The sequence below is a fragment of the Seriola lalandi genome, unplaced genomic scaffold (genome assembly GCF_002814215.2).
Source record: "Seriola lalandi dorsalis isolate HSWRI2012SDOR001 ecotype SW California unplaced genomic scaffold, Sedor1 jcf7180002054744, whole genome shotgun sequence".
NCBI classification, from domain to species: Eukaryota; Metazoa; Chordata; class Actinopteri; order Carangiformes; family Carangidae; genus Seriola; species Seriola lalandi.
The window spans coordinates 1-65,737 of NW_019525297.1; the positions used below are offsets into that span (position 1 = coordinate 1).

At 37.6% G+C, this 65,737-nt stretch overlaps 3 protein-coding genes and 1 non-coding gene across 6 annotated transcripts in view; all 4 read right to left on the reverse strand.

The window, feature by feature from the left end:
- Positions 1–1,795: 1,795 nt before the first annotated feature.
- On the reverse strand, positions 1,796–1,870 carry LOC147818060 (small nucleolar RNA SNORD36). The gene has a single exon (XR_015438359.1). It is a non-coding gene; the product is annotated as a small nucleolar RNA SNORD36 (small nucleolar RNA).
- Positions 1,871–8,035: 6,165 nt separating this feature from the next.
- cdca7a (cell division cycle associated 7a) lies at positions 8,036–12,276 on the reverse strand. Its single transcript, XM_023424562.2, has 10 exons — positions 12,173–12,276; positions 11,166–11,309; positions 10,934–11,056; positions 10,649–10,846; positions 10,489–10,566; positions 10,188–10,379; positions 9,954–10,082; positions 9,709–9,858; positions 9,481–9,617; positions 8,036–9,388 (listed from the first exon to the last, which is right to left on the reverse strand). The coding sequence occupies exons 1-10, from the start codon at positions 12,191–12,193 to the stop codon at positions 9,355–9,357; spliced, it is 1,206 nt and encodes a 401-aa protein (XP_023280330.1). The 5' UTR covers positions 12,194–12,276; the 3' UTR covers positions 8,036–9,354.
- Positions 12,277–12,800: 524 nt separating this feature from the next.
- On the reverse strand, positions 12,801–37,983 carry map3k20a (mitogen-activated protein kinase kinase kinase 20a). Of its 3 annotated transcripts, none has more exons than XM_023424585.2 (20): positions 37,834–37,983; positions 35,648–35,837; positions 34,621–34,708; positions 29,963–30,064; positions 28,614–28,679; positions 28,454–28,482; positions 27,539–27,676; positions 25,501–25,587; positions 24,427–24,501; positions 24,222–24,328; positions 21,628–21,763; positions 17,796–17,840; positions 17,678–17,708; positions 17,413–17,552; positions 17,229–17,291; positions 17,053–17,142; positions 14,882–14,998; positions 14,663–14,737; positions 14,370–14,520; positions 12,801–14,214 (listed from the first exon to the last, which is right to left on the reverse strand). In XM_023424585.2, the coding sequence occupies exons 2-20, from the start codon at positions 35,804–35,806 to the stop codon at positions 13,490–13,492; spliced, it is 2,424 nt and encodes an 807-aa protein (XP_023280353.1). In that variant the 5' UTR covers positions 35,807–35,837; positions 37,834–37,983; the 3' UTR covers positions 12,801–13,489. The 3 variants fall into 3 exon arrangements, with proteins under 3 accessions (XP_023280353.1, XP_087034973.1, XP_087034974.1); XM_087178847.1 differs by having other exon boundaries at positions 17,413–17,576; XM_087178848.1 differs by having other exon boundaries at positions 17,413–17,576; positions 35,648–35,834; positions 37,834–37,981.
- Positions 37,984–39,123: 1,140 nt separating this feature from the next.
- Positions 39,124–65,737, reverse strand: part of rapgef4a (Rap guanine nucleotide exchange factor 4a) — a 31,431-nt gene continuing 4,817 nt past the window's right edge. The window contains exons 5-31 of the mRNA XM_023424565.2: positions 57,270–57,342; positions 52,994–53,058; positions 51,800–51,850; positions 51,585–51,691; positions 50,340–50,461; positions 50,050–50,233; positions 49,869–49,953; positions 49,268–49,328; positions 49,054–49,130; positions 48,790–48,936; positions 47,376–47,491; positions 45,739–45,824; positions 45,258–45,336; positions 44,981–45,131; positions 43,517–43,605; positions 43,246–43,276; positions 43,068–43,146; positions 42,565–42,711; positions 41,971–42,068; positions 41,406–41,531; positions 41,024–41,202; positions 40,809–40,899; positions 40,673–40,723; positions 40,338–40,425; positions 40,121–40,185; positions 39,962–40,016; positions 39,124–39,863 (exon numbers count right to left, since the gene is read on the reverse strand). Coding sequence (XP_023280333.2) covers positions 39,736–39,863; positions 39,962–40,016; positions 40,121–40,185; positions 40,338–40,425; positions 40,673–40,723; positions 40,809–40,899; positions 41,024–41,202; positions 41,406–41,531; positions 41,971–42,068; positions 42,565–42,711; positions 43,068–43,146; positions 43,246–43,276; positions 43,517–43,605; positions 44,981–45,131; positions 45,258–45,336; positions 45,739–45,824; positions 47,376–47,491; positions 48,790–48,936; positions 49,054–49,130; positions 49,268–49,328; positions 49,869–49,953; positions 50,050–50,233; positions 50,340–50,461; positions 51,585–51,691; positions 51,800–51,850; positions 52,994–53,058; positions 57,270–57,342 — 2,631 coding nt within the window. The 3' untranslated portion in view covers positions 39,124–39,735. The remainder of the gene's footprint in view (positions 39,864–39,961; positions 40,017–40,120; positions 40,186–40,337; positions 40,426–40,672; positions 40,724–40,808; positions 40,900–41,023; positions 41,203–41,405; positions 41,532–41,970; positions 42,069–42,564; positions 42,712–43,067; positions 43,147–43,245; positions 43,277–43,516; positions 43,606–44,980; positions 45,132–45,257; positions 45,337–45,738; positions 45,825–47,375; positions 47,492–48,789; positions 48,937–49,053; positions 49,131–49,267; positions 49,329–49,868; positions 49,954–50,049; positions 50,234–50,339; positions 50,462–51,584; positions 51,692–51,799; positions 51,851–52,993; positions 53,059–57,269; positions 57,343–65,737) is intronic.

Genomic DNA, 65,737 nt, shown 5'->3' on the forward strand with positions numbered 1-65,737 from the left:
ATGCCTTACTATACTATGATGTTTTTATGCCTTTTTTTGCTTCACTATACTATGACATTTTTGTTCCTTACTATACTACGCCATTTTTGTGACTTTTTATGCTTTACTATGACATTTTTGTGACTTTTTATGCCTAACAATACTATGACGTTTTCGTGACTTTTTATTCCTTACTATACTTTGCCGTTTTAATTACTTTTTATGCGTCACTATACTATGACGTTTTTATGCCCTTTTGTGCTTCACTATACTATGACATTTTTATGCCTTACTATACTATAGCCTTTTTGTGACTTTTTAGGACTTATTATGCTATGTCATTTTAATGAGATTTTATGCCTGACTATACTATGACGTTTTTGTGACTTTTTATGCTTCACTATATTGTGACATTTTTATGCCTTATTATACTATAACGTTTTCGTGAATTTTTAGGCCTTACTATACTAAGACATTTTTGTGACTTTTTGTTCCTCACTATACTATGACACTTTTGTGACTTTTTATGCCTTATCATTTTTATGCCTTATCATACTATGACATTTTATGCCTTATCATACTATGACATTTTCGAGTTTTTATGCCTTACTATACGGTGTGATAGTATAGTAAGGCATGAAAAGTCATTGAAGTGACATAGTATAGTAACGCATAAAAACGCCATAGTACAGTGAGGCATAAAAAGTCTTAAAAATGACATAGTAAAGTAAAGCATAAATATGTCAGAGTATAGTAAGGCATAAAAACTCATTAAAATGACACAGTATAGTACGTCATAAAAAGTTACAAAAATGTCATAGTATGGTAAGGCATAAAATGTCAAAGTATAGTGAGGCACAAAAAGTCATAAAAATGTCATAGTATAGTAAGGCATTAAAAGTCACGAAAACGTCATAGTATAGTAAGGTATAAAAAGTAATTAAAACGTTGTAGTATAGTAAAGCATAAAAACGTCATAGTATAGTCAGGCATAAACACTCATTGAAACGACATACTATAGTAAGGCATAAAAAGTGACAAAAACGTAGTAAAGTAAGGTATAAAAACGTAATAGTATGGTAAGGCATAAAATTCATTGAAATGACATAGTATAGTAAGGCGTAAAAAGTCAAGAAAACGTCATAGTATAGTAAGGCATAAAAATGTCATAGTATAGTGAAGCATAAAAAGTCATGAAAACGTCATAATATAGTAAGGCATAAAAAGTCATTAAAACGATATAGTAGTGTAAGGCATAAAAACTCATTAAAACGACTTAGTATAGTAAGGCATAAAAATATCATACTATAGTGAGGCATAAAAAGTCATAAAAATGTCATAGTATAGTAAGGCATAAAATGTCACAAAAATGTCATAGTATAGTCAGGCATAAAAAGTCATTGAAACGACATAGTATAGTAAGGCATAAAAAGTCACAAAAATGTCATACTATGGTAAAGCATAAAAACGTCATCCTATAGTGAGGCACAAAAAATCATAAAAACGTCATAGTATAGTAAGGCATAAAAAGTAATTGAAACGAAATAATATAGTAAGGCATAAAAAGTCACAAAAATGTCATACTATAGTGAGGCACAAAAAGTCATAAAAATGTCATAGTATAGTAAGGCATGAAAAGTCATTTAAGTGACATAGTATAGTAAACCATAAAAACGTCATAGTATAGTAAGGCATAAAAAGTCACAAAAATGTCATAGAATAGTGAAGCATAAAAACGTCATACTATATTGAGCCAAAAAAAGTCATAAAAATGACATAGTATAGTAAGGCATAAAAAGTCACAAAAATGTCATAGTATAGTCAGGCATAAAAAGTCATTAAAACGTCATAGTATAGTCAGGCATAAAAAGTCATTGAAACGACATACTATAGTAAGGCACAAAAAGTCATAAAAACGTAATTGTATAGTAAGGCATAAAAGTCATTGAAATGACATAGTATAGTAAGGCCTAAAAAGTCAAGAAAAAGTTATAGTATAGTAAGGCATAAAAATGTCATAGTATAGTGAATCATAAAAAGTAATGAAAACGTCATAGTTTAGTTAGGCATAAAATGTTATTAAAATGACTTAGTATAGTAAGGCATAAAAATATCAAACTATACTGAGGCACAAAAAGTCATAAAAATGTCATAGTATAGTAAAGCATAAAAAGTCATTAAACCTACATAGTATAGTAAGGCATAAAAATGTCATAGTATAGTGAGGCATAAAAAGTCACAAAAATGTCATAGTATAGTAAGGCATAAAAAGTCACAAAAATGTTATAGTATAGTAAGGCTTAAAAAGTCCTCAAAATGACATAGTATAATGAAGCACAAAAAGGCATAAAAATGTCATAGTATAGTAAGGCATAAAAATGCCATTGTATAGTGAGGCATAAAAACTCATTAAAGCGACACAGTATAGTAAGGCTTAAAAAGTCCTCAAAATGTTATAGTATAGTAAGGCATAAAAATGTCATAGTATAGTGAAGCACAAAAAGGCATAAAAACGTCATAATATAGTGAGGCATGAAAAATTAATTAAAATGACATAGTATAGTGAGGCATAAAAAATCACAAAAATGTCATAGTATAGCAAGGCATAAAAATGTCATAGTATAGTAAGGCATAAAAAGTCATTAAAACGACATATTATAGTAAGGCATAAAAAGTCATTAAAACGACATATTATAGTAAGGCATAAAAACTCATTAAAATGACTTAGTATAGTAAGGCATAAAAATATCATACTATAGTGAGGCATAAAAAGTCATAAAAATGTCATAGTATAGTAAAGCATAAAATGTCACAAAAATGACATAGTATAGTAAGGCATAAAAAGTCACAAAAATGTCATACTATGGTAAAGCATAAAAACGTCATACTATAGTGAGGCACAAAAAATTATAAAAACGTCATAGTATAGTAAGGCATAAAAAGTAATTGAAACGAAATAATATAGTAAGGCATAAAAAGTCACAAAAATGTCATAGTATAGTAAAGCATAAAAACGTCATAGTATAGTAAGGCATAAAAAGTCATAAAAATGTCATAGTATAGTAAGGCATAAAAATGACATAGTATAGTGAGGCATAAAAAGTCATTAAAATGACATAGTATAGTAAGGCATAAAATGTCACGAAAACGTCATACTATAGTGAGGCACAAAAAGTCATAAAAATGTCATAGTATAGTAAGGCATGAAAAGTCATTTAAGTGACATAGTATAGTAAACCATAAAAACGTCATAGTATAGTAAGGCATAAAAAGTCACAAAAATGTCATAGAATAGCGAAGCATAAAAACGTCATACTATATTGAGGCAAAAAAAGTCATAAAAATGACATAGTATAGTAAGGCATAAAAAGTCACAAAAATGTCATAGTATAGTAAGGCATAAAAAGTCACAAAAATGTCATAGTATAGTGAGGCATAAAAAGTCATTAAAACGTCATAGTATAGTCAGGCATAAAAGTCATTGAAATGACATAGTATAGTAAGGCCTAAAAAGTCAAGAAAACGTTATAGTATAGTAAGGCATAAAAATGTCATAGTATAGTGAATCATAAAAAGTCATGAAAACGTCATAGTTTAGTTAGGCATAAAATGTTATTAAAATGACATAGTATAGTAAGGCATAAAAACGTCATGGTATAGTGAGGCACAAAAAGTCATAAAAACGTCATAGTATAGTAAGGTGTAAAACGTCATTAACATGACATAGTATAGTAAGGCATAAAAAATCACAAAAATGTCATAGTATAGTAAGGCATAAAAAGTCACAAAAATGTCATAGTATAGTAAGGCATAAAAATGTCATAGTATAGTGAGACATAAAAATGTCATACTATAGTGAGACATAAAAATGTCATAGTACAGTAAGGCGTAAAAAGACATTAAAACAACATAGTATAGTAAGTCATAAAAATGTCATAGTATAGTGAGGCATAAAAAGTCACAAAAATGTCATAGTATAGTAAGGCATAAAAAGGCATAAAAACGTTATAGTATAGTAAGGCATAAAAAGTCATTAAAACGACATAGTATAGTAAGGCATAAAAAGTCACAAAAATGTCATTGTATAGTAAGGCATAAAAAGTCCTCAAAATGACATAGTATAGTGAAGCACAAAAAGGCATAAAAACATTATAGTATAGTAAGGCATAAAAAGTCATTAAAACGACATAGTATAGTAAGGCATAAAAACGTCATAGTATAGTGAGGCATGAAAAATTGATTAAAATGACATAGTATAGTAAGGCATAAAAAGTCATGAAAACATCATAGTATAGCAAGGCATAAAAACGTCATAGTATAGTAAGGCATAAAAAGTCATTAAAGCGACACAGTATATTATGGCATAAAATGTAATTAAACAACATAGTATAGTGAGGCATTAAAAGTCAAGAAAACGTCATAGTATAGTAAGGTGTAAAAAGTAATTAAAACGACATAGTATAGTAAGGCATAAAAACGTCATAGTATAGTGAGACATAAAAATGTCATACTATAGTAAGGCATAAAAATGTCATAGTATAGTGAGGCATAAAAAGTCACAAAAATGTCATAGTATAGTAAGGCATAAAAACATCATAGTATAGTAAAGCATGAAAAGTCATTAAAATGTCAGTATAGTAAGGCACAAAACAACATAAAAACATCATAGTATTGTGAGGCATGAAAAATTTATTAAAATGACATAGTATAGTGAGGCATAAAAAGTCACAAAAACGTCATAGTATAGTAAGGCATAAAATCGTCATAGTATAGCAAGGCATAAAAACGTCACAAAAATGTCATAGTATAGTAAGGCATAAAAAGTCCTCAAAATGACATAGTATAGTGAAGCACAAAAAGGCATAAAAATGTCATAGTATAGTAAGGCATAAAAATGCCATAGTATAGTGAGGCATAAAAACTCATTAAAGCGACACAGTATAGTAAGGCTTAAAAATGTCATAGTATAGTGAAGCACAAAACAACATAAAAACATCATAGTATTGTGAGGCATGAAAAATTTATTAAAATGACATAGTATAGTGAGGCATAAAAAGTCACGAAAACGTCATAGTATAGTAAGGCATAAAAACGTCATAGTATAGTAAGGCATAAAAATGCCATAGAATAGTGAGGCATAAAAACTCATTAAAGCGACACAGTATAGTAAGGCTTAAAAAGTCTTAGTATAGTAAGGCATAAAAATGTCATAGTATAGTGAAGCACAAAAAGGCATAAAAACGTCATAGTATAGTGAGGCATGAAAAATTAATTAAAATGACATAGTATAGTAAGGCATAAAAATGTCATAGTATAGTAAAGCACAAAAAGGCATAAAAACGTTATAGTATAGTAAGGCATAAAAAGTCATTAAAACGACATAGTATAGTAAGGCATAAAAAGTCACAAAAATGTCATTGTATAGTAAGGCATAAAAACGTCATAGTATAGTGAGGCATGAAAAATTAATTAAAATGACATAGTATAGTGAGGCATAAAAAGTTACAAAAATGTCATAGTATAGTAAGGCTTAAAAAGTCCTCAAAATGACATAGTATAGTGAAGCACAAAAAGGCATAAAAACATCATAATATAGTGAGGCATGAAAAATTAATTAAAATGACATAGTATAGTAAGGCATAAAAAGTCATGAAAACGTCATAGTATAGTGAGGCATAAAAACGTCATAGTATAGTAAGGCATAAAAACGTCATAGTATAGTGAGGCATGAAAATTTAATTAAAACAACATAGTATAGTAAGGCATAAAAAGTCACGAAAACGTCATAGTATAGTAAGGCGTAAAAAGTAATTAAAACGACATAGTATAGTAAGGCATAAAAACGTCATAGTATAGTGAGACATAAAAATGTCATACTATAGTGAGACATAAAAATGTCATAGTACAGTAAGGCTTAAAAAGACATTAAAACAACATAGTATAGTAAGGCATAAAAATGTCATCGTATAGTAAGGCATAAAAACGTCATAGTATAGTGAGGCATGAAAATTTAATTAAAACAACATAGTATAGTAAGGCATAAAAAGTCACGAAAACGTCACAGTAAAGTAAGGCATGAAAAGTCATTAAAGCGACACAGTATAGTAAGGCTTAAAAAGTCCTCAAAATGACATAGTATAGTAAGGCATAAAAATGTCATAGTATAGTGAAGCACAAAAAGGGCATAAAAACGTCATAGTATAGTGAAGCATGGAAAATTAATTAAAATGACATAGTATAGTAAGGCATAAAAAGTCACAAAAATGTCATAGTATAGTAAGGCATAAAAAGTCATTAAAATGACATAGTATAGTAAGGCTTAAAAAGTCCTCAAAATGACATAGTATAGTGAAGCAAAAAAAGCTATAAAAATGTCATAGTATAGCAAGGCATAAAAATGTCATAGTATAGTAAAGCATAAAAAGTCATTAAAACGACATAGTATAGTAAGGCATAAAAAGTCACAAAAATGTCTATATAGTATAGTAAAGCACAAAAAGGCATAAAAACGTCATAGTATAGTAAGGCATAAAAATGATGTAGTATAGTGAGGCACAAAAAGTCATAAAAATGTCAGTTTAAAAAGCCCTAAAAAGGCATAAAAACGTTATAGAATAGTAGGCCATACAAACTCACAAAATGTCATAGTATAGCACAGCATAAAGAGTCATAAAAACATCATAATATAGTGAGGCATAAAAAGTCACTCAAACATCATAGTATAGTAAGGCTTAAAAAGTCCTCAAAATGACATAGTATAGTGAAGCACAAAAAGGCATCAAAAAAAAAATTCACGAAAACGTCATAGTATATTATGGCATAAAATTTAATCAAAACAACATAGTATAGTAACGCATAAAAATATCATAATATAGTGAGGCATAAAAAGCCACAAAAATTTCATAGTATAGTAAGGCATAAAAATGTCAGTATAGTAAGGCATATAAACATCATTGTATAGTAAGGTATAAAAAGTCACAAAAATGTCACAGTATAGTAAGGCATAAAAATGTCAGTATAGTGAAGCACAAAAAGACATAAAAACGTCATAGTATAGTAAGGCGTAAAAAGTAATTAAAACGACATAGTATAGTAAGGCATAAAAACGTCACAGTATAGTGAGGCATGAAAAATTAATTAAAATTACATAGTATAGTAAGGCATAAAAAGTCACAAAAATGTCATAGTATAGTAAGGCATAAAAATATCATAGTATAGTAAGGCATAAAAACATCATTGTATGCTAAGGCATAAAAAGTCACAAAAATGTCATAGTATAATAAGGCATAAAAATGTCATAGTATAATAAGGCATAAAAATGTCATAGTATAATAAGGCATAAAAATGTCATAGTATAGTGAAGCACAAAAAGACATAAAAACATCATAGTATAGTGAGGCTTAAAAAGTAATTAAAACGACACAGTATAGTAAGGCATAAAAAGTCACTAAAACAACATAGTATAGCAACGCATAAAAAGTAAAAAAAATATCATAGTAGAGTAAGGCTTAAAAAGTCACCATAACGGACTCTTGTATCCAAACATCAAGAAAGTCTTTAAAACCTCATTTTGTGGCTTATTTAAGAAATATCCGATTTTTGTGCTTACAATTCATTGATTAGTTGATCTGACCGGAGAAACAACTCTAATAATCAATGAAAAAATTTAGGGCCTTTAATATGTCACTGAGCGTTTGGTTTTGATTAATTATTTATGAAAACGATTGTTAGTTTTATTTGCATAGTACCTTTAATGCAGCTTGGGGGATATGCCAATTATCTCACCCATTCATTCTTGTTCAGGCAGTACAGTGACAACCCAACAGACTACATCAGTCAAAGTTTTAGTCTCTGAAGGAATGCAGACCCACTATAAACACAGACTGGAGCTGCCTAACACTGATAGAAATGTTAATAAACCTCCAGCCTCCAGTCCTTAAGATCTTCAATCACCAGCAGCATTCAGGATTTCTCCTTCATGTTTCAATAACAGTAATTACAGCTGCCACTGTTCTGGATAGAGTGATGGTCAAGTCAAAGAAAACTGATAACATGATTGTGCAGTGATTAACACTTTAATGAAAATGTACAGTTGACCCAATAAGCACAAAGCAAGCATCACCATAACAGATATTCCCCTCAACAGCATCACTCTCCCTGTTAGTGGTGCAGGGCCTCATAAACACAAGCAGGATCAAGACAACCTCCACCTGTTATTACAGTAAAGAAGAAATCTCAGCCGTTGATTATTTTTTGAAACAGTATCATATAATCAGAGAAGGTCCTGGTGCAGGTCGAATGAAGTACATTTCAAAGACGAACGACACAGAGGTTAATTCCATGTCATTTCCTGTAGAGTATCGCACTTCTGAACAGAAAACGCAGGCCATAACTCTATAGGCACTTCAGTGGCACCTTCAACCATTCCTACTTAACAGTGTAAGGCAGAAAATGAGCCAAAGAGACTGAAGCAGAGCGAGAATGTGCTTTAACAGGATAAAATGATTTACAGGTATGAGATTCCCATTAGAGTGTGCTAATTGTTTCCACACCATTAGTGACAGTTATCTAATGAAGGATATTTAACCAGGCGCTGTGGTATATCACACAGTTCCTCGTGGAGGCCCCCAGTCTATGCCCTTTCCACCTGCGCCACCTCAGTAGCACGCAGATCATTGGGACATATTTACAGGACAGCACAAGCAAAGCAAACTGTGTTTTTTTCCTCTACATGTACACTTTAAACAAAAGCTAAACAACTTGTAAAACCATAAGTTGATTTGCAAAAAGTAAAAAAGGCACAAAGATGAATCCCTTGGAGACTAATTACCAATACCCATGTGGGCTTTGTAAAATATATACATTTAAAACAATGTAAAATACAATAGATCATTCAAACAAGCCTGAAATGTTTTTGCAGCAGGTAGGATGATTCAGTTATAAAAAGGGGATTTTTTTTTTTTTTTTTTTTTTAAAAACATACTCAGGGATTAAGAACATCATAGAACAATGCAATCATTTTTTTTGTTAAATTACAACCACACGGCTGTAAGTAAACAATTCCTAAAATTTGTTTTGCTCCACAATCAACCATTCTTAACGTAAGGGCTCAGCTTTTAAGAACAGGCAGTAAAACATGTGGGAGAACAAAAAAAAAAAACAATGAAAGCTTTAAGCTGGAGAGAAGCGGCAGTGTGTACCTCCTCCAGATGTCAGTCAATGCTCAAAAAGTATGTGAAATTTCACAATCAGGAACAATAAGTATTGTGTTTTAATGCTCATAGCACTATGAACAATGTTTGAACTGTGCGCATGTCACAATGGTCATGGAGCATGTCAGTCAGATCCAGGGGCAGCTTCCTCTTCCTCCACACTTCACTCGCTGCTTTCTTCCAGCTCCTTTTTCAAGCTGCAGACGGGGACAGAGAAAACTTTAGTGTTCACCAACTTAGACATAATACAAAAATACAAATTTTAAAAGTTTACAGATGTTCCAGTCACCTTTTCAGGTAGGCATGCACATTATCAAAGCCGTGGTATTTAGCCAGGTAAACCAACACCCCCGTAGCACAGCGGCCTTCTCGGGCACGGCAGAAGCTGCAGTTACAGATCCCTCTGCATGGTGGGCACTGCCACTCCTACCAAGAGCAATGAGAAGGAAATGAGTCAGACTTGCCCGTCACATACATGATCAAATGTCAATACAACCATATATGTTAAAGAGCTCACCGGATTCAACAGAGCGTCTCGGACCTCCTCTCCATAGCGGTTACGGAGACAGGGGCCGCAGAACTGACCTCTCACTCCCATGCACTCTGGATTACGGCAGTTAGTTTTGGTGTCGATTGTTTTCTGGCGGCACTGGTGGCAAGTTGATCCCTGAGGGGAAAGAAAAAAGGTTTTATCTTCAGGTACGGAGCTTTACAAGGAAAATTTGTAGCTGCTCAAAACCTCTCAGTGAATATGCAACCTACAGTGGAGCTGTTGTAGACTTTCTCCCGCACATTCTGGCAGATGCCCTGCAGCTCTGCCTCTGTGATGTCCTCTACAGGCCGCACCACATGAGGGATGGCCTTGGTACCATTGAAGCAACGGCGACGAGGCTGAACAAGAAATAAATGCAGTTAATTAGAACATGATTAATGCCTGCATATTATTAGAATTTACGGCAACGTACAAGGAGACAGACCATATGTGAAATGACTTACTGGCTCATACTCTTCCTCATAGAAGCGGCTTTTGCGAACCAGGCTGAACTTATCCTCTGGCTCCTCCTCTGGTGGCGGGCTAGGGGGTCCATCCACCAGTGTGCGGGATCGTGTGTGGGGTCGAGACAAACGCTCTGATTTTCTCCTGCAAGCTACCGGGGTTCCCATCGACCGCCGAGGTGCCTGTCGGGGCTGAAGAGTTTTAAATATCAGTTAAACACAGAACCCTGATATGGCACACTCCGCTTTAGTGGTATGTGTGAAACAGCAAGTTCAATAGTTAATCTTTAAGTGAAATTACCGTAGAGGATGCTGACATTGCCATCCGTCTTGGGAACAGTCCAGGTACTTTGTTCAGCTCTGCCATGAGCTTTGCAAGCTATAAATACATGAATGAATGAATGAATGGATACAGAATAAAGTTCAGAAATAATTAAATGTGAAAATAAAGCAGACTGTACCATTTCTTTGTTCTCCTTAATATTCAGGGCTCTCTTGTCAATGAAGTTCTCCTCCTCAGAGTCAGAGTCATGTACTTTGGGTTGAGGGAGGGGTTCGGATGCAGGCCTCTTCTTGCCCTGCTTCTTGGTGGGGAATGTCATGGCAACCTTCAGAATGGTGGGTCTGCGGCCACGTCTCCGTGGTTCAGAGTCTACTTTCTGAAAGAAAATACAATTTACACTTAGAATAAACTTTTGTGGCGTCTAATCCAAGTCACGAAATTGATTTTTTTCCTACAAACTTACCATGGATTTCATCTGCCTGTTGATTTCACTCTCCTCAAACCCACTGCATGTATCCTCCTCTGATGTAGCTTCAAACACCTTTGGTTTCCCCGCCATCCTCCTCGTCTGTCTTAAGTTGCTCCTCTAAACAGAGACACAGGCATTAGTTGCAGATGGTGCAGCAAAGATCGTACACATTCACCATCATTTGATGGGGTTATAATTATGCTGAGAGTTGGTATTTTATTGTTACCGTATTTGCAAAACCTCCATCGGACCCAAAGCTATCACAGCTGTCATCAGAGGAAGAAGAGGAAGTCTCCATGGGAACCAGTGGGACGCTGCGAAAGCTCCTCAAGTTCATCCTGGTGGATGGAGGTGGATGGACTGCCAGTTTCTATAAAATGATAAACAACGGGTTTAGAAAACTTGAGTCTTTTTAAAACCACTGACTAAAAGTTAACTTTACACAGTCAGGAGATTTCTGTCTTAACTCAATAGCCCGTAAACATGGAAGGAGGATGGTTTAACAATCTACCTTTACAAGGTACCTGAGAATACTAGTCCAAGACACTTAGACCATCGACCACTGGACTGTGTGTCTGCTGGAGTATACATTAAGTTGTGTAGGCACCAATGTCTGAGTCAACTTAAATAAATAATATTTGATATCTTTAGGTGATCTTGCTTGCTCAGCTTTAGATAATTTACCCAATGGCTAAAAGTACCTATTTCCACCATGATCAATAATATGTCCATTTCTCAACTGATCATTTGGTCAGTAAAATGTCAGAAGATTAAAAACCTAAAGCCTCGTCAACATGGTCAGTTTAACGCCACTTTTAGCATAAAAGCTTAACATCCGTAAATATTAAGACAAATTTAAAAAATACTCTAATCAAAATATTTAGTTCAAAATATAAAAATACAAGATAACGTTAGTTCTCTGTCCGTAATCGATTATTAGACAGGTGTTTAAGTGTGCCTATGGGACACATCCCTGTGACAAAACAAGTTAAATGTAGGTAACTGGGTCGTGCATTTTTCGATACAATTATTGTAATATATAAATATAACTATTAAATGTTAAAGCAGGGCCGATTTAACATTAACTTTAGCTCAACTGGAGAAGTAGGATTTAAATGATAACCTAACTGTTATAGTGTTATCATAACTGGATATTTTACTATCAAGGCGATAAACATAAAACTGCTGAGAAAGGATATATTTTCTTTTTTTAAATTAGGCTGCTTCTCTTACCTTAGAGCGGGTGGAAGGCATTTTCCTTTTAAAAAAATCTTCCTGCACACAGACACACAGACACACCGTGCAGCAGTTCTGCAGAGAACAATGCAGGTCCTGCAGCTGCACGTAGCCCGGGCTCTGTTCATTTCCCGCGCCACCGGAAAGTCCTGAAAGATGCATAAAATAAAATCACGTATTTTATACTTTCTGTAAGAAACGGAAGGTCAAATAACTAGCCGAAACTTGATATACACATTTTAAAACATGTTCTAATTTTTTTAGTTAACAAACTTTTAAAAACAAATAAATGTATTATGCATCTATGAAATTAAAGCAGTGTATCTTCCATGTACTTTGCCGTGGCGCGAATTTTTTATTTGACAATTTGCATACAAGGCGGGTAAAATCTTGACTCCTCTCCAGCTTCAGATCAAAGTTTCAAACGGAAACTGATTTGTGTGTTCAGGTTAAGGTTCAGCAGTTGCTCGTACATTGAAGTACGCAGGGCATAATAAATGAGATATATGACACTGTACTCAAACTTCAAAATATGAATATTTCAGTTACATTTTATCTGGGTTACAGTTTACAAAGGAATTAAATGAAGGGGGTTATTGGCAAAGGAGGCACTGAAACAAGGAGATATGGAAATTTAATTTAATACAGATGGGAGCACCATCACTGAAGTCTGGCAACAAAATCCAGATGAAACAAAAACAGGGCAAAATGTTTTTGTAAACAGCAGAGAGTGGAACAACTTGAAACACCAAGGGAAGCGAAGTAATAAGAATGGGGTGGGACACCATACCAGACTGAACAAAACATTTAATTTATGTGACCATTAAACAGCTGAGTCAGTAGATCATGTACTATATCAGTGCCAAAAATACATACAAAAACAGACACACCCAAGAAAGAATGGATTGGAAACAACTAGTCTGAAAATTTTATTTAACCTTGAATGTGGCATTGTAACACCGTTTATTTGGTTACTTGTAAGAAACTGGTATATGATAAATGTAATAAATAAATAGATATACAATTTTTTATGCAACATTATTGCTGGATGCCACCTGCCATTCAGTGGAAAGAAAAATAAAGAAGACTGAATTGTCCATTTTTATAATAATAATTAGAGTATAGGCTTATTTATATCAACCAGACAGATTTTAAAAAATAAAATCTTATTTGGTCATGCATAAGCATCAGTGTGATTCTCTTACAACAAGCAGTTCATTTTTGAGCAAGTAAATAGACATAATTGATATGCAAAACCTTTTCAGTGCATGACATGTTCAGCGTACAAGGAGCTGTCAGTACGTGTGGCCCACATTAAGTTCTTCCCCCAGCACCACGCCCTCCCCTGCCGCCTCTCCTCTGTCGACCTCTGACTTGTTTATTGTCCTGACGCGGTAATCTTTTCTGTCGCTCCACTTTGATCCACCCTCCATCGCTGGATTTGGCCCCTTCTTTATCCTCACTGGGGTTTTCTGTCACAGACAATATACCTGGTATCATGGGTGGGCGGTTCTGTGATGTGACACTGTAACTGCTGGACCGTGGCCTCCCTGGCTGTCGTAAGGTTTTGCCGGTTTTATTATGAATATAGCTTCCTCTACTATTGGTCCATGCATGCCCCCTACCCTGTTCCCTTCCCACAGTTAATGTGTTGCCAAAGTAGCTGTTTCTGCGGTGGTGGTCATGCACTGCTCCAGCACTGAGTGGGCGCTCTCGTTCCCTCTCTGAGGTGCTCTCTGATGTAGTGCTGGAAGGACTGCTGCCCTTTGACCCCAGATGGAGCAGCGAGAGTTTGGCTGACAGACTAGCAGTTGGCGAGGAGCTGCGTGAGTCAATCCAGTGAGATGCGTGGACACGGTTTGGAGAGCGACGCACAGCTGCAGCATAAGAGAACTCCTGGCTTTCATGTGCAGACAGGAACTGAGGCAGAGTGCGGGCATCAGAGCTAGAGAAGGCAGTCCGAGCAGTAGTCGGCTGCAGGGATTTCTGGGTATTCATCTGCCTTAACCTTACGTTGTACATCCATATGGGATCAATATCTAAAACAGAAGATAAGCATTGATAAAAAATACTGATAAACATATTCCTTATATCTTACATTTTTTGAAAATTCAAGAGCCAAAATCTTTATTTGTCCAGCAGTGAAAAACGTTGCTTTGACACTATAAAACTAGAACTATAAATCAAACATTACCAGAGTTACACCTGTCCTTGACGTTCCAGTCGATGTTAACTGGTGCTGTTTCGATGACCAGGTCCACAGTCTTGATCTCGTCTTGTCCACCAGTGAGACTCCACGTCATCAGGAAGCTGTGTCTGGTACTCTTTGGTGACTTCACATCATTCTGAAGTGTCAAGTCAAAAGGGGAAATGAGGATATTTGGTGTCAAATATGTTTGTATTTGTTGCCCAGGTTTCTGTGACTGCCTTTGATTTAGATACGCATTGTTTTGTCAGGTGCCTCCCACAGCAGCTGAATTGACTCACCTCATAATTGACTATGTAGTCCACTTTCTGGTTCTGTTGTATTCCAACGATCCATTTGTCCATCACAAAAGGTGGCTGCATTGTAATAACATTGGTTCATTAAAAAATCTGACAACAGAATCCACACTACAACAATCCTGTGGGTAAAACGCGACCAATTAGATCAGTCAACATTTAGCACTGATTAAATCATGAGTGGTAATGTATGTCTGACGACACCTTAGTCATCCGTAGGACTTCCACATCCCGTTGGTTGGCATTAAAGATTACGTCTTTGATGTAGGTTACTGCAACGTCATCTCCATCAAGTTCCATGTACATTTTCCATTTGCAGTCCTTGAAAGAAAAGAGTCATAATGTAGATTCTCTGGTACACTCAAAAACAACCCCTGATTATATGGAAAAGTTCACAACTGCACTACTCTGTGTGGAGAACTTGGTTACTCTTGTACATAAACCAACAGCACAGCCTAGAGGTAGTTTAATGGTAGTGGCAAGTTACTGGACACAGCATCATTCTGTGGGGGGAGAAAAGAAATTATAACATAAAAATAAGATAAAATAAATTACAAGGATACAAAAAAATGAACAATTATATCAAATGCAATTTGTATGCAATATTTGCACAGGGTAACACTTTATTCATGAAACATATTTTAAACATTGGAAAACATTTTTCTACTGTCTCAATGTCCTTTACATTTTAGTGAGAACTGTGTTATTTTCTAAAATCATTAAGGCATAGAGAAAGAAACAAATTAGTTTTATACAGACATTATAATATTCCTTGTCAAATATAAAATTTTTATTTATTAATTAATCTCAGCAGGGTCAATGATTATTTTTTTGGAACAGGGGATTGGTGAGGGTGAAAAATCTTTATTTTTCCTCATGAATTGTTGCATGCGGCACACATCAAATCCTCACTAGGAGGCACAAATCTGAACAATTCCCCAACCCTCTTCTCCTGCATAACCAATGCTGACGAAGCAGTAATGATTGTGCCAATCCCCAAAAGCCGACCACGAAGCCACAGGTCACTGCTTAACCACACAGGGTTCACGGCACAGGCCAATCCATTGTGTAGTGATCACAGAGAAAGACATCAGAGGAGTGGCACTAACACACTCGTCTGTGGAGCCTTCGCCCTCTCCTGCATCGTCCTCGGGGACTGGAAGCGGCTCAAAGGGGAAGCTTCAGCAAGCCTCTGGCTCAGAAACACACCAGTGGCCCCCGCGCTGGCCTGGTGTCGGCCCTGGACGGTCGCACCGGGCCTCCCAGGTCCATGCTAGTCTAATCACTCCAGCAGAAACAATGTCTGGTAATGATGCCTAGGCACCGAGTGCGTCTAATGACAACTCATACATAATTCAGCACCTTTCACTTGGCTGCACGGTGATATCCTCATTAGTAGGGGACCCTCAGTGGCTGTCAGATGGTGGCCGCACAATCGCAGGCCCTCATTTTGTCTTTGAGAAGTGCAGCTGCTTCCATGACATCGCCAGCAAAGAGGGGCGAAGAAAAAAATGCAGTGCGGGTTTGTTTTATTTAGTGCAAAAAACCTTCCAGTTTGTAAAAACAAGGCTGACACGGAACCTGACACCAGGCAGGGGAAAATAATTAGCTCTCATTTTCTCAGCCTCCTGTTTCCTTCTCCCTGCTGTGTTTTCTACCCACTAAACCACCACATGTCAGAAGAAATGGGAGGCAATTAGCAGGCTCGTTTCAGCCCTGCCGAACACACTGAAAGAGGACTATTTATGATGGGACAATGAACAGCTGAAAGATTAAATAACGTTTGCCTTTTAAAAAGAAAATGACTTCTGGCTAAATGGGCTATTTTTGATTAAATTCAAACAGCAAGTGAAGAGCCACCCTTTCTCCACAGTTTGAGACCCTAACAAAGGGCTGTGCGCAAGTTGAGGTGGATGTGGTAGATGGCTGAGAATGAGATGTTTATTTTTCAGGTTTTTATACATGTCTAGTGATGCCTTCAGTGGTCAGTGTAACATCCATCATCATGAATCCTCAGAACAAAGAGCCTCAGTAGAAGGAGGCTGATTCAATCATGGCAAAACCATGATACTGTACATCTATTCACTAAGTAACAATTATTACCAAACTTGAAATTGAAAATGTGAGCATTGTATACCAACCCTGATCAAAGCAGATAGGACATTTCTTTTTGACTGTCCCTAATCTTTTAGTTGTCCTTCACAGAGCCAGTGATGAGTTTCATCACATGCTCACAGCTGCAGACTATGTTAATGCAGTGTGTGTGTGTGTGTGTGTGTGTGTGTGTGTGTGTGTGTGTGTGTGTGTGTGCGTGCGTGCGTGCGTGTGTGCGTGCATGTGTGTGTGTGCCTGTGTGTGCTTTATTGCAAACTTACAGATTTCCCAGTTCCTGGTTTCCAGTGGTACCCGAACACCAGCTCCAGATTCACTGTTTTACTCCTTTCCACCTCCTTTTCCAGCTCACCCTGAGGGGGAAACATGTACATCATGGGCTGAATTATGTACTGAAAAGCAGATACAACTTCCTGACGAAAGAGAAAAAACTCCATACCTTAAATAGTGGTGGGAAGTGGACGAACCCAAGGTAATCATTTGTGAGCCTTTCAATTTCACCCTGCAAAAGAGAAAATGTAAGATTCACTGTAATTCCAAACATCAATGTGCAAAGACTCACTCTGTCAATTATATGAGGGTTAAAAAAAAACAGTTTTGGTTAATGGTTGACTGTGTCTTGCCTTAAGGTGCATAACGTGACCTTTGGACCTGACCCCCATGTCCCGCATGTCGTTTTCTGTGAGCAACAGCAATCTTTTTCCAGTGATGTGATTTTCTTTAAACAGGTCCGCGTACAGCTGCATGTCACATGTACCTTCCCCTGAGAAAGAAAATGAAACAGCCCCTTTTTAAACCAAAGGGCACAAAATAAAGTGTCTTAAAGGTGCCAAAGTCAAATTAAAGATGATCTTATAGTGTAGAACTTCAGAGAGTAAACAAACACACCTGCAGAGAATATTTGCTGCATCCAGAAATACTAAAGAAATAAAATCGCCACATTAGTTTTCAATAGCAATGTTATTGACAGAAGTTAGTAGGACACAGTAAATACACTGATACTGACCACATGCTCCTCAGTCCAGGCATAGATATCAAGGGTGGGCAGCAACTGCACAGAAACACAAGACAAATAGATGTAGCAGCAGTACAATATGGATGGATGCAGACATCATGTCTGTCTTTCTGACACAAAAAAAAAAAAATCACAAAAGTTAAGTAAATGTTATTAAAATGGAAAATAGCCATGTTTTTCATGTCTTCAAAGCCATTACTTTTCCGGTTATTGTGCTGTGTGATTAAGACTTGCCTCTAATGGTCTATACCAAACCGAAATGTCCATCTGACTGATCTAACGTGATCTATTTGAATGATAAGTCATTTATTGCTCATTAAATGCAATCAGGCAGAAACTTGCTGGCCAAAATAAAGATTTCATCATTGTGATCATGAGACTGGCGTGTAATGACAGAAATAATGCAATGGAAAATTGGGGGAAAGATGACTAAATGAATGAGTAATCCCCATTCACTGTCTTCTTCCCACGACATCTGAAAACAGCTCAGATTAGGAAGTGAACGTCGGTCTCAACACACAGTCACTCTGTCGCTGCCATACATTTTGGTGCAGCCTGCCGCCTCATAAAGCCACTCAGCCCTGCAGCGTTTACTCGCCTCCTCCAGTGCTGCAGTTTCAGAAGTAAACAGATTCAGAAACACTCTGCCGCTGCCAAAATCTCATTGGAGTGACTGAGCAGAACATATATTGTGTTTCAAAAATGTGCTGTCATGCTTCTTTTAATGAGATCCATGACATGCAGTTGACAAACAATACCAAAATCTAAAATTTACAATGGGGACATACTTTTCATGTTCATGATGTGTGTGTGGAAACTGCAAAAAAAAAAAAAAGAAAAAAAAAAGAGAGAAAATGACTTTGAATTGGGTTTAGTTCACACAATTCTGCCCCCATGTGGACTAATGGATGATGGGTAACCAGGTCAGGAATACTGGTCTGATTGTATGAAGTTGGTACCACAAGAAAAAGCTGAACAAAAATGAAGAGTGAAGAAATATATTTTAAATCTTACTAAAATGCTGTCAGTCGCGCTCTGTTCTGTGTTCTAACAGTTTGGTAATAAAAGTGGCAGCACAAAATAATTCTCATAAAACATTTGTCTTTTTGTCACTGTTTGTTCAAACATGTAAAGTAATGAAATCAATCTAAGACAGACAGGTATGTAGAGAGAGTTGAAAGAAACAGATTTATTGACAAAACAATGAAGGATGCAGGAAAATAAATCACATCAAGAAGCTGCTTGTCATGTGACTTCAGTGGAAGCTCAAGTGTGGAGGTTGAGTGTTTCAGGATGTGGCTCCATTTCACACGGGGAAATGTAAATATTGGTGAGAGTCTGTGTTAATTGTTATGTCTGGTCTAATATGTCTAGGGCCTGATGGCACAAGAGTACAGACAATGTTTGAATAGGAATATTAGCTTGTGGCAGGGAGCTAACAAGCAACAACACAGGAATATAGAGGATTACATCCTCATGAGACTGACTGATGATAACAAGTGAAGGGGACAATTTAATGGGTTATGCTCAAGGAAGCATGTCCCTCCCCCAGATGAAGCATAATAAGTAACTGAACACTCATGCTAATACGATTTTCTCTATTGTAAAGTGCAGGTCTTGAGGCTAATATTCTGATAGACTATAGAGTTTGATACGGTATGTAAAATGCATCTATAGAGGGAAATTATTAGCCACTAGTGCAGAAACATTGTTATTATTATAAAAAAAATGTCTTTTATATTTTTAAAGTCTCTTTGGCCTCAGGAAGAAGTCTGTCAGGAAGAATAAAATGTAAAATGAGAGAATGAAACTGACAGTTGCACAGCATAGTCCCTCTCCCGCTGTTTTGAACCTGAGTCAGTCAGAGGAAAAAACATGTCCTTTCTCATCCTGCGTCTCAACAACTGCACTCCACCACGTCCAGAACAAATTGGCCAATCTTAATGTCAGCAAAATGTCACTTCATCATAAAAGCCTGGCCTTCTCTAAGCAACTGGCTCATGAGGCTCTTTCTTCACAGCATGGCACTATACATCCAGTACATTAGGCATACAGTAAATTACATCCATAATATCCATAGGTGGAGGGTTTCAAATATATTCTATAATATGCTTCTGCGCTACACTGATCTATTACTGAATTTACATCATTAATACAACTTGAACAGCAGAAGAAACAGTTTACCAAGACAGGTTTTAGGTAATGATTGTTGAAATGACAAAATAATCAACGTGACTTAACAAGCAATTTGTTAAGAAATAGTGCTTCCACAACACTAATAATGTGAGATCACAGTATTTGACAGACGCAGCTGTGGCAACACCAAACATCGGAGAGGTTTATTCACTGTCGTCAGACCATGTGAAGCCTCCTGTCCCCAGAGTCATGTTGATTTTGTGTCCTTCTCTGACACAGCTCGACTTGGAGGAGTTCTGCTTTGCCTGCATGTTGACTTGCATGCCAGAGTGCAGGACAGGCCCGGCGAAGTCCGTTGAAAACATGTCCCCAAAGCCTTTCATCACGGACTGCAGATTCACCTCCTCGTTACTGGAGGTTGTGATCTGACACGACATCTGTGAACTGTTTGATTCCTCCGTCTTTGACTGATAGAACGACTTAGCGCTTATCTTTTTTGCCACAGGTAAGAAGAGCTGAGAGGCAGAGACAGGTGAAGAGCAGGGACAGAGGGGTAAAAGAAAAAAAGAGAGAGGATAGAAAAGAAAAGGAAGTAAGTAATCAGTTTCAATCCACAAAATAAAGTGTAAATAAGGAAAGTGGACAATTTTAAACCCAACACAGGATGTGATTTAGAAAACAGACGGTAAGGGGAGGTTAAAAGAGCGGAGCAGTGGAGTAAAGGTAGGATAGAACAAGGAAGGAAATATAGGAAATGATTCCAGTGTATTTGATTCAAAGGTTTTGTTCACTCAAACTCAAACTATAGAAATTGTGTGTTGTTGAGTGACGTTTTCCATCTGCACTGTACACCACTGCGCCATGCGGTTTGAGATAAATCACTGTATCATTCACAAAAACACCAGTGAAAAGTAGGATAAACATTGGACTGATTAGTCAATTCATAGAAGATTAATCTGCAAATATTCTGATTATCGATTGATCGTGTCGTGTCATTTTTCAGGCAAAAATGCCAAATGTTGGTTTCTAACTTCTCCAAAGTGAGAATTTGATGCTTTTCTTTGTTACTTACAGTGGTTAAAGGAATATCTTTGGGTTTTGGACTGTTGGTCAGATAAAAAAAACAGTTTGAAAATGTCACAATGGCCTGGGGGAAATTATAATATGCAATTTTTTTTTACTGCTTTCTGACATCTTACTATAATCAGTCATATTATAATCCACAGTGTTGAGTGTGGTGTTATTGCACATCAACCTTGCATGCAAAAAAAACAACAAAACAAAACAAAAAGAATGCAGAGAAACAGCAAAGAAAACAGCAAAACCGTGAAGAGACTGGATGCTCACAATCCAAAACAAATTCTTCTGCCATGCACTACACTGCATATAAATGCAGTACTGCCAATGGTGTCTACTAACCATAATGTTCTCATAATGTGCTTCCCCTTCCTTCTCATTCCACGCTTTTTATTTTCATCTCACTGCTTTCCCATTTCCACTTCACCCCAGAGAAAGATCAGGAAAATTCTGTCCTTCTCTTAATGCGAGTGAGGAAACCAGGGAATACACATGTGAACAGCAATGTAAAAGTGAGGTGGTGCTGCTGCTGTGACCACTTGACGGTGTGCGGCTGCTGTCCCGGGGGACAAGGTGAACCAAGGTGAAGAGCGGATAGCGAGGAACTCACCGGGCTGTTGGACTGTTCAATGAGTTTGCGCTCCCACATCTTTAGACGGCGCTCTCGCTCCTTCAGCTCCTGTTCTTTAGTGCTCAGGTCCCTCTCCAGCTTCTTAAGTCTCTCAAGTGTAGCTTCAATCTCACACCTACAGTGCACAGCAGGAAAGTCCAAAACCAAGAATATAATATTAGTCCGTCTTTCATTACTTTCCAGCTTCCCTACCCGGTCTGTGGAAACTCAGCCCCAAGCACATACTAAAGAAGTCAATCTTTATAGGTCGCTAATGTATATTTTTAAAAGAGGCCACCTCATGTCCTTAAACTGCTCTAAAAAGTTTCTCTGACTGGATGAATAGTGCATTTATTGGGGACTATTTTCAGTCACTGATGCATTAGATGCACTAATGGGTATTTACAGCAGCAGGACGTTGTATGTGCAACTGACTCAAAATAAACTACATTTCATCATTCAGCAGGAACATGTTACTCACTGCTACCAATGTTTTTAACAGATAAAAATCCAATCCAAGCTATCATACACAGCATGCAGCATATATTCTGTTTTGCATGTAGCTTGTGTGACTTCAGTGAAATATTCAAACACCCAATATTCAACACCCAAGACACTTTTTTTTATGGCTGAATCATCCCATTAAATGTAAATATTTTGCATCTTTGGAAACTTTGGGATTTCCACTAGATTTTTAGAAGTTATAGTAGTAAGTTTAGTTACAGACAGTAAGAAACATATACAACATCATCATATTAGACAGATTTAGAGTGCTGGGACAGTAAGCAGTGACACATAATAAAACCAAAACCAAATTAAACTCTTCTGTAAACTGCCCAGTGATGCCCTGCAGGCAGAGGGTGATTAGGCTTAGAGTGTGTCTGATGCTTTGAATGCCAAGGACAGGACAACGTCTCATGCTCACTTCACACTGAGGAAGTTTGTTTTGCCCAGCAGGTGGGGCTGCACAGTGTGTTGTGGAAATCTGTGCTTAGCTTCAGCCCAACAAAAACTTGCTTTCCCACACTCTCTTTTCACAAACACATGAAGCCCATGCAGGCAGGAAGGCCCATCCTTACTCCACCGCTTCCTCCCCCCCATGACGCTTCACAATTCGCACAATTTACACTCTTAACTCCACTTCCCAAATCTTTAGTTCTCCTGCTTCCCACTTTCCCTGATAAACTTTCTCAGCGTTTCACATCAGCCTGTACCCTTCACTGATTTCATGTCACATCTTCTGCCCTTTCCACAAACATATTCTCTTTTCGTAAATTGCTTAAGGATGAGGAAGGAAATAATAACTCCCTCTTCAGGGCTGTGTCCAGATTCGCTGTAACAGGAGACTTCTATTTAGTTTTACACCTTTGATTTTTAATTAAATGTGCATCTCTATTTATATTAACTTACAACCCAAATAATTTCACATAAAACAGGATATTAATCCAACGATTATTAAGACATAACAACCACTGAAATATGCTGAAACTGTTGTGTCAGTTGCTTTTAACTATTACACCTGAACTACTGTTTGGCATTTGACCTCTATACAGTAAAATGTACAGTGTATTATAAGTATCAGGGCACTGACATGAAATTATAACTATGAGCTTAAAGTGGTGACTTTCAGCTTTGATTTGTTGGTTTTTATGTTCACATCAGATACATTTTATAAGGTTTTTGTAGCTCTATTTATTTTGTATAAAAGATCCAAGTTTAAAACGGGCTATGGTTCCTTCACTGCGCACCAAGTATGGATCAACAAAGTCAGCACTTTAACCCGATAGTCATTATTTCATTCTTGTTCAATGAGTCGAAGTACATAGCCACAAACAATGAAAAACATGCACTTCACCAATACCTATGGCCTGCCTGACTATATACTGTCTGTTTCTGGGTAATGCACATCAGCTACCTGAGCACAACATAACCTCCTCTCTCTCAACATAAGACCTCTCTACCACCTCTGATAAAGCTTCGTCCTGCTCCGATCAACCACACGCCTCAGCTTTCTCTTCGAGCCAGTTAAGATTATAGTACGAAACATTAGGCTAAAACAGGTTTTTCTATCTGTGTCACACGTTCTCAGTTTCTGTTTTCCAGCACTGAGATTCACTCCAACCTGCTCCACCTGCAGATGGCTGCCTGGACATGCTGCAACCAGCACAACTTCTGAGGAAAAACCTCAGAGCACAGACAAGCCCCGCAGAGAGGGAGACAGAGAATAAAGTAACAGCTGAGACTCAGGCTGTGCTGAACATCACCAAACCTCCAGCTGCTCATACAGGCCAATTAAACACTTCTACTTGAAAAAGATGATGATTATTTTTAGGGCCTTATGGGTAAAGAGAGGAAGTATATCCAGATGGATGATTCTTTGGAGGTTTTCATGCCTTTATGTAGCTATCAGTGTAATTATTAAAGATCTATATGCACGATCTCAAGTCCTTTTTGTATTTCACGGCCCCCATCAGCTACATTTCCACATCATTCTTTGAACAGTTTCACATTTCCTTAGGCTGAGGCAGTATATTAGTGAAAAAAGGGGGTTATAAATACATTTACTGGGGCTGGAGAATAGATGATCACATTACCTCCATTCAGCCTTGTTGTGAAGGAAAGAGTTGCACTGTTGAGGAAGTTGGCTGTCATTAGACATGGACTCCAAAGTAGAGAGGATCTGCTTGAACATTGGCCTTTCCTAAATAAACATAAAAACATTTGTTCTGTATGTGATTCAAATGAAAACATACATAAGTTGTTCATACACATGCTAATGTAACTTTGTGGATAACTCACTTTTGGCTCTGCTGCCCAGCAGTTCCTCATGAGCTCAGCAAAGCTGACAGGACAGCCACTAGGGATGGTTAACCTCTGAAACACACATGATGAGTCGGCGAAATGAGCTGCTGGTTAGTAAACGGTACTAAAATGAAGGGGTGCTGATGTTGAGGATTACTTTGATTCCACTTTCAGGTCTGTTTGTTAAATATGAAACAGTTGGTTTGATCAGCTTGGCATAAAGACCGGGAACAATGGGAAACTGCTAGTTTAGCTCAGTCCTGGAGTCTCCACTGGTTTCCTCATGGTGACATCAAGAATATAAGAAGTCATTGTCACTTAAGAAATAGTACCATACACCCCTAAAATTTCAACCTGTTTTTACACTTCTGTTTATGTACGGATTACACAAATGACACACAAAACATATAGTTTCATATTCAGTGAGTTTAAAGGTGTGTTCAGAAAGAAAGTAAAACAAATTGTTGCATTGTACTATTCCACTTGCAGGACCTTTTGTGCAGTCAGTGTTTATCCACTGCAAACAGCCAATGTACCTACTGTGCAAACGTTAGCTAGCAATGTGCGCACAGACCATACGTACTACGACTTTGCATGCTATCGTGCCACCACTGTTTCTGTATTTCCATATTTAACACACAGTTTTATATTTTTATATTTCTTTTCTTTTACTGTGAAGCAAATTCCTTGTATGTTGAAAACCTACTTGGCAATAGACCAGATTCTGATTCTGATTCATGAGAATGGGATTGATCTTCTCATCTAAATCTGCAGAAGCATAATTCCAAAAATGTCAAACTGTTTGTTTAACTTTCAAGATATTCCACACTTAAACCACAACCAGGGACATAAAATCCTTGTAAAATACAATGATATATATGTAGTTAGAAACTGTTCATTGCAATATACACATATAATTATCAAGTTATACAGGTATAAATTCCACCATACACTGATGAGACCTAAAAAGTGACTCAGTTTAATGAAAGGTTTATTTATCTGGACAATAATGATCCCTAGTTCTTGTGATCAGAATTATATGTGTATGCATTTAATCACACACTATATTACCTCATTTTTCTCCACCACCAGCCAGGCCACTTGTAAGCCTTCCAGGCCTTTGAAGGGTATCTCACGGGTGAGCATCTCCCAAAGCACCTGTCACAGAAATCGAGAGCCAGGGTCAGGAGACAAACATTGTGAAATAGCCCACATACTGTACATGTGTGTATGTATGTGCACTGCCATAACAGTCAAGCAGTTTTGCTCCACCACATGCTGGGATTTCACAACATAAATATTGCTGAGCAGGTAAGTATGTTTTATCTTATCTATGTTTTATCTAGCATGGGTATTCATATACTCATACATACAAATAACCATTAAAAACACTTATCCGTCGCTCTTGGAGACCAAATACAACATACAAAATTGACAAGAACCTTCATTTAGATTTCCAACATCGATTACAGGCTGCCATGATTTCTGAAGTACAATAACATTGCACCCTTGAAAATATAAGTTCTTTTCAATTGGTATTCAGCAGCATCAGGACTAACAACCTGTGTTGATATCTCAGAAAAAAACTGGATCATGAACAGATGGAGAAGAGCCATTTTTCAAACACCCAAGGGTTTTACTGTATATGTGTACCTTATTTTTGCATTTCTGCACTTGCCAGCTGCCTCTCATTACATGTATGTATTTTACTATAGAAATCAGTTCCTCACAAACGTGTCTGAGGGGGTAAACTGCATACTTAAATCTGCAATCATTTTGCAGTAACTCTGGCATAAAAAGTGCTCATTACAATCATAAACATTGTCTGTTTAGCTTGTACGCTCTTGCATAGATATAAGGAAACCTAATTTTTACATATTTTTTGAAAATGCATTGGAATTTTACTCCTCAGTTTACTCTTGTATAAAAGGGACTGCAATGTTTAAGCTGGTAACTGGTAATGGTTTCCATTTTAAAAGTATTTCCAAATGTCTTAAGACAGCAACATCACAAGAGTTTCAAGAATAAGAAAGTCACAATAAGTGTCTAAGAAGCAGTACTTCTGCAAAGGTCACTGTCCACTTAGGCAGAGAAAGAAATGCAGAAACCAAAAGTGGGACTGGTTGACTTGACTTTGTGCAATTTCTTCAAATATATTAAACTGATTCTGAATTGTTTTAACGCAGGCTGTGAGTCTCACTGTGGTCACTGTGATATTTGATGTGCCGTAGTGACTACCTTATCACTGGGTTCGATGAAAGTATTGTCGAATCATTTACAGAGAAATGACACAAATCAACAGGTCTTCAAAACTGTCCAAAATTTTAACTTATGAACCAACAAATTCTTGGAAAAAAGTAAAACTTTGGCAAAGTTTAAGTTATTCCCTAGTGCTGCGAAGAACTACATTTTTGTCTACCCACAGATATGCATGAAGGGAAGCCAGTTGCTGACTTCCAAAGATGATGTGTCACAGCTGCATCAGATGAATCACAACTTTATTCACAGTTCCCTGATCCCTCTGAAAGACTCCACATCATCAATGTATTAACATTTCATATGCTTTAATATATTGAAACATGGGAAAGGGAAGCTAATGTATTCCCCATGATAACAATTATGTGGACAACATCAGATATAGTACTTGGAATATACATCATAAAATAATATAATAAATGATAATAAATAACTTACATGTTAAAAAAGAATATGTTAACAACTGTAAACCATCCGTGGAGCTCATGCTTGGAGTTTGTATGTTAACCAAAATAAATATATATATAAATATATTCAAAAAATGATTGGTTTGAAAGCGTGTGTCCTCTGCCTTTGAGATGTAACACAGTCATCCGATGGTGACTCCTAACTGACTTATTAAACATCTAGATTTTCTTAAATAATCTTGGGCTGAGACCAACTTTTAACACGTAAGAATGTTTGTGCAGAGCAGCTACTTTTCAGAATAAAGGGCCCTGTCCAACACATGTATACCATCAACATCAGTCTGATGAATCCTGGTTTTTATTCTGTAAGAGCGCAATACGTGCCAAACAATGAACTGTACAATTTGAAATAAAAATACTGCATCAGTTTCCTTCTTGTCACTCACCACACCATAGGAGAAAGTGTCACAAGTCTCAGACACAGGCAGGCTCTGGATCACTTCTGGAGCCATCCACGGAAACGTGCCAACCAAAGACATGTGTGTTGTGTGCGTCAAGAACTTAGATGCTCCAAAATCACAAATCTGAGGAAATAGGAACTGAGTCAAGTCGAGTCAAGTCAGTTTTATTTAAATAGCACATTTCATACATTTCATAAACTCAATGTGCTTCAAAATAAAAGCAAGGATACGTCACACATGACAAAATAGCATATAAGATAAGAAAATAAGAGAGTGACACTTAAATGAATTTTGCAACTAAATCAAAATATTCATTTTGGGAACCTCCTGTGATCGATGTACTTACTTTATGTTTGTAATACTTAATATGCTCCAATCAAACCAGCAGTGCAGAATTTTTCCCTTTTGAAAAAGTACGGATGTGATGCTAGTTTTAGTAGATGCTACAAATATGGGTTTCTACAGTAATCACATCATGCAGGCCTGCTATTTTCATCACTGCAGTCTCACAGGCAAATGTAGTTTGGCACACTATGGTCTTGGTTTATTTCAGAAATGTCCCTGATGAGGCTTCAAAATGTGTTTGGAGTAATTTGAACAGTTTTCCAGAATATAGAAACTCTTTTGCAAATAAAAGATAAAATACTGTTTAGTTTTGTCGTGACTTTAGATAAATCTTCTCTCTCTTAGCAGTAAGGCATAACGCTAAGGCTGTCAGTGGTTTCTTGTAAATGCTAAGTTAGTCACTGCCCTCTTGTGTCCATATACTGTAGGTAAATACCATACTAGTATTTCATGCCCATATTCTATTCAGATAGGCATAGATAAAAAATTACATTTTCAGCTGTGACTGACTGTGCAGAGCTGCATATCATCAAACTCAGTCATATAAAAACCTACCTTGAGAACTTTGTCTGCAGCTAAAACAACTGAAAGAGAAAACAGGGTTTTCAAGTCAGTAAAAGCAGGCATTCACAAAGAATATCTATCATGAATGTAAAAACAAATTAATATTTGTTTTGGACATGGTAAAATAATGCTGTTACATTAAATTTGTTACCATTCCTGGACTTCAGGTCTCTGTGGATCACCTTAACTGGTGCCTCTGAGTGTAAATAGTGAATCCCTAAAGAGAAAATACAGAGATGTTTTTCAGAGGGAGATCACTGGAAACACCTTTCTGACACAGGTTTCTACTTGTCTATATAAATGAATAGCTCTGATTAATCATATAGGAAAGTAATGCATCTTTCAGCTGCTCATGGTCCAATAGAGACCCAACCATGTTTGAAATACTGTAGAGAATAACTGAGCCAAAGGACAACCAGAGCAGCCTTAAGTAGAAATGGAAAATAAAGACTGAATGACCCTTGTTTATATTTCCTTGTAAGTACACCTACACTGCCTACGTCAACATGCACATACTAAACCACACAAAAACTGGTTATCAGTGTAAACATCAGTAATGACTACAGTGACAACAAATGAAGGCTAAAGCCAGCAGCAAAACGTCAAATATTCTTTCTTCCTTTGTAGGATTTTTTAATACTTGAACAACTAAGTCAGTCTTATCAACATTTCTGATTTAAATTGCTGACAATCTGCTTTCAGAAATATGGCACAGCAGCATTTCAGCATTGGTTTGAATTACATAAATCAACATAAAGCTGCTGTTTATTATTAACTTATTATTAAATATTAGAATTTTGATATCATATATCATAATATGTTGAAATTCTTACAGGAACTGGCTTTAACTGGATTATTTGTAGCTGGTTAAAATATGACCTGAAAACTTGTTTTCAAGGTGTTATAGCTAAAGATGTGAACACTGAAATTCTTAACATCAAGACAAGCGTTCCACAGGGTTCAATCTTAGGTCTTCTGCCTTTCAATACTAGATTAGTAACCTTGGGTTGTATTAGTTAATCACTGTCAATTCCACTTTTATGCAAATGACACTATAGAAACAGAAAATGTTTCAGTGAAGAAGGTGTAATCAATTGTTTCTGGCTTCATTTCTCCAAACTCTCGCCATTGGTGACATAGTTTATTTGCACGTTTCATAGTTTCATTACAACCGTTTGCTATCAAAAAAAATGCTATAAACACAAGTAGCATTGCCTCTTTTTCATTCATAAAGCCTTGATTCAACAAAATACAAACATATCATACCAGCCTTCAGTTCTAAAATTCATCTTTTCAAATTTTAGCTGCTGTCTTTGTTGTATTATAACTGCTGCAAACGTTGTAGTAACTTTTATCATCATCCACCAAGTGCAACATGTCATTTTGTAAAATTCTGTAAACAGGGCAAAAAAAGCTTACTCTCAGTGTTTTACTCCTGAAAAAACAGTTTAGCCGCTAGTCACTAATATAATTAAGGTGATAAATAATAGTCACATTTACCTCTGGCAATGTCTGCAGCCCATGTCATGATTTGTCCCATGTCCATGTCCTCGCTCTGATCACTGGACAGGTAATCATACAACGACCCACCGCTTGCATACTCTGTGGAGAAATGTGATTGAGTTTGCATCATCTGGAGGGACGGATACCAAAAAGTAGAAAAAGACATTTTGGAAAAAGTGAAGAGTGACAATTTGTGCTGCTAAAACATCTTACGGTGAGAAAAACTGTTCTTTTGAGGTGCTACATTATAAATATTTGTGCAGTATGTGACAGCATTACGTAAAAACAATAGATAGTTGAAATTCTGCTTGACAGCTCCTGGAAGCCAGCTAACAGTGTCTTGTTTAGATTGCTCTTGTCACCGGCCTGGATGAGCTCAGTTTATCACAGTGAGAGTGAGCCCTCTGCGCCCTCAGGACAAGATCTGTTGTCAAATTCTGATATTTCTACAACACAAAGGAATAATCTTCCTACTCTTTTTCCAAAGGTTTTATACACTTCTAGTGGGACAACCATGTCGCCTTTTGCAAAATCCTCTTCACATGACTACCACAAGAGATGAAGCTTTGTAAATGAAGTAAGCCTTGTAAATAAAGGCAAATGAACATTTTTGCTAGGCTATCTTGTTGAGTAAAGTGCTTGAATAAAGATTAAAAAGCACTATCATACCGACTAAAACAGCAGGAAACCTCTGTTTGTGTATAATAACCCAATCATGTCCAAACACAGTAATGTAAACATGCACAGGCACCAAGACAGGGGTCTAATTAACAATCATAAAGCGTGCCAACCAATTTTTCTTCTTACGAGTCTAAATTCTGTATGGGCTTTTTGTTTCTTTGTGTTGTAGCGTAAAGTGACAGACAGCCGATGTAGAAAGTGTGTTTTAAATACAGTAACATGCAGATACAATAAAGTTTATCTTACTTCACCTGTGTCTGCGTCTGTACTTTGCACTTGAATACATTCAACCACATTCCATTGATTATATGACTTGAGGCTCTGTTGTAAACTGCACTTTCATTTTAGTCTCATCCACCCCCGCAGAGTGAATTAGCTTATGTGAAAAAGTCTTGCAATCAATCTAACAGGTAAATGTACCTTTACTTCAAAATGATATCTAACCATAATTCATTAAGTTTATGAGGGCACTGAGTGACAGCAGATAATGTTAAACTGCAGCAGGTCAACAGAGACACACAGGCCTGTCAAACAGGTTGTAGGTACCGGCTGTTAGAAAGCAAGAACTTGCCGGCCTGATGCTGTATGTCAACAGACAGGGGAAATTTATAACGAAGCTGATGAATGTGGACATGGCATGGTCAGGAGGGCCATAAACATTTTTCATGTATGTGGTGCTAATTAGATTCTGCTTTGATAAATAAAGACGCCAACACAACCTTTCTCTTACACTGCTGCTAAATACTACAGCTGCTGCTAAGGAACAATGCGCAACAAGTTTTTCTCACTTGTTCAGTTCTGCAAGTCTCGCTCTAAAAAACCGCAAATGTAGTGATCAAAACTTCAAATACTTTCATTTAGCTGTTAATGATTCCCGGTTTTCATTTCTTTTTATAAAGTCCTCTAAACCTTTCACACAACTTTTACACTGAAAGAATCTGTTTTGGTTGTATTGTCTTGTTAGCAACATGAGAAGATAAAGAGATACAAAACCCTTGATTCCACTATCATCTGTATAAAGTCGCATGTAAAGTGTTTGCTAAACATTACAAGTTGAGAAAGAGGAGACATAAAAGTGTGAACTGGATCCAGTTCCATTTGCACATCAAAATATTTTACCACCTTGCATTTGATATGACCCCAGTATTTTTTTTTATAATGCTAATTGTTATTTAAAGTGTTTTTAGTGTGTTATTGTTATATTATTCTTACAATCTTGCAATGTTGTTGCCCTTAGTTGGCTGCACATCAAATTTCCCTTCATGGAATGATAATGATTGTCTTGACTTGAATTGACCTGACATGTTTCCTTTATTCATCTACCACTGCTATTTTTATTTCAGTTTTCAATTTGCGCATTTCCACTTACAGAATAACACCCCTAAATCAGTTTCAACCCTCTTGCCAACATAATCAGAAAGCTACAGTGACACATGCTTTCTATTTACTATTTTTCTATCCTTTTTATTCCATTTTCTGGGAGAAAATACACTCTATATAAATGTATGGAGGAAAATAATGATTACATCAAGGGACAAAGCAGTGGTGAACCCAACAGACCGCGAGTTGCTGCATAAATGTTTCCCAATTTTGCAGTAATATAAATTCAGTTTACACTATATTCTCTCCGTAAAATTCTGATGTTTAACAGTGTGTATCTTTACTTGCACATACAGATAAACCAAACTAGATAGAAAAGGTGTAGAACAATTGCAGTGTTCTTTCTAAACCATTTACATATAGGTAAATAATGAAAATCAGAGGCACAATCTGTCAGTGTTTCAGCTTCCCAATGGTGTTTGTGAGAAAAGACAAAAGCATACAAACAGCTAAAGAAAGCTTATGTCAATGGGTATAGCGAAATGTAACAACATCCATAGTCATAAGAAAGAAACAAATCACTGTTGAATGTATTCAATAACACATTTGATTTATTGAGGACACATATGGACCATGGGTTTGTGTTTATCGGTTTCATTTCATTTATTCTGGATGCTGTGTATTGTCCACATGATTAAAGGCGCTGATACTCCCTGTTCAGGATGTGCGTGGGGACTGTTATGATTTACATTCAGTGTGTTCTACTGTTTTCCTGGCAGGGGAGCGATCTTTGTAGCAGTATGGACAAGGCATTAAAAATATATGACCCGTGGGGCAGTCAGTAGGTTTCTCAAACATGCAACAATCCCTGAATGTCACAGACCTTTTTATAATGGCACAGTAAAACAGAAACTAACTTTGTTAGCTCACCCCAAGAGGCTCAGAAGTTCAGCCTTTGATGTACAGTGAGTAAACATGTTAAGAGCCTATAACACAGCTTCCTATGTAGACTGAACTGTTTGTACTGAACTGCTGCTTGAGACCTGCTGTGGACTTTGCTGAGGATCTGTTGTTGATTCAAGATAAAACGTCTGTTTTGTTTTGCTGCACAGAAAGAGAGAATAGTCCTGGTGGGCTGCTATTAATTACATTGTTGTAACTGAGAGTATAGTGTTAAAACAAGTATAAGTATAAGCCTTAAACAATTTGTCAATTACTCGATAATTTTGATTGATAGGAAATGATAATTCCAGCAATTTTGATCATTAATTGTGAATTAATCACAAAGGAATTTATTTGCTTTTTCCAACTTCTCAAATGAGCGGATTTCCTATTTTATATCACTGTAGAGGGAAGATCTTTGGGTTTTACACTATTGCGCAAACAAAGAATCTGAAAACATCATGTTGGATTCTGGTAAACTAAAATGGGTATTTGCTATTTTTTTCTGACATCTTATAGGCTAAATTACTCAATTAATTAATAAATTGGCAGATTAATCAATAATTTAATTAATCATTAGATGCTGCTATAATCACATATACTATATGCTACAGCTATAGCTATTGCTAATTATCATTATTCTGTGGCATCACATGTGCAGCAGACCGCATGTCAGTCAGATAAGCAGATCCAGCTGAAGGTCTAAAATCCAAATGCAGATGTTATTATCACATCATGGAGCAGAGCTCAAATGAATGGTATTATAGTAAGATATGCTGTAACACAGCAGCAGCAGCAGCAGCAGCAGAGGATAGAGTTTAAAATACAATAAAAACTGCCAATTTTTTTAAGAGTACTTTTATTTAATTTTATGTTTATTTTCATAAGATAAGAAAATACCCTGTTTTGAATTATAATTTGTGTCTTGTACGTTTTTTTCACAAAAAGTTTGATTTCCCACCTTTCTCTGAAATCACTTTTACTCCAGAATAAAATCCAGAATCTACGAATATCCAATATTGTTGATTTAAATGCTGGACTCAAGATGTCTCCCACTTTACAGAAAAGTTAATTCACATATAGTGTGTGTGCACTGAAGGTTTCACATTTCCACAATATACTAGTGTAAGTTGTACAATGGATCGTGAGTGGCTTCCAAACAACTTGTGATGTCACAAACTCCTGATTGCATGTACACCATTCACACTCAAGATTTATGGTGAACACAACTTAACAGATTAATGAGGCAACAGGCTTCTATTGTGAGACTATGTGCATACATCATTCTGCACAGTGAAGCTCAAACATCTAAGTAAAACACATTTTTGATTTGAGGGAGACTTTAAATGCCATTTCCACGGGATAACTTCTACATTCCTGCTAGATGAAAGTTTGTGCAGAGGCATCGTGGGCCCCTTGTTTTCTACAGTCCACGTCTGCATGAGCTTTAGAGGGAGCATTATTCTTCTCAGCCTCTAAATCAGACAAAAAAAAAACATGGGCACACAACTAGTGTATCAATGTGCGCACTTCCTGAACCCTCTGGCAGTCACTAATGCTTCCATAGAAACCTCTGCAGCATTCACTGTTGAGTAAACTGTGCAACTGGTGCAAACAGATTCAGCTGCTGCATTTTCTAACATGATGCAGTCCCGTAGCACTCTGCTTATTGGTGTGTCAGTACGAATGCTTTATCATTTCAAATAACTTACCGGTGACGATTCCATAGTTGGGAGCCTCCACAATTGCACCATAGAACTGAATGATGTTACGGTGGCTGAGGACACTGAGGATTTCAGCCTGAGAAATAAGCACACAAGGACAACACATAATTGGATCTTTTTCTTCATAACGAAGATTCCTTGCAAACATCTGCAAATCATTATCTAAGTGTCTGAAAAAACAATTAACAATAGACTAAAAGTCAACAGCCATTGAGCTAGCATGCTGATGTTAAGAAGGTATTATGTTTACCATGTTCTCCATCTTAGTTTACAGTATTAGCATTTGCTAATTAGGACAAAAAACAAGTGAAAATTTTGACCTGATGATGGTTTTAGATGAAAAAACTTGACTGCCATCATGAGTGGAACATGAATGTTTGTACCAAATCTCATGGCAATCCATCCAAGAGTTGCTCAGACATTTCAGAAAAAAGGAGGGTGTTTATAAAGACGTATTAAAATATACTGGCCCAGAGAGCCTTACGTGTCAGCATTCAAAGAATGAACAGAAACCTGACAAAACCAATTCATTTAATTGTAGTCAAACACTACAATTAAAGGAACAATTGGTTCAGTGTGAAAGGATTACGTTATTATTTTCAGTGAACAATCATCTCTCCAACACTTGACTGAAGTTGAATGGATATCTGCGATCTTTTACCATTTTATGAAAGAAACGATGAATAATTTTCGGAATGTCCTATCACCAGCCTATATGTGTAATACAATTTCCCTGAAAAGATCTCAAAGATAATTCTTTTTTGTCTTTAGGACAATGAGCCTGAGCTTTCAAAGGGATTTCAAGAACAGTCTCTTCTGTAATTGGGCCAAATACATGCTTTCATTTGGCAATAATGTTTCTTTTGCAGCACGTGTCTAAGAGTGGGGGAGTATAATGACCATGAGTGATAGGTACAGAAGTCACCACATCCCACTAAGTGGGGTAGCAATTACAATGATTACTATACTATCAATTAAAAAGTATATGAAAAGCCCAGGCAATTATGACTCCTACCTCGTTTTCAATCTTGAGCAGTTTTTTCACAGCCACCTCTTTGTCCTGGGAGATCCACCTGGCTCTGTACACACTTCCGAAGCTGCCACCACCACAGTTCTCGTAGAAGAGAATGTCATCGAACTTGATTTGCACGAAAGAGGCACTTGGAGACGACATCTCATAATGACACTCAGCACCACCTCAGCTTCTGGTGGGATCACAGGAAGGGAAGGAAGTCTGGTTCATTCAACAAAGTCCTCTATAGAAAAATAAACTTGTTTCCTGTGGTGCATGAGTCTTCAAAGAACAGCTTCACTCTGAACCACACCAATTGTGAGTCTGACTGCAGGTTAGACGGGACTTCTACATGACCCAAAAGAGGCCGCTGTGCCATTGGCTGATGCTGCATGTAGTGTCAGTGTAATAGCCCCAGTTTTAGCTCTGTGATTTACTGAACATCCCCCATCTCTTTCTCTTTTCCACACAGTCCTCATCATCAGTACCAGTAAGCAATGAGCTCAGGGGTCCAGACTCTGTTTGTATAAGGACGATGGCATGCCCGGTATGCTGTGATCACGCAGCCAAAGTCACAGACTATTCCAGTACAGTCTACTGTGTTCAGTACAAGTAAGGCCACAAGCAGGGAGAGCCAAAAAAAACCTGGAGAGCCCCTCATATTCTCTTTATCTTTTCAACTATAAAATGAGCTCTTCCTGCCCATGAAAAGGCCATGCATGTAGTATTTGTGTAAGCCAGGGTTAGGAGGAGCATAATGCTCCCAAACTGGAGTCCACACAGATTGATTATCACTTCCTTTTGTTTGTCCGTAACAGCATAAAAGCATCTTGTAAAGAAATAATTCCATCATTACAGGAAATTGTAGCTCTGTTATTGTTCATAGGTTTCCCATTTACAGCTGAGCAATTACAGCTTTTAAAAGCCTGTTACCTGGGTCTCCGTTGGGATTGCTGTCCATCCCAGCGGGAAATGCCTCCATTGTCACAGAGGGGAGCCATCGCTTTCTGCTGATTTACTTGTATTCATGTTATACTTAGCCTCACAGCAATCTGCTCAGTGGACCAGCCCCCCAGTATTGTCCGTCCACTCAAGAAGCCAGGGTTACTGGGATATGGTAGCACTCCTGCACTCATTCCTGCCAGTTTCTCACTTAATAGCAAACACTGCTTTAAGCACTGCAACAATAAGGGCCTGATAGCCATATGTCAAACTGCAGGTTGTTACTGTAATCAAAACTAAATGAAAAATAAATCAGACAAAGCCAGCAGATAGACCTGTCAGCTTGTATTTCACAATCTATCAGTCACAGCAGCAAGGTTATATTTAATCACAGAAATTAATATCAAATTTGAATACCCCTCATTGATTTTGCAGTGTATGACAGGTATAGATCATACCTCTGTCAGAGCTCACAGATTTCTCTCCTAACCAGCCCGAGTCAGATGGAGCGGTAACCGAGCCCGACCTGAACCGAACCATAATCAGTGAGTGTAAGCTGAAGCACCGTGTAACACAATTGATGTTGCCATGGTCACTTCTTGTCTGTTTACCCTGATTACGCATGTGTGATCACCTTGTAAACAACCGTAAAAATGCAGTTTTAGGCCATGGGGAGATAGTTTTAACACACATTATGCAATGTCATTAGCAGTTCTATTTTCACTAAAAAAAGTATTTGAGGCATCATGACAAGTAGGCTAGCCCATCCTAAATAGTAGCTCAAAAGTCAAATATTCGCTTTTTTTCCGCGGACGAGACCGAACCCGACCCGAACGCCAACATCGTTTCTACATTTTTGTTCCGAACCCGATCCACCCTCTAGATTCTGAGCGGCGAACATCATGAGGGATCTTTGCACAGACTTGATGCTCTGCAAACGGTTCATTACCTGAAAAGGCAGGGTGCCGTTTCTCTGTTTCAGAAAATTCAGATGGTGAAAAATAATGTGAATTACTGTGCTTAATGTTATTATTATGACAGGATCTGATATAATAACACTTTGACAGAAACCAGCCTCAAAGTAAACCTGTACAAATATCATGTGCACTATAGGCTATTATAAACAACAAGTATCAGTGTTATTCTACGGCAGAAGCAGCCTGGATGACATGGATGCTTGTCAGCTACCAGCATGAAAACACTGTTTAACTTTGACGCTCACTCCCTGACATTATAAACATACATACCGACATTAAGTGTGAAGTTTTCGGCTTCGGGCAGCTCGTCGTCAGTGCAGGTTACAGTTGGAGTTTCCGGGAAAGCTCATGTGACGTTTTTTTGATTTCTCAACTCAGTCCGTGGTGATTTCAGTGGTTGCACAACTTCTTCCAACAGTGGCCGACACTGACTGGACTGGTTCCTTTTCCAGTAACTTTCCTTGTGACAACAGCTCCGCCCGCTGGATGAGAGTGGGACAACCTCCGTGGTCTTCGGATGCACTTTTTCTAAATGTCCTGGGACGGTGGTGTTCAACGTGTGGTCGGCGGACCAGGCGAGGTCCCACAGTGCAGTAGGTCGTACAGTACAGTATCTCTTTATTTTGCAACCTTGAACAAATTCCCCTTAGCAACCTAAAATGAAACTGCAAGATGTTTTAATTTTATACAACTTTTCTTTTAACTTCATTTAAATTTAATTTCCATGTCATTGTATATTAGATATTTGTAGTCCGGTACATTCCAGAGGTAAATACTGTAGTTTACATAAGTAGGCCTACATTTATTTGACACCAATACATAGCTGCTAGTTACTTTACACGTTAAGATTTTAAATGAAAATTATAACATCATAAATATGATATACTGATTTACATAAAACTACCTACTTGTCTATAAAGTTTTTAATATGATCCCCATCTGCACACCTATAATCTTAAAATAGCTTGTTTTATTTTACTGCAACAGTAATAATAATGTAAGTTATATTATACATAAATATAACTTCTGCCTGCATGAGTACTTTGACTTTTGATTCTTTTAGGTTTATTTTTCTGACAATACCCATTTACTTTTACTTGTATGGAGTATTTTTTACATTGATTTTACTTTTTATTATTATTTGTAAACTATTAAATTAGTTTAATTAATTTTATTCTTATTTTATTACATTAATATTCTAATAAAAATTATTTAATTCCTTAAGAGCTGAATCTTAAGATATCATGAGTCGTAACTGATTTCTGTTTTAAGGTTTCTCCTCTGTTGTGCGAGTGTCTCAAATATTGAGATGCCACATCAGCACTTTTTTAATAAAAGGTGCCTGGGACAAAACCTGAATCAAACCAAGTTTCGAACTAAAGCAAGTCAAGAATTGAAACTCTTGCAATGATAACTGCATGCTCTAACGTACTGGTTCTCAAGACAAAACCACATTTACTGTATGACAAATTATAGATTACTATTTTAACATGCCATGGTTGAAATCAACTTATCAATGCAATGGCAGATCAAAACAGTAATGACAATATGCCACAGAAATACATCTAAAATATTTAATATTTACAGCACATAAAAGGTTTTCAGACATTCAGACAAGAGAAATGTGCTCACATGATTAAAAAGTCAAACAATCATAACCCTCTGCATGCTGATGTCAGAATAAATATTTGTACACAATTTACAACACGTAAGAATCTCACAAACTTAAATATGTATAAATATTGTTTGATACAAAAGCTATGAAACAACTGAATATCAGGAATATAATTGAGACTTTGCATTTTTAAAGCATCAGCATCACATAGTGTTTACATCTGAAATGTTACAATAATCTGATGAATGAGATCCCCCTAAAGATCTTTCATTTCTTCAATTGTCCCTCTTGTTTGAGTTGGAGATGATGATATCTGCAGCACAGTGATATGAGAGGTACTTCACCCGCCAACAATTACCGTTGTCAAAATATCACAAATTACTGTAATTAAAAGGCTTAACAAGTCAGGCAATGGCATCTGAAACAATATCTCATTACATGATACGTCATTAGGTCCTCCATGTGATTGCCTGTATTGGAGTAAATTCATCCCACGGTAAGAACACATCATGTAGTGAAGCAGCATCAGAGTGTAACACTTCTGTCCCTGAGTGGGTTCAAGACCTGCGAGGCTCAAGTCCATGAGAGAGCTGAGTTAGCGTCCTTTGGTTGTCGATCACTTTGAGCTGGCGAACATAAGTCTGAACTTCTGGATGGTTCTTGCTGGCCAGAGGTGAATCTGGACCTAATTATGTGGAAAAAGATGGAAAGTGTTGGAGAAAAATGAGACAAATCATGGAGGAAAAATATCTCATTATTATCAGATGATCCTTTGGGACTTACTGAATGGCTGGCTCCTACAGTATCTCACTATCTTCACTGTGTTAGCTATCATTCGCTGAAAGACAGAGACATATAATCAGCAACAGATGTCAGGAAGTAATGATTAATAAAAGATTTACGCCAAAAGTTGGCCAACTATCTGCACATTCAGAGCCTCACCATTTTTTCAAAATTGACCAAATTGTCAATAAATGTCTTGTTGCCGTCATGAGTGAATGTCATGTCTGGAAAGAAACAGTGAAACACAGTAAGTGGTAAAGTTAGAGGAAAGGGGGAAATCAGTTATTTAGATGGTTAAAACTACAAAACAGTTGTGACGAACTGGTCAAAATGATGTTACATTAAAAATAAACGTCATCAAATAAATGGCTCTGACCTTTGATCAGCAGCGGCATGAAGGGAATGATGGGAGGCTCCAGCTTGGCAACTGTCAGTCGGTACGCTCTGTGGTTCCTGGATGGGTCCTGTGGAAACAGTCACACGGTTCTGAGATCTGTCATCGCTGCTATGTTAAGCCTATCTATCACAGTCCTGGCCGAGGGAGATGCTGCTAAACCCACACTCAACTCAGTGACCAGCTGAAAGTGCAATAATCCTGATGCTTTTCTACTCAGTATTTGCTTGGACTAAAAGCAAAACCAATTAAAGATGGAGACAGTTTGAAGGGGAAAAAGCATAATTGAGTGTACAAAATAAGTTGTTTTCGCTTACCATCAAATTTTCAAATTCACTATAAAACTTCTTGAATTTGCTGGGAAGTTTCTGTGAACACAAATGACAGGGGTGGTTTACGTATTGCTTACTAATGAATTTTTAACAGAAACAGACACGGTGGACGTATACACACCTCCCAGGTCTGACTCAGCCTGCTCACTGCTGGGTTACTCAGGCCCATAATGACAGCAAAGAAGGCGTTTAGATTCCTGTACTCCTTACAGCTTTGAAAGTAAACATGAAAAGGTAAGACAGTGAAGCGCATAAACAAAACTGCAATCAGAGTCAAATGACATATATATATATATATATATATATAAAATGACAGTGGAAACGAGGTCCACTCACTGGGCAGCAATCTTGATTAACTTCTTGAGAAGTTGCACCCGCTTGCTGAGCTGAGAACACATACACATCTCTGAGATCACCCAAAACTGAATTTCATTAAACCTCCTCAGGAACAGATCCAGGTTCACCGTGCTTTTCTTAACGTTTTGCCTCCCAAATGTGTGGTAGATGAGTTCAAGCTGCAAGACACAGAAAAAAAAAACCACAGCTGATCTTGTGAATAAAAAAGTAGGTTAACTAAATAAAAACCAAACCAATTAAACTTTTATTTATGCTATATCAATGCATCAGGTCTACAATTACATGTAAATCTTGCCAACCTTATGGGACACATTGTACAATGAATCAGTTCTACAAAAGGCACCTGGCCTCTCACTTATACCTCATGTACACAGTGGAAAAGTTCCCAGTCATAGGAGGTCATATGGTAAGCCACATCCTTAGAGCTCATCAACTCAAAGCTGGCCAGTGACCCTGTAGAGGGACCCTCCTGCTCAGGTAGAGGGGTCTAGAAAACAGGGAAAACACTGTCTTTTATATTTGACAATTATGTAATCTACTGTTGCAGGAATTCTCGTTTTGAAACATATATGTTCAGGGACCAAAATAAAGCAAATGTCAAAACGAAACAATATGAAAGGAAGCTGCTGATAAGAATAAACATTATAATTTAACTTCACAGACATATATTCAAAAACTGTTTATTTACATGGTTATAATTGCCTGCGTATATGCACCGGGTTGCTTAGAAGGTAGCTGTTTTTGCGAAAGGCATGGAAGACATCACAAATGTATATGAGCTGAGAAAAGTGTCAGGAGCAACAGATTTCTGTGATTTATAGCGAGTTGTGGGGATTCAGTAAATGTACTTGTGAAACCGTTTTTTTTTTTTTTTAAGATGAGAATTGTCTTGTGCAGCGTGTGTTTTCTGACAGGCATTAACACACCAAAGAATCCAGCTGGTCCCTTCGGCAGGCAAACAGCCGTCCATTTATGCTGAGAGTGGAGAACACTGAAACATCGTTGGGCTTGAAGATCACTTTCTCTGTAAAAAAGAAAACACAACACATGAGGGTTAAGAAAATATTTAAATTTGTTTTAGTCATCTTCTGGAAAACACTGCAAACCATTCATCTAATGTAATGTTAAATATTATATTAGGTGGTTAAAAATCTCAGCGTTCTGAAAATCAATCCACAGCATACGGTTCGAGCCTTTGCAGAACTAATAACACCGAGGGAAGATGACACTATGGCACAACACCATATTCTATTATAATATTATACTATCTGGCCTATAAGAGCTCTTTCATGCTAAGTCATACACATGTGACAACTATTTGAAGCCTTGATTTTTCCTTGCAAAGCTAAAGTTCACTGGTTAGAGATATATGAGCTCTATGATAATCAGCTTCTGCTCTGTTTTTGTTTACTTGCCACTGAAATTTCTCACTAAATCAGCCTGGGATTAATTAGTATAACACCCTGCTTGGGCTCTCCCTTGTGCCATCTTGGTTAACATGTAGCTGCCACTGCTCTCACCTCCTGCCGAACTGAGGTTGACCAGGAGCAGGTCCTCTGCTGACCCCAGTTTGTCGGCCACAGCACCGATGACCTCCCTGACTGAGGTGGCCACAGGGGCCCGGATTGTGGTGTAGGTATGGTCACAGCAGTAGACTTTCAAAAGAACTGGAGACAAGAATCAGAGCAAATATGGGATTGTCAATGATGTGTCAAGCGCCACATATTCCTTCAGAATGTCATCAGGAACCGACTGGAAAGACAAAAAATATTCAATCAGCACGTGTCATCACCAAATCAAATTTGTCAGGGAGTCTCTGAGTCGAAAACATCCATGGTCACATATCCAGTCCACTACATAGCAGGGTTATTTTCTGCTGCTGCTTTAAAATGTACAGAAAACCACCCACTCCAACACAAGTGTTTGTCTAATGAGGACCAGCTGACATTTCAAATAGTGGATGTAATGTGACAGCTGTGGTATAGCAACAGTTAAAAGGTCTGGAGACATGTCTTTTACTCACTTTCATCATTACTCTTTATGGGCTGACGTTTCTGAAGCTTCTCATCTCCTGTACTGAACTGCCGCAGCAGAATTTTGTGCTGTGACAAAGTATAAGGAGTTTAGGTTCGAAAATCTGCACAATAAAACAAAAGCTGCGCAAGACTTTTCATTTGAAAGTAAAAGCCTCTGCCTCGTACCTTTTTCTGTGACAGTCTGGCATCTTCAGCGCTGCAATATGAAAAAAATAAGTCAAAATTAAATCAACAATTCTTTAGCACTGATCATCTGCCAATAAAATGTGGAAGAAAAATAATCACAAACATTGAGGTTTCAAGGGGATCATGGTGACTACAAACTATTAGGAATACAAGCAGTTTTGGGTTTAAGGCGCTTTTCATCCAACTTCCTCCACACCCATAAAGAAAACAAAACAAAACAAAAAAACAGAAACAAAAACCAATAACTTACTTGCGCTTTACAATTCTATCCAGCTCCGTTACCTGATCCCTGAGGGCTGCAATCGCTTTGGCATCATTAGATACCGCCATGAGAAACTCCTGCAAAATAAAACCATTAAAGATATATCAGAAAAAGTAATAAATCGATAAAATGCAACAATCATTGATTCAGTCATCAAGCTGTAATACCCCTTTTTCTCTCTAACAAAGACCACACTGGATATAAGCTTTTAGCTTTATTGGGTTTTTTTTAACTCAAGGTTGTAATTTTATGACACGAGTCTTGTAATTACATTTATTATTTTCAAATAAATCTGTTTAACAATCTTTGGCCTGAGTGAGCAATCTCCAAAATACATGTATAAATCCCTAATTTATCAGGCCCTACATTCAGGAGTCATATTAGAGACACAAATGGAAGAGTAAACGTGAAGGTGCAGCCAATATTTATCACCTGGCCTTATTGCTCAGGGCAGCCCAAAAGTATAAACTAGAATAACACCAGTACAGCTGTACAAATGTTACATCATGAAGTTTACATTTAATAATTTAAAGTCTTATTCCGAGTCTGCAAACCAAAGCAATAGGAAACACATGTATAATAGCCACACCTGTGGCCCTGCTTTTTATTTTCATGAGATAAATGTGTTTTATTCCCTGGTTACTGAGCATTCTCGATTCTGATTGGCAGACAAGTGTCCATTTATGTCTAGTAACTGACAATACAGCAAGACATATCTGACGCAGGTGTTGCTTCGCTGCTGTAGATTAAGGTTTCAATGGTAAACTCTGGGTGAAAGACAGCAACAGTAAGACTTAGTTTGGTACTTAAGTTATATTTATGTAACAAAAGACAGTAAATGAAACTTAGCTGATCAATGAGAGCCACTAATTTTAATAATATTTGTGTGAATCCCAACAGGATGATTTGGATTTGTCCAGATTGACGCCAGATTGATACAAACCTCAGCTTTCAAATGGGTGGTTCTTTGCCTCCTTCCAAAATGCATTTGTATGCACTATTTACATGACTGTTATTGTATACTTGAAAATAAAAGTTGTACTTCTTGCAGTCTCAAGATATGTGTCTGTTTTTACATTATGACGATTTCATTCATTAGCCATTGGTCCTTTGTTGGTGAGTTTTCGTTCCCAGTTTCCTCGTAATAGTTTTTCTTTCTTTCTTTTTTTTTTTAAAACTTTCTACAAATAGTATTTTAACCAAGTGTCCGTCGCTTCACCTCCCACTTTCTTCAGAGAAATTACAGAGATAAAGTACCTTCTGAATTTGTGTATTGTTACTGTACATGTTGCTGTTCTGCAACATTATGTACTGTCACGTAAAATCTAAAACACAAAAAGATTCCAATACAAACACTGATTTACGTTTACATTGATTATCAAATTGTATTGTTATTGGCACTGTTGTTTACGGTGGTTATATTAGCACTCAATCACTCATCAAGAGGCTGACCTCTAGGAAGGCCACCAAATTGTCCTCCTCCTGCAGGTGATCTGCGTGTACAGCAGCCCACTGCATCACCAGACGGATCACCCTGCGCTTGTTGTTAAGCGTGTAATCCAGCTTCTCCTGTTCAGAACCCTGCAAGGCCTCGGCATGGTAGGTGCACAGCAGTTCAGGATCAAAATAATGTAATTGCAACAAAGAAGTATGTTTTATTTTTTGCCTTTCAGGTCATTTTCACATGACCAGAAAAAAAACATTAGGTAACATAGTACTGAAAGGATATTGGGCCATCAACACTGGACACAGTTGACTATTTGGGATGAAGACACAGTGCATGAGCACAAAGTCATCTAAGGCGGAGTCTGTGACAAAAAAAAAAAAAAAAAAAAAAAGAGAGAAGCTCATGTCAAACACCTGTGATGGAAGAGTAAGAGCAGATCAAAGAGTGACCAGAGCCATCGGGCTTGAGCCACATGGCCCTGTCTCTGTCACCTCTGAAGGCAAATGAAAACCATATGTATCCACACAAGCGAGAGTAATTAGATCAGCCCTGTGATGTGTGGCTAATTATAGATGAGAACAAACAGGTCAGTGCAGAGCAGCAGGCAAAGGGCAGAGGGGAGAGAGACTGAGCCAGGGAGAGTAGAGGAGAGAATAAATACACTGCATGGAAGAAAACCCTTCACAGTACATGATCGTCATATTGATAGATTATATTAGATGGCACTAATCTGCCATACTGAATTTTTTATGCTGAGCAGTACCTGACTCTGTGAATTGAGAATCCAATCGCATCATTTCAAGGAGGTGCTCCAAAATCTTCTCCGGCGTCCCCGACATTACCTTGTATCTGGAGCAAGACAGAATAAAACACACCCTTCACTAATCAAGAAACACTGGCTCTTAATGCTTAATGACACGGCGATGGCCCTTGACCGATTTGTGTTACTTGAACGTGCGTCTGTGATTGCTTCATTTGATAACAATCCTATTTACAATCACAGTTCTCAGAGTTCTTGGCTGACTGAAGATTGAGGGGAGTCTGGGCTAAGAGCTGTCAGAGAAGCCACAAAAAAAATGTGGGGACATCTTCTCTGTGAAGGAGAATCAACACAATCCAGCCTCGCTTGTTTTCATTACTTGATAGCTTCATCACAAGAGCGAGCCACACAAGCAGTGTTGTGTCTTCCCCACTCGTGGGGGAGAATTCAGTCTTGACACTCTCATGTGTGAGGAGTGGAGCTGATTAGAGGGCGACCCTGAACAAGTAATTGTGACTTGCCAGGCCTTCTTTTCCCCCTAGGCACTAGTACATCATTACCATTAATGTGTCTCTCCATATTACAGCGACTGTGCTGCAGTGACAGATGCCTCTATTAAGATAACACTTGTTGGCTGCAGTGCACAGGATTGCTCTGTGCTTGCGCTGCCTGTACGATCAGGAAGTGTTTTCATTTGCTGGTCACACTGACTGATAGAGACCAGTATCCTCCAGGATTTTCCACAGTTTTTAAGGACAAGGCTGGTGATAGTAATTTTTTTTTCTTAGCCAGTGAAAAGACTAAAACCAACAATCTGAAAATGGTTCCCAAAAAATGCCCTTTTTAATCTTGTTTGAGTAATGTTTGCTAAAAACTAGTGCCCAGCTGTTTTAGGAAATTGCTGAGCCCTTCTTGCAATTAGTTTTGCAATGATGTAAGCTCAAGAGTTAATCGCAAGTTAATTATTGTTATCTTGAGAAAACAAAACCTGTTTTCTCATGATAACAGGTTAATTTATCTCAATATCTTGAGAAAACAAAAAGCTGATTTCTTAAGATAATCAGATAATCCTTTTTTTTTATTTTAATTCAATCACATTTTCCAAGATCACAGGATAATTATGGAGAACTCGAAAATGAGTGTCTGCTTCATTTATTCATCACAACCAATTTTAACCTTCAAGATCACTGTCATGACTGTCAGGGAGGATTCAGAACCGAACAGCAAGTCAAGGCATAAATGTGTAGTTTTGTTTGGCACGGTTATGGGTACTCTGTGATCTGACATTTTCACCTTAAATCAGTTGAGACAATGCCATCTATACATGCTAGCATGGCATCCTGATCATTGATAAACATTATAAGTAACAAGGAAGCGACCATTTGTTTTCTCGCGTTAACAGGTTGATTATCTAATTTTTTCTTGATATAACAAGATAAATTAACCAAAATACTTTGCTGCAGTTTATCACACCTTGTTTTCAAAAATAGAACTGTTGTTAATGTTTTGGCTACAACTCCATTCGAGATTACAAGTTCAATTAACACCTGCCAGGTGGATATACTCTATGATGTACACCTTTTCTGTCTACAAATACAGCTCTGTTCAGCAGAGTGCAGTGCAGTGGTGGGCACATTTACTTGTAATGTGAGGATGAGGCTCCCTGGACGGAGGTCCGACTGCTGCTGAGACTCTTCTCTAACACCAGAACATCCTGACCGTGCTCCTTCAGACGCACCGTGTTGGCCTCCACGTCCTTCACACATAGACACACAGTGAATACATAGAAATTATGCATTTTTATATGAAGACTTGAACCTTTGCAGATGATGAAGACATGGAATCTAATAAAAACAGTACATCAACATGAAACAGCCATAATAATTACTATTTTTTAATACACCGAGTGGTTGTGTGTAAGTTGTATATGATTGTGTTAAAGGAATATGAGCTGTCTTCGTCGACAGCATAGTGAATATGGCATGTCATAAACTATATGCAGTGTTTACACAATTATGCAATCATCTAAAAATTGCCAAGAGGTTTGACCCTCGGCTGTCTGAATCAGAACTAGCCATATTTTTCCTACTGCAGAGACAGTGGCTTAACACTGGGCTCTGGTCACACAGCAGAGTGGATTAGATGGTTCGTCCAGCGCACAGTCAGCAAACAATCACACTTACCTTAGCAAGCAAGAGGTTTCTGACAATGTAATAATGGGTTGGATTGCTTTTACCGTTGTCTAACAAGTGTGAGGTATTAATGTTAAAGTTAAAAACAACCATTAATTGGATGTTTTGCTCTTTTTTTGGGTGAGATGTGGTTATTGTGAAATGATTTAACCTGGGCATGCATAAACCTCAGTTTTGAATAAATTACTATTCTCTCAAGACATTGAGTTATTTCTTGGGTCGGTCAATACATATTCAGATGGTGCATCCCGAGTGTGCCAGCATTGTTCAAACCCACAGAAAATTATCTGAAGTTCTAAGTGTAGATCCAACTTTTTTTTAAAGATACAAACTATCTCAGGTGTCATCTAGAAAGTTTACATTGGCTCAGATAGTGCTACCATAAACTTGGGTTTGACTATTTTACTGGATGTAAATATTATATAGTTGATATACAGCTGATAGCTGTAATGTCATTACAGTGTCTGACACTATTACAACAACACAGCTTTTGAAAATATTGAAGCCATTGAGAAGGATCATTTACAATTTAGTCAGTTATCAGATTATCAAGTTGTTGGGTTATCAGCCACCAGATGTCTGATTTCTTTATAAACTGCCCTCATAACAGATCGAAGAAAATAACCCAAAATCTGCCTCTTATATCAAGCTTGAAGTAATACGAATCATTATCAACATATTTCATATTTAGTTAGATGAAAAAGCTAATGGGTGCAGAGGGCTGTTGTAGTCTCTCACAGGCTGCATTATTGAGTTTTTGCCAACAGAGGGCAATAGTGTTTTTTTTTGTTGTTGTTGTTGTTTTTTTGTTTTTTTTTACTGTTGCTGTAATAACATTAGTAGATGTTGAACAGAAACTCACCCTCAAAATCCGGTTGAAGTCCTCCTTGTCTACTCTCAGGAAGTGACAGTTGTCCTCTCGCAGGACAATGGAAGCAGCACGGGGGGCGTCATTGACAAGTGCCAGCTTCCCAAAGTCATCTCCTTCATGAAGCGTGCAAACAACACCCTGAGGAGCACAGCATGCTGATCAGTTCCTGAACACTGAATCAAGGCCCTGCTCAGAGCAGCATAGTAATCTTGATGCTTTGGTGATGTGAATGATCTTATTTGAAGAAATGTCTACTTTTCCATAGATGACGACGTTGACTGAGCCCTTCAGAATAATGTACCACGATGTGCCCTCCTCCCCTTGATTGAACACTGGGAGAGAAAATCATATCAAAAACAAAGAAAAGCTTTGGTGGTCTAATAAAGCCTCATCTGTGATTTGTTGGATTAATATTTACTCTGTAATGCATTTCTGAATCATATCACTTATTTGATAAAAAAATACTCACACACTGTCCCTGCCTTTGCATGAGACTCAAAGATCAGCACCCCTGCCAGTTCTCTCTTTACCTGTGCAAGCAGGGGAGATATAACACGGGAAGATCAATATTAAAACACATTTGTTTTACTTACTGGGGCAACAGGGAACATTAAAGTAGTAAAAAACACACAGACAAACAAAGTTTTACTTTTCTGCTGTTCAATACCCCACTGGTGTAAAATAGATTTTCAAGAGATTGAACATGAGTTATATTGTCCATAAAAAAGGTATGCAGTTGGCAGCAATTCTCACATAACTTGGTTTTCAATCTGAGTGAATTCCAGCAGCGATAAAAATTGATGACTTTACCTGCAGAACATTTATATTGACTGTACATGATGATCCAGACTGAGAGGAATACATATATACAGAGTGTGTGTTTGCATGCTTGCATTTTTCCGCCACTGTCACCAGTCTGCTCTTAAATCTGACAAAAATGTCTGAGGAGCTGAGCAAGGTATTTATCGCTGAGCATGGTTTTTATCGCTACAGGAAACACAAACAATTTCGGTGCCACACAATGACACCAGGATTCATACGGCTACTTAAGACAGGGCATTTCTACTCACAGTGGTGGATAGATGAGATAAGGCCTTTATATGGAGCAGCTCTTCATAAATGATCTCTAAATCATCTGTTGTTCTTTCAGATGGACTGGAAAACAGGAAATGTATAATCAAACTCATTACGGCATCACACTGATTCACTTTATTTAACAATGTTTTAGAGGTTACTGCTGTAGATCCCTACTGTTTCCTCAGGATCATCCTCATGTGGGCATCAGGTCCAATCTGCGAGAGGAGGAGCAGGGTGTCCTGCAGCTCCTCTTGGCTCTCCTGCCTCTCCTCCTCACTGGGCAAAGGGGCATCCTCCTGTTCATCATCCAGGAAGCGGTAGAAGAGGTACTTGTCCTGGAAGTTCAGCTCCTGGTCCACTGCGTCACAACGACACAGCACAAACAGCAGGGCTTAAATTTAAAATCTGTGCCTAACACGTAGCCAACATGTGCGCAGACACAGGCATCACACACAGCCTCTCACCATGGTTGAGAACACCTTCTTCCAGCAGCACCTGCCACATGCCCACAGCCTGAATACGAGTGTGGACGCATGAGCTCTGTTGCATTTGCCAGTCAACCAACTCTGTCCCCACACAACACTGCCTAGGAAAGAAAAAAAAAGTCAATATAAGTTATGTAATATGTTTACTGTCCGATATTGGTTCACTGTCTGATTGTATTTAATTAATCAGCTCTGTGCTTGTATTTTGTTGTTGACCAAACAGGTTGAAGAGCTTTTATATTCTGCCACAGTACAAATCTTGTGTAAATAGGAGTTAAATAAAATAAATAAATAAATACAAAGGTGTTACATTCTAACAAACAAAATGTAACTATAAGGTCTCTTCATCAAAATAATGATGAATGAATATAAAATAATAATTAAAAAAAAAAGATCATGTCACTGACAACAATTTCAATCATGTAACAAGAAATTATATTAAAGTTACTGATGAAAAAAAAAACTTTTCTACATACAACTCATAGAATACAACATAGGCTGTGTAAGATTGGCAGTGACTCCACACACATTAATTGATGTTTGGACACTTGGGCTCAGCGCAATAAGCTGTAAACACAACACTGACATACAGTATTGCAATTTTATGAAACTGATATGGGGAACATTTTAGCAAAGAGACGTCTGTTCACACACCCGAAAGACACAAAACAGCATTAGCATTCATTTAGAGTCGTGTTTGTCTGTATCTGAGGAATACAAGTCTGATATTCACTCTCTCTTTTGCTGTTTTTGTCTTCACCAAGGGAAATGTCTGGCCCTCGGCAGGTAGCGTACAGTGGGTTTTTAAAAAATGTTGAAAACAGCTGCCAGCTGTGTCTGAAAATGATGCAGATGAGAACCGCGAGACTCAACCAAAACAGTAAAGTTGTGGGCTGTAAAACCAAGACAGCTGAAAGAGGCACTGCAGCGCTTCGGGGAGGTCAGATAGTAATTCTTTCTGTGGTCATGACTACAAGCAAACACCTTTCACATTACACGGTTATTTGAGTTACTGTTAATATCAAAAAGTTACTAGTACAGTTATGCTATCAGGAATGCATTTTAGAATGATAGTATAGGAAAACACAGAAGTCTAGAAAGTCCAGACGCCAAAAGACATGTGAACAGTTTTTTTTTCTTTTCATTTATGCTATCAAGTTGGGATTTTTAGATGGTTTTTGTGCACGTCTTTCACAAACTACTTGTATTAAAATGTCAACCAACCTATATGTTTTCAGATGGTACTTCCTGTCTCTGATCATGTGAGGCGCCCTGGAGAGGATGGCGTTACGGAGAATTTTCCCAGCCCGTAAGATCTTCTCCGAGGGCACCTGCACAGTAGAATTCGGGTCAAATCACAGCACAATAGGAGTCCTACCTGCGCCACATTAACAGGTAATGACTGACGCCTACGTACAGAAGGTCATTGAGTTTACTACCTGTGAAATGCATTTGGGGTGGGGTTTGGCTGGGCTTTCAATGAATGACTTCTGCAAAATAAAATGAAACGAAAAATAAGAGGAACTGAAATAAAAGACATCATGGATGACAATGGTACTGAGGCTCCTCTGAAGATAGAAAAACTCAACATCACAGAAACTGGGTAAAATTAAAGATCTGTTGCTGCCAAACCCAACAAAAACACAACAGTCCAGTAATTGGAAAATAAAGACATCAAGGAAACAACAACATGTCAGACAAGTCAAGTTAAATAACGGGTGTTTTTCTTCTCACTGGGGGCCACAGGATATCTTCCTCACCGCTCCTGTATGACTCACAGTTGACATTATGTGTTTATTAGCTGTCAATTTTAATTGAACTCATGGCTTTCTATATTGCTTCTGAGTTAAAATAATAGTGTGTTCCCAGATTCTTGACTGATGCATCCAGTTGCTTAAATGGGACACAGATATCGTGTTGTAAGTGTTTTTTTCTGTCCTCTGGGACCACAGGGTGGGCTGCAGGGTTGTGACATTTAAAATGCATTCTGCTTGCTTCAGAGAGCAGCGTTAACTCATGCATTTATGTGAAGGCTTTAAAGCCTCATCATTAATTCACAAGAAAATTTGTCCACTCAGTAGCCAAAGAAGCTGGGCTTTCTTAGTTATTATTTATATATGTTATAGTAAATTAAAGCTGTTTGTTACATAACAGAACAATCTTGTAGCCATGTTGTGACCAAACTCTAGGAAGGAACAAAGCACAGGGCACCATAAATCTACTGTAGTGCCACGTTATCAACCCAGTGGCCAGGAAACGACAACAGGAGAAAGGTGGGACAGGAACTGTTCTGGATGGAGACAAGAACTCCAGTCACCTTGTTTATATTTAGATCAACTTTAAACAAACTTCACATTCCACGCTTATTTCCAACCTTTGCTGAAGAGGCCAGTAACAGTAAAGGATGTTGTTATGTCACACAAAATGAAAGCAACGACAAAATGAGTTATAGCTGAGGTTTAAATCATTGCCAAACTTTTTTTTTTACTCACAATGACACTCTATCCCAGAATTGTCTCAACCCCGCAGACCCTCTCTGTCTTTCATAACATGTGGTAACACTACATGATAAAGAGTTAGTTTTGTAATAAATAAGGAGTGTGTGTCAGGCTGTCAAGTGTCAGAGAAATTACCTTATTCTGATGTTTGGAGACTGAAACAATTGAGTTGTTGCTTATGTTCTCCTTGTCCGGCATTTCTGGGTGTGAAAAACAGAGGATATATTACAATATATTGCATGTAAAGTGACTTGGAGAAAAAACATGACCATCAACGAGAAGTGTGTCAGCAGCTTGTTCCATTTTTGTTCAAACCTCCGTCTAACCCCAGGAATAGAGATCCCCTGCAGGGCCACGTGATGAAGAAAAAACGTCAACTCTTACTTTTAAAACTGAGAAAAAGATTCAGCAATTTCATACCACTAAATAAAAGTTCCTGGAGCAAGACACATAAACAACAAGCTGCAAATAACTTGCAAATAAAAAGCCCATTTAATCCTTGAAAATGTATTTCAATGATCTCTAGAAGACCCATCTTTTCCGAGAGCAACTCCTCTCCTAACACCTCTAACACCGTAACGTGCCTAACTAGCACTTACTATGCACTTGTAGTAATTAGTATTTACACCAATGTCTCCTACTGCACTGAAGCTTTAGTGATGCCCCTAACTTATAAGACACTTTAGATAAAAGCTTCTGCCAGATGAATAAATGTAAATGTAATGTAAATTTAAAGAGAAGTATATACAGAACAACAAAATCATGTTTTACTGTAAATATAAACATATTTTGTTTGACTTTAAAACAATGAAATGATGCAAAAATACATTAAATTGACTACTATTGTATTTCCTGGTCACTGTCAGTTGTTCAATGTTTAATTCTGCTCCTTTTCATACCATCTTTAGATCTTTGGTTTGGATGTCATAATATGTATGTTTACATTCCATTTTTAATATTTCCTTTCTTTTGCTTTTCTAGTCATTCAAGTATGCCACTCATGTCGGTCACCATTTTGAACCAGTAAATTTGCACATAACTTAACCAGTGGCCACTGTTTATTTATCCACCTTTTTTTTTCTTATTTCAACCACCATTGAGCAACGATCAAGTTTCACTTTCTATTACTCTCTTGACATTATAGATACGTTGGGCTTGTACGTGCTTACCTTAAGGAGCAGATAACTCACAAATGTTTACTGAACCTTTGATAAAAAATAAATGTTCCAGTTTAGATTTTTCCTTAATTAAACATGCTATTAGACTCTAGTGCTTAAGATGGGGTTATGGGTGTTTCTGTACAAAGGCAGCAAAGCGATGGAATACAGTAAAGAAATACTTTTGCCAGAGTTTATACTCTATGTGAAAGTCCTGCAGAGGGTTTGTTAGAGGGGTGTGGTTATTTCTCAGTATTTGGAGCTTTAAGCTTGTACTGTACTCCTCCCCTCCAGGACAAATAGCATAATCAGTCAAGGCTGCTCAGTCACAACTGTATCTGCAGGGGAAAAAACTCAGCTATTCTTAGACGTGCCTCTCAGACTGCTGATACCACAAGACAGATACACAATCCACACAATACAGAGAAAGTGGAGCACAGCTAGAAATCTAACATTACACTTGTGGCTATATATCCAGGGACAAAAGCCAAGCATCTGTATCATTTTAACTTTATTGACAATGCTCTATGTAATTCCTGGTCATTTTAGTAAATGTTCTTGGCTGAGAGATTTGTTCTATTGTTAGCATTTAGACCATCTGACCAAATGGGCAAACAAGGTCCTTCAGGGGAAACATTAATAGAAAAATTGAAAAAAAAATGCAATACGTGATTAAAATGTAAAAACTGTCAAACTGATTGACAGGTTTTTTTTTAGTACATCTAGAGTTCTCATTTCTTTCTCATGCTGGTAAAGTTTGTTTATATCAGAAATATTTCTGAACACTGGAGTAAAATCAAGCTATACGAAGTGCTTATTAACCCTACAAGTGGCTATAGTTTCCAAACTAATGAACCAGGCACATTAGGAAACATTCATATTGTTCATTTTTGCAACTTACATGTACTTTGCTAGGCAGTTACCAATGATGTTGTTGTTCCAACAGGGGCGCCAGATCATTAAAAGCTCACACGGGTCAGTTTGAAAAGTACTGAGAAGCGACCTATGTAACAGAAGCCCCTTATGTTTAAGGTATTAATTATTTTTGCTAGAGGACATGTTTCTTTAACTGTTGAGGTCATATTTACATGAAAGACGAGTCTCATTTTCATTTTGCTGTCAGCCATCTTCTTGCACATTCTTAGAATGTATTTCTATTTATAGGCTGTGGGTCTGTATAGAATTTGCGCTTGTTTATTGTTGCATTGAGAACTTAACACAGCTGCCCATCATTTTATTTGTGAAACGGTCATGGTGGTCCATGTGACATCATGCCATACATTCAAGGGTCGCATTAATTCAGTCACATCATTGCAGATGTAACGTACACAATGCATGTGAGAGGTGAATCCAAGATTACCGCTTTGTGGTTGTATGCCTCCGCCATCCAGTCAAGTTGCAGGAAATATGGTCACAATCTCCCCTTCCCGGAGTTACCTTGTTGAATTATGGCCAGATGTTTTTTTTTAGAACATTATGATGTCACTGTGAAGTTGACCTTTGACCATTTGGATATAAAATATCATCACTTTATCATTTTATCCTATTAGACATTTGCGTTCATCATAATTAGCGTATGAATGGCCAAAAACATGTTTTGAGATGTCACAGAGATCTTGACCTTTGACCCTCTTATCAGTTCATCCGTGAGTCCAAGTGAATGTTTGTCCCAAATGCAATGAATTACTCTCTAGGCATTCCTGATGCATCACATTCACAAGAGCGTGAGGTCTCATGTCTTTGAACTTTGACCTTTAGCAATCAAAATATAACCAATTCATCCTCGAGTCCACTGAGATATCGCGTTCACGGGAACGGGACAGATAGCTCGACGGACAACACAAACACATAACACTTCCCGCCCTGGATATTGCCGGCGCACCTGCATAAAAATCAAAAGTTTAATTTCCTGGGGAAGAAAAGTACTTTTGGTCAACATTTCTAGGCTTCTAAGTTTTTCATTGCAGCTGATAACTTGTGACATAGAAATGTGCTCATGTATTAAAAGGTGTTCAGGTAGAGTAGAGCTGAATGCATGACTGGAGTGAAAGAAACAATGCTGACTTTAAAAGCATCCACCTGTTAAAACCAAAGTGCTGTAAAAGCCTTGTGTTTTGTAACTAAGAAAACTGTTTAAAACATGTTTAATTCATGTGACTCAGCCTCTACAGTTACAAAAGCACTGAGCTGCTGTGAATGTACTGTACAAGTAAGTGCATCAGCCTGCAGCTGCTTGATGCTTGTGTGATTTCTGTTGTGAATTCATGCATAGAGCGCAGTACTGTAAATCCCCTATGTACTGTACTGTATGTTGGAAAAATACTCAGAGCCCTACTGTTACAGAACTGCTTCATAGCACGAAACAGTGAGGAACAGTAAAGCAGACACATCCACTTTTAAAAGCAGCAAAAAACATTACAGTAGTTCAAATTCAAATTCTACGTTTATGATGAGTGGGGACTCAGATTGTCGCTTCTTTTTCTCCATCATTTATGAACTATCCTTAAAAATGCATAACACTACACAGTAAAACCACTGCCAGTAAGCCATCAGGCTCTGGACTCTGCTGTTCATCATGTTTATGGTACATGACTTTGAAGCAAGTTAAGGTCTCTGTCTGAGCAAAGCTAAGTCAATATTGAGTTACCTTGCAACAGAAAAAAATAAAAATAAAAATATTATTACATATTGTACAATATAAGAAACTACGTTATATTGCACTGCTTAAGAAATATTAAATCTCATTATACATGAGTGGAAAAAAAATCAATGCTTTGATTCTGGGAAAGTTTATAAATTGAGAGTGAAGCCATTTACTGTAAACAGTGTTGGGAATTTGGGAATTCTTCCTTGAATTCTTACATCAAAGAATATCTACATACAAACTGGAGGTGTTGCAATATACTGGTATTGCTGTGATATCTAAAAGGTAAAATATTAATATAGTGTAAAAAATGCACATATGATAATATTGGGTTGGCCGATATTAAGCCTTGTGGATCTTTTCTTTATCAGTTCATCAGGTTGCCTTTTCACTATTAACTCGACCATTCAGTGTCATTGTTCTTTTTGTATGCTTTTGTACAGTTTTGGTTACAGACTATCTCCTAAACTCATATTTGAGTCTAATTCATTTGCAAAATATGTATAGATATGGCTATAATATCGTTATTGTGAATTCTTTTGGCCACGACAATCAAATGTGATAAGAGTCTAAACCACTCATATGTAAAGAGCGATGCAGGGCTACTTACTGTCAGCACTACAGCCACTTTCCATCACACCATAGGGTGGGGCAAGGAGTCCAGCCATGCACTGATGATATTTCTACAAAAAATAAAGACAATTCCAGAACAAATCAATCATAACTGACCAGAAAATATCAATTACACATATTTGGGGCACTAAACAAACCCAACACATAAACAAAGAGTCCACAGCCATGCTTGTGGCTCTTTTAGGCTGTAATTAGGCACAGCGGTGCTATGAGCTCAATGCTAACACATCTTAGTTTAGCATGTCAGCATGCTAATTAGTGCTAACACAAAGTACAGCTGAGGCTGATTTGGGAAGGTATTTGATCAAATGTTATGGCAAATTCACACAAAACCACAAACGTCAACCTCGTGGTGGCACCAGAGGAAAAGTGAATATGATACATACTCTACACAAAATTACATCTTAATCCATTCAACAGATATTTCACTCGGGAACACTGACATCTCTAGAGCCATGCAGCTAGCACGGCTGAAAAAGAAAACAGCAATGGACATGCATTGTGTGTCATTTAATGAAGATACTGTATGCTCCTGATACTTCTGCGATATGTGATTTTTTATTCTTTTTACTGTACCAGATTACCTCCTTGGAAAAGCAGATCTATCACTTTAAATGAAATGTCTGTGGCTGGAAGTCGTTGTTGCATGTTATTTCCCTCTGTCTCTTCCAACAAGAAAGAAAAAAAAAACCCTTCTGTCATCATTTGCCTCCAGGATGTGAGGACAAGGAGAAAGCCATTGAGAGTTTGGGGTGTTTGCTGATATTTTGTCCTCATTAGTTCAGACACGCAAATGTAAGTAGGGTTCAGTGAGAAATAATCACAAAGAGGGAAGAATACAAGATGAGTGGTTGTTATGATTTATTGTGAAAACTATGAAAATGTGAAGATGATACGGCTTAATTATCAAGAACGTAAGTACTTACTCTTTCATGTTGTGCAAGCTGCAGAAAGCCACAGAGCAAACAGAGCATAGCAGTACAACTGTTATGTGTCTTATGCCATCGCTGTGCCCTGCAGCATCACAGCCGTTATGTAATGAACATCGTGCACTCATATAAATGTCAGGTTTTTGTTCATGACACTGGTGCGCAAAGAGGTCAATCCCACCGTAGCCATAAAGACACGTCAACCTTATGCAGCTTACGACAGGGATGTAGTGGGAGAGTACACATCTCTGCCAATGTGGAGCCATTCTCCACGCAAAAACAACAACTGTCTAATGCTGGAAATTCAACATCCTGATCATCACCCAAAACCCAAAACTTATTCCTTTACTCAAGTTCTGGCTATCTGCTTTTTAAAATGGAAATCTGTTCATAAGGTTGATTGATTTCACCTGCTATATAGATGATTTCTGTTGTATTTATAGCAATACTGTATTCTCAACAGTGCCTCACTGTAGAAGATGTGCGGTTTAAGTTACTGTAGATATGCAAGGTATTTTGGGAAATGTTTCATGGTGGGAATAATATTACATGGTATGGTAATATTTTACTATAAATCTGATTATATTAATACTAAGTCATCAGAAAGCCATATTTAGATGGAAAAAAACAGAGTCAGCGATATTTTTCTTTTTTTTCCCTTCTCTTTTTTTTGTTTGTCATGTTTAAAAGCTCATCACACTGATTATCCTGTAAAATTGTCTCATCTTTAAACTCAGTTTTTAAACGATTTGTAGAATAAGCCAATTGTTCAATATTATTTGGTCGTAGAAGTCAACAGAAACTTATTATGTGCCACAGAAGCTGTGTTCTAGGTCAATAAAAAACTGATTGAGGACCACTTAGTGACCGGCCAATTCTCTCTACTTTCCTATCTCCCGGTCAGAGGAGACCGAATGAAAGCTAGAACTCTCAAGCCATTTGTTCCTGGATGGTAATGTGCTCTCAGAGGTCATGTTTTAAATTCAATTCCTCCCTCTGAAGTCAGTTAATCATTTTAGTAACCCTCCTGGGGCACACAGCTTTTTCCCCTCAATTAAGAAGTAGTTTAGAAATGTCTCAGTGACCTCAGTTTTTAAAAACATTTCCACGTCCCTACTTCAAAATAAGAACTGACTTCCGTTTTATTGAGATGCTAAAAGATCTAGATTAAAGTCAACCCCATACTCAAAACCATACTGAAAATCCTGTGGAGGACGGGTTTTTGTACACATGCAAACATCAGATTGACTCATTTTTTGAAGTTAATCAGCGCAGCAGACATGAAGCCTTCAGAGAGTCACTTCAACAAGCCTATCTGTATTTGTTGACACTTTAAGGATTTAGGATTAGGGAGGAGCACTTAAACTGAGCTGCACATGAACAAATGAACTTAACCCCTCTGAGCCAATAAAGCCGGCCTCCCTGAGGGGTTGGATCCGGTGCGCAGGGTGGGGGTGTTGTTTTAGAGGGAGATTAGGACCATTGTCAGGTGTGTAAAAAGCACTCACTTCTGTTTTGTTAGTAATGATGTCTCTGCCTCTTAAGACACACAATAGACCTGTTTCTACGTTTTACACCCTCCAGCTCACTGTAGACCGCTGCCTTTTCAGGTGTCATTTACCCTTTGTTTGTATATTAGTGTATTGTATGTTATATTTAACTGAAAACCATTAGTTGATTAATTGATTAGTCAGTTGACAGAAAATCGATAGGTAATTAATAAGTGATTAACTCGTTTTAATTCATTTGTCAAGCAAACATGCCAAGCAGCATGTAGTTTCAGCTTCTCAACTGTAATGTAGAGCTGCTTTTCTTTTTTTATATCATTCTATATTGAAGATATTTTGGTTGTTCTATAAGACATAAGAAGCTGTAGTGGGTTTTATTCATTTTTTATTATTATATCTATTAATCAAGAAAAGAACAGAGGAAAGATACTCATGGGTCAAAGACATTCAGAAGTCTAAGGACTAGTGAGTATCTATAGTTGAGGGCTGGAGTCAGAGAACATTTTGCTTTTAAAAATAACTTTGAAAACATTAATTGACTTCATGTGCATCATATCAGACTCATATTGTGCCAGTCTCCTATTTACCTCTTTCCTTTTTTGATTCATCTCATATGTTGCTTTAACAATTTCCAGTTATGACACTGATGCTGTCATGTCTTGCTATGTCTGTTTATATGTAAAAAATAATCATCTGTAGCTGAAGTCATGCTGTTGTCTGTGAAACACTTTGAATTTGTTGTTTCAAGATACTCTAAAAAATAAAAAATAAAGTTATATGTCATTATTCCTAACTACAGGAGATCCCTGTAAAATGCAATAAAACAAGACTTAAGACGAGTTTGTTCTATTTGTGAAACTGCAATGTTGTGATTTTTCTAAATATGGTACTCAAATCAATACTGGTGAGATGTTGTAACAGGTAGATTTAAAGCAGGTCCTGAGGATTTCACCTTCATTGTTACTTTGTCTATATTGAATTAGTAAATTCAATCCTGAAACCCAGGAATTAAAATGATGTTCAGTTCAATTAATAGTTCAGCATTTTACTGGCTTACTTGCAGAGTTAGATGAGAAGATTGATCCCACTCTCAGATATAGGAGTGGTATCAATCTTCTCATCTAACTCACACAAGAAAGACCATAAGTGCATTTCCCAAAATGTAAAACTATTCCTTTAAACGAATCAGTCCTATTATTCACACATTGACCTTTATCAATTTAATCCCACAAAATTATTAGAGCAGTAAATCAGTTCACACTATATAGCTATAGTTAAACAGATAATACTGCAGAAATACTGGAATTGTGTGGTAATAAATACATAAAAAGGCATTGACTGAAGTTTATAAGCTTTGTCTATAAAGGCATCAAAATTAAATGTGTTTGCCATGTTTCCCAGAAAAGAAAATATGTATGACAATACTTCATGTCACAATAAAACAGCCACTGGGTGTGATTTGTGCAGCTACTTCCCTATTGTCTGTCACTTTATAACCATAACAGTGACAGAGATTTCCTTATCATCTACTATCTCCAGCTGTAGAAACAAAGCAGAGCAGTGCATTACTTTTAGGAGCTTTTTGGTATTGCTAAGTTGTTACTACGCATCAGCATTTATTGACAAAGGGACAGTCCAGAGTCAGCAACATGCCACACTGGGACTCACATAAACACTGCACACAATGTCCACTGCTGCATTAGTGGTGCAAATGTTTAATGAGATAGACCTTTAGGAGAAATCTACTGAGTCAGATACTTCGACACAATTCGACAACCAGGGAGCGAGCACAATGATGTGGTCAGACAGGTTACCCTGTGTCCAACAAATAGCTGTTATTTGTACAAACTGATTTCATCACATTAGAAGATTGTGATCTGTTGCTTGGATTTATCCGAGTGTCTGAGATGTGTTACAAACACTTCAAGAATTAAAAGGTGTTTAAAGTGAAATGACAAGACAGGTAGATGTGTAGTAGTTTAAACCTCATCACATCAAGACACTAGGAATAAAAACTCACATCCAATAGATCTAATTCAGAATCACTGTGATCAGGAACAAATTATTGATCCATGATTTCTAAATTCATCCAAAATTGACCCAAAATGTTTTGATAATAATTTTGAATTGAAAAAGTAATTGATATATACATTGGAGGTGCCATTTTCTCAAACAAAAGATGCTAACACAGTTTAAATAAATTATTTTTGATTTACGTGACTAATGTGCATTCATCACCACACAGCTCTTTACATAAAAACATAACATGAACATAAAAACGGGATGTCTGCAGTAACAGATGTGTCTTTCTGTTTTCCTCCAGTGAAGCTTAGTCAACTGTTGTACGTATTTGCTCTGGCACACTGACTTCACCGTTCACAGCAGCAGGAGAGCTCTCACATATCCCTTAACCCTGTCCTGCATGAACAATGTGTCATTTTTTATTACCCGTGTATCTTGTGTATAAAAACTGTGTAGCGACAGTCACCATGGTGTGAAAAACTGTTGAACATACACTCCATATCTCTATCTGATTTATATGGTTGCTATGCTTTAAGTGTGTCCACAGATAAGTTTTGTCTTATCTCTGTCATAACAACAGATGAGTAAAGATATCAACAAAAGTCATTTCAGTGCTTTTTCATTTCAAGCTCATCCTCAGTCTTTCATGCTTGAGCACGTTATGGCTTTGTGAGCATCAATGTGCATGGATGCACTCTTGTATTTTGAATAATTCACCCTCAGATTACATAAGCGATTTAGTGTAAACTGTTCTCAAAGCATCCAATTATTATTTTGAACTCTTACAGGCACACTTCAGACCACTTGGGGAAACAACTGGCTGGAAGACCGTTAAATATTAGATTTCCTCTAAAACAGAAACAGTTAGAAAATGAATTCAAAATTTTCTATTTCGAACACAACGTCTGAATTTCCAGATAGTTCTGCAACATAAGCGAAAAACTGTTTTACAGGACTTTTAATCCAGCAATATTTTACTTGCCCCAAATCCATTTCTCAAGAATCAAATGCATTGCTCTGTTCAAAAGTTTAAGAAAGATTACCTAAAGATGCTGGCAGCTTCCAATGCAGCCTACTGTGGCTGGCAATGACAGGAAGGTCCTCCACAACCTCTTCATCCAGGCATGTAAATCCAATTCTAAGATTCCCAGAGTGTCACACTAGTCATATGTAGCATGGTCCAACATGATCCAGTAGCGTACCCGCCGCCTGCACGCCGCTCTGAGAGCAGAGTGAGCACACTGCCTCAGACCAGCAGAGCGCCAGTCAGCTGCTCATTTCTTCTGAGCAGCAGTTGCTAGGTGATTACTCAACTCCAGTCAGTGAGCACACAGGAGAGCATGCTCCATCCCTCTCTCTCTCTCTCTCTCTCTCTCTCTCTGTCTCTCATTCTCTCTCCAACGAGTGATCAATAAGCAGAAATGTAAAAATGTATTACAATTATGTCCCTGCTGCTTTCATCAGCTTACAACTCTTCAGGGAGACCTTTTCCTCTGTGGACATAACAGCAGAATTGTCCGGACCAACCCTCAAATGTACAGACAGCACCATCCACTATCCTGCTCCTATCACTGAGCCCCTGACTCTCAAGGACAGAGACCAGATGGTGTCTTATCTTTGACCTTGTCACTTATCAAAGACACAAGACAGCTGCATTAAACTCGCTGAGCATTTTCCCACTAAGAAATTAACCAAAAGCGTTTCTAAAATCTACAATATCTCTATTTGATTAATCGTAGATTTGTTAGGGAATTTTTACTCCACTAAAAGTACAATATCCATCAATTTGTTTCCTTCATTATTATTTCATTTTGTGGCCGTGTCTTATAGAGGAGCCTTGATGTCAAAGTATAATTTTAAAACCTTATTTTAGTTTATTTTTTGTGTATTTCTAATAACCATCATCTAATCAAACATAATCTAAAACTGTACATTGCATTTGGTGATTATTTTTTATTAAACTGTCTTTATTTCTTTTCTTGTCCTCTTTATTTTTTCCTCTATCTTTACTTATAAAATTAAGAGATGTGACAGCATAAAAAAAAGATCACTTAACAAAACAGGCAAAGACTCTAAACATATAGAATCTGAATGCAGAGGGGACTAAGAAACAGAGAGACGGGACAGAAACAAAGACAGAGCAGGGGTAAATGTGTGTCACTGTGTCAAATCGGAGTCGCTGTCACTTTACTCTCCCGACTGATTGAAAAACCAAAACAGATCAGCTTCTACAATTTCAGGAAAAACGTGATGGAAAATAGTGCCTTGTTTTTGGATTTGTCATCATCCTGAATTTGGTGGAATAAGGGCTTGTATTGAACAGGCACCAATTTAAGACTAGACTGAATTATATTGTTCCTTCATGAGGAACAGTACCAACTCGTGGCACTGGAGGGAAGAACATATTCCATCTTCCTTGTTTCTCCTCATGTCACTCACAAATTTGATTTGAAATTTGAAACTGATGATGTGGTTTAACTGGAAGATTCAGGTTCAACCGAGTTCTTTGCTACATTTCTCTGACCCATATAAATGTGTTGCTCTTTTCGTGTGTCTGACTAAAGCCTTAATTAATCCTGTGAAAGCGGTTGTAACACACTTTGACTTTAAGGGCTAAATTCAGAAGCAAACAAGACTTAAAGTCTGTGCCAGGAACTTTGTTAGGCTCTAATGCTCATTTTAAAGAATTTCAAACTGGTAAATAGATAAAAGTAAAGTAGATAAATTGTTACATGTATTGGACAAATTGAAATTTTGACCAGACAATTGCACTAAACAAAAATCAGGCACTCACCAAAGTTCACAAAGACCATGAAAATCAGCACCAAGTTGCCAACAACGTAATCTCTATTTAAACCTTACTTTCACTTGGGATGGTAAACAATCCAACGGCCGCTGAATAATTTCACTCTGAACCACAAATGTAAACCTCATGGCACTAGAGGAAAGGTTGTTGGATCCTCAAAGCTAGTGGGATTCATCCTCTGGGGACCATGAATGTCTGTACAAAATTTCATGGCAATCTATTGAATAGGTGCTGAGATCTTACGGCATTGCCATCCTTAGAGCCACACAATAGCATGACTATGAATGAACTGACAATAATCAGCAATGCCAGCTGCCGTTTTTATCCTGTTAAAAATGTAGTCCTGTTGTATTTTACAGGTTGCAGTTCAGATTCCAGCCTTTTGATGATGTAACGGCTCTGTGAACAGAGATAAGGGAATAAAACACAAATGTTTTGGATACAATCTTCCTGTACTTTCCGTGCACATATCCGCTGTACACTTGGAGGGACTCTGGCTCTGGCTGTGACATGGTACTTGGATGTTGAACAGCCAGAGAATTCATGTGGCCTTGTTTTTCCAGCCCCCTCCACCCAATCCTCAGACACCAGAGGGCACGCTGCGTCCCTGCCACTTCCTGTTCATCAGCTTTCCAGGCTGCTTCTATGGACTGATGATAGTGTCACACCAATCTCCCCTCCCACACTCTCTGCTCAGCCCCCTACAGACATGCTGCAAGCATAAACACACATGCAGAATACATACAACCGCAAAAATCTGTAGTGCTGTTACTCAAAGCATGTGCAGTAAACATGCCTAAGCAACTGTCCTCCTGTGATGTGAAATTTGTCACAACTGATATACAATAACAAAGCTTTCTGTCCAGGCCGCACGCATGCTGACATGACTGTAAAAGAGCCACCATAAGACCTTAAAATCACAAATTACAATTGTGTTGTTTCAATCACGGTGGCCATCGGAAGCAGGAAACAAAGTGAAGAGAGAATTGATGATCAAGCCATCTAAGCTTCAGTCAGCATGCCTCTCTGTGTGTGTGTGTGTGTGTGTGTGTGTGTATGTGTATGTGTGTGTGTATGTGTGTGTGTGTGTGTGTGTGTGTGTGTGCGCGCGCTGAGCTTGGCTCATGTCTGCTGTATTAAACAAACAAGCACACGGCTGCTCGTTCCCAGTAACAGAATC

Bases quoted from the DNA above. Each gene is read 5' to 3' on its own strand.
- cdca7a (XM_023424562.2), bottom strand. From the start codon at position 12,193: ATGCCTTCCACCCGCTCTAAG. The intron at 10,380-10,488 runs GTAATTTCACTT...AAAACTCTTCAG, and splicing joins CAATGTCAGCATCCTCTACG to CCCCGACAGGCACCTCGGCG. The intron at 9,859-9,953 runs GTAGGTTGCATA...CTTTCCCCTCAG, and splicing joins AAGTCTACAACAGCTCCACT to GGATCAACTTGCCACCAGTG.
- map3k20a (XM_087178847.1), bottom strand. From the start codon at position 35,806: ATGTCGTCTCCAAGTGCCTCTTTCGTGCAAATCAAGTTCGATGACATT. The intron at 24,502-25,500 runs GTAATATAGTGT...TGTGTGTTTCAG, and splicing joins TGGTGGTGGAGAAAAATGAG to AGGTTAACCATCCCTAGTGG. The intron at 17,577-17,677 runs GTGTGTTTGTTT...TGGTTTAAAAAG, and splicing joins GCAGCAAATATTCTCTGCAG to GGGCTGTTTCATTTTCTTTC.